The 72,089-nt window shown below is 36.2% G+C and overlaps 4 protein-coding genes and 1 pseudogene across 6 annotated transcripts; 3 read left to right on the top strand and 2 right to left on the bottom strand.

The window, feature by feature from the left end:
* Positions 1 to 1,624: 1,624 nt before the first annotated feature.
* On the bottom strand, positions 1,625 to 7,680 carry LOC143531844 (patatin-like protein 3). 2 transcript variants are annotated; one of them, XM_077027052.1, is made up of 7 exons: positions 7,504 to 7,680; positions 7,178 to 7,359; positions 6,913 to 7,099; positions 5,103 to 5,249; positions 2,924 to 3,226; positions 1,868 to 2,043; positions 1,625 to 1,762 (listed from the first exon to the last, which is right to left on the bottom strand). In XM_077027052.1, the coding sequence occupies exons 1-7, from the start codon at positions 7,648 to 7,650 to the stop codon at positions 1,696 to 1,698; spliced, it is 1,209 nt and encodes a 402-aa protein (XP_076883167.1). In that variant the 5' UTR covers positions 7,651 to 7,680; the 3' UTR covers positions 1,625 to 1,695. The 2 variants fall into 2 exon arrangements, with proteins under 2 accessions (XP_076883167.1, XP_076883168.1); XM_077027053.1 differs by lacking the exon at positions 5,103 to 5,249.
* Positions 7,681 to 39,303: 31,623 nt separating this feature from the next.
* On the top strand, positions 39,304 to 42,973 carry LOC143531873 (uncharacterized). Its single transcript, XM_077027076.1, has 9 exons — positions 39,304 to 39,423; positions 39,491 to 39,607; positions 39,951 to 40,463; positions 40,571 to 40,935; positions 41,287 to 41,386; positions 41,467 to 41,526; positions 41,604 to 41,687; positions 42,269 to 42,385; positions 42,460 to 42,973. Exons 1-9 carry the CDS (start codon positions 39,337 to 39,339, stop codon positions 42,760 to 42,762), a joined length of 1,746 nt encoding a protein of 581 aa, XP_076883191.1. The 5' UTR covers positions 39,304 to 39,336; the 3' UTR covers positions 42,763 to 42,973.
* Positions 42,974 to 43,631: 658 nt separating this feature from the next.
* On the top strand, positions 43,632 to 44,660 carry LOC143531859 (uncharacterized). The gene is made up of 2 exons (XM_077027066.1): positions 43,632 to 44,062; positions 44,108 to 44,660. Exons 1-2 carry the CDS (start codon positions 43,632 to 43,634, stop codon positions 44,658 to 44,660), a joined length of 984 nt encoding a protein of 327 aa, XP_076883181.1.
* A 2,303-nt stretch (positions 44,661 to 46,963) lies between these two features.
* LOC143531858 (secreted RxLR effector protein 161 pseudogene) lies at positions 46,964 to 47,449 on the top strand (annotated as a pseudogene).
* Positions 47,450 to 58,712: 11,263 nt separating this feature from the next.
* On the bottom strand, positions 58,713 to 71,250 carry LOC143531871 (uncharacterized). Of its 2 annotated transcripts, XM_077027075.1 has the most exons (24): positions 71,196 to 71,250; positions 70,841 to 70,993; positions 70,551 to 70,660; positions 70,122 to 70,287; positions 65,450 to 65,550; positions 65,307 to 65,379; positions 65,065 to 65,200; positions 64,823 to 64,983; positions 64,590 to 64,714; positions 64,410 to 64,509; positions 63,683 to 63,779; positions 63,521 to 63,572; positions 63,195 to 63,296; positions 62,962 to 63,108; positions 62,707 to 62,869; positions 62,391 to 62,621; positions 62,132 to 62,286; positions 61,910 to 62,038; positions 61,707 to 61,824; positions 61,333 to 61,640; positions 61,102 to 61,256; positions 59,606 to 61,016; positions 59,341 to 59,535; positions 58,713 to 59,248 (listed from the first exon to the last, which is right to left on the bottom strand). In XM_077027075.1, exons 2-24 carry the CDS (start codon positions 70,971 to 70,973, stop codon positions 58,772 to 58,774), a joined length of 4,845 nt encoding a protein of 1,614 aa, XP_076883190.1. In that variant the 5' UTR covers positions 70,974 to 70,993; positions 71,196 to 71,250; the 3' UTR covers positions 58,713 to 58,771. The 2 variants fall into 2 exon arrangements, with proteins under 2 accessions (XP_076883190.1, XP_076883189.1); XM_077027074.1 differs by lacking the exon at positions 71,196 to 71,250 and having other exon boundaries at positions 70,841 to 71,019.
* Between the last annotated feature and the right edge of the window lie 839 nt (positions 71,251 to 72,089).

Genomic DNA, 72,089 nt, shown 5'->3' with positions numbered 1-72,089 from the left:
TTTTTTAAACATATTTTTCTGTAATTGATTTATTTTTGTTCACTCTATATTAGCTAAAACTTAAAAGTGGACATGAATTTTATTTTCTACACAATATCGAATCATTTTGTTAAGTTTAACTTACTATCACTAAATTTATTTACAGAATTTATTATTTTAATTAATTATTTTTCACTTCATTTTTACTTTCACGTGTCCAAATAAAATACTAATCAAATTAGTAATAGAAAATATGGAGCAGCTGAATTTTTTAAAACGAAATATTGATAATCATGTACTTAAATTAATTAACTCTTATTTGATTAAAATTTCGAGAGTGTGTAAGAAGACTACAATTTTATTTTATTTTTATTTTGGAAAGGCGTAAGGAGATAATAACAATTAACGAATGGATCTATTAACTTACGTCATGTATTTGATGTATATTAAATGAATGAAAAAACATTTTTATTAATATATATTTTAACATTTAAAAGGTGATGTGAAAAAGAATAAATTTAGCCACTCATGTGCGTCGAAAGTTCATTCCACTTTGGGCCTTCACAACGGTTGTCCCGTCCGGTTCTCTTTGACCCGACCGACTTTTTCACCCGATCCATTTGTACCCACCCTAGCGAAAATTTCTGAATCCGTCTTTGCACGCACACTAGCCCTAAAACATTTAAAGAGAGAGAAAAAAGAGGGGGGGGGGGGGGGGGGGTAGAACTCACCTGATGCGCTAAATACTTCTTTACATAAATCCTTACTGTTAAGGATTCATTTGTTTAAGACTAAACATCCACACACCAGCCCCAAAATATTTTAGAAGAATGGGGTATAGAATTTAGAAGAATGGGGTATAGAACTCACATGATCCACTAAATACTTCTTGATAGAAAATCCAACTGTTAAACATTCATTGTTTAAGAATTTGTCCAGACCATGAGAATTCCTAAATGGGGTACCTAAAGTGAACTTCTCGCAAGATATGGTCCCACAGATCGTGGTCATCTTGCGGATGTCGACCCTCATCTCATATTATTGGTCGAGTCTCGCAAAATGAACCCTTAACGCAATGGGTGGGGTGGTGGGGGAGCTTTTATCTCGCAATTTGGGCCAGTGTCGCACTATGACCCCATCTCGCATCATTGACCTATCTCGCAAGATGACCTAGATCTCGCATTGTGAACTAGAGCTTGCAAAGTGACCCCTATCTTGCAAAGGGTCAATCTCCCAAGATTGAACTTTATCACACACAGTTTGGATCAGATCTCGCACTATGGTCTTCATCCCTCAGTTTGGACTTATCACGCAACGTAAACTGATCTCGCAGTTCGTTCCTTGTATCATGAAATGGACTGTTGCGAGAAGAACCTCTATTTTGCGAAATTGACCCAATGACCCGTGTTGTTTGTTGGCCCTTGCTCTTTCATAAGAATACATATAGAGACCTGAATCCTAAATTACGAGTTAAATACGTATATTATTATATAACATAGGAAGAAGTTGAAACTTATTTAAAGGACAACAAAACAAAACAAAACAAAACAAAAAACAAGCATTTACATGGACCTGTATATACAAATCAATGTTGTGAGATGGAAGTATTTATCAGTCGATAATTATATAAATACATATTGTAATACACAATAACAGTAAATTAAATATTCATTACAACCTTATAATATATACGAATAATTTCATTAACGATTCATTTCAAACTCCCCCATTCGAATAATTAGACTCCCTTAGTTTCCGTTCGTCTGATAGACGTTTCGCAAACCTGCATTATAATAACACGCATTAACTAATACAGTGCAACACAATAAACCTTGATCTTGATCAAGGGTAGCAACTAGCAAGTGCGATTATGCAACCGAAGCTGTACCTTTTTAATGCCTCAGCATTCGTGCCACCATCTGGGACCGGTTCAACCACTCCGGTATCGGTATTCACTCGGCTAACCGGGCCACCTAGTAACCCCCTCCCGACGTTCACTAAGGCGTCTAAATTTTCCTTGGTTGCCACATCCACCGAAGCAAGGTCACCAGTCAGATCATCGTCCTATTTTTTTATACCAGGGCACACAAAACACTTATACCATTAATCTAGCTACTGCAAGTCCCACTGACATGGAATATAGAAATTTTTTACATGGGTCGATAGTTTATAGTCCGCACTGACTGTGTGTTTGCATTCTAGTGACCTAGTGACGGGTCTAGAAATTTTTTCATTGGGACGGAAATCTTTGTGAATGGTTGTCCATCAGTAAATAATTACAATTTTTCGGTCTGGTTCAATTTTCAAGCTAGCACACATAGTAGCATTCAAATAAACAGCCATTCAAACAAATAATCAACTAATAAATCAAATGATCTAATTCACGCACTAATCAGTAATCAATTAACTAATCTAGAAAATACATAATTAACAACTAAGTCAAACTTTAGATAAAAAGTTTAGAAAATAATAATTCTTGAATATATGGCTGATGAATTAACTAATGATCAAAATTGTTGAGTTGATAAATTTTCAAACTGCTGCTAATTTCATCGTTTAGATGCTGTTTAAAATGTGGTTGAATTATCGAAACTAGTTGTTTAGAATTAGCTTAAATTATCAAAATGATTTGTTTAAAATGAGATCAAATTATACAAATTAATTGTTTAAAATGGTGTTCATTATCCAAATTAATTGCTTCTGCGGTGCAAAGCAAAACTTTCATGCGGTAGTTTGTATTAAATCGTATATATACTATTAAAAAACTTCATAGGGTCTGCATATAGATATGCAATCAATGAATGGCACTTTTAAACCTCAATCTTTTTTTTGGCCACAGGCAATACCATGTAAACGGAAAATTAACTCCGTCTACCAGTAACAAATAACTAAATTATTTTCATCCAATGAGAATGTTGTAATTGTTTCAAAAGAGCAATCGTACCTGAATGCGGAGATAGTTATTAACAGAATTGAGCGCTTCAGAGATGATGTTGTCGTGCATGACAACCAAATCAGCACTTGCTTGGGTGAAAGCTTCTATCAAGGGGGATGAACCTTGGTTAACTAGCCATCCAAGCACTCCCCATTTGGCAGCCATTTTTGCATCATATTTAGGTGTCTGCTTCTGTGTGCCCGTCCCAATAGAAATCAAGAGTAATCGAGTATAGTCAAGGGGCGTAATTTTAGGGAAATTTGGATCCAATTTCATAACTTGCCTAGTCACTTCCCCTATTGCAACCAAAGACTGCCAGGATTTACATTGCTCATTAGTAATAGTTTGTATAATCAACATATTAATCTCCATTTTAGTGTTGCTTTCAATAACACGCATGAAATTTCCACCATATGTGGTTGTGTGCACTAAGGGTTGCGCTGAATGCATACTGTGTATATCATGCATTTGGAGTATCCCTTTCTTTTTGAAAGTTACGTAGCATTCATAAGTCATAACACCACTAAATACATAGTAAGAGCATTCTCGGCCCGTTCCCTAAAATATGTCAGGGAGATTTGCAAATTATATGGTATAGTTATGAGTGGTTACGAGTAGATGATATAAAAATGTTATATGGGAAAAATTTTGGGGTTTCACTGTTCATACCGTATAATTTTTTTTAATATTTTCTGAGAGTTGTTGTGAGTGAAGAAAAGAAAAAATATAAGGGAAAACAACATATAATAGTAACCAACTTTCAAGTTTGTTTCAATTAAGTCACTCATAACATGTTTTGTTTCAATTAGGTCACTCAACTTATAGTTTGTCTCAATTCTCAATTAAGTCATTTAACTTTCAATTTTTGATCTAAGACGAGAGGGACAGATGCTGTATTATTGTAAGTGATATATTTACCGATAAAAAATAAAAAAAAATGTTGATTTAATGACGTTTTAGTTATTTATGAACATATAATATGAAGGTAAAAAAGATAGTATTAGAGCATTTATATAAAGTTGAGTTACCTAATTGAGACACATTGAAAATTGAGTGACCTAATTGAGACAAAATAAGTATGACCGACTTAACTGGAACAAACTTGAAACTTGGTTACTATTCTACAAAGTTGTCCCAAAATGTAATGATAAGGTATAAAAATATTATTTAATTAAACATGCAAGAGAAAATACACTGAGTTTTAGTGTTATTACATAGCATATATGGATATATGGTAGGGAATGTGCTGGGAATGCTCTTACAACCGCAAACAACCTTTTGTGGCTGGAAATATGATGGCAAAAACTAAGGTTGTTAAAGGGGTTGTGTTCGTGGTTTGGTAGGTTGAACCCATCATGAACATATAAATTTTACACGAACTCGTAAATTGTGTCACATGCGTGCATGAACCCGAATTTGAGTCTTCTATTCTAATATAGCCGAGTCTTTTCACTTGGAACGGAGGACAGTGGTCACTCAGCGAACCTTTGCTCCGCCAGAAAGAAGTAATCTTATAGGAGAGGCGGATAGATTGGATTTGCTTACCATCGGGTAGAGATAGACTAAAAAACTAAATTGGATAAAGCGGCTGCCCTAACAATGGATAGATAAAAGTATAGGATCTTGCTTTTCGCCTACTATGACACCCGAACAACACATTATTTCCTACTCTCTCTTTTCAGCACCGTAATTAGCGGGTCTGCTCTCCTTTCTCAGAAACGAGTATCAAAACCTCTTTCTTGTCAAACCACTCCGATACCAATTGTTGGAAATTAGGCCCAAGAGCACGAACACAAAGTTTGATCTCAACCAACATCGACTCTTTCTTCTTTATTATAAGTCTTGACTCTTGCAAATTGCATAAACCCTAACAATCTATTTGTACTAACTAACAACTTGGAAACTAAATAACTAGTATATTCTTACCATACTAAATAAGTGTATCAAAATAAACTTACTAAAATACTTCTACTTAGCCCCTTCAACTTTCTCGATAACCAGTTTCAAGATTAACTTCCAATATGTAATCCCATTTTGCAACCGGGATTATGATGTTGGAACCAAATTTGACAACCACTTTTGTGATGGTAAACCTTGTGAACAGTTTGCAGCCACTAATTTTGCAACCGGTTTTCTATAGAGTAATTACACTTTTAAGGGTTGTACATCATACTAAATTAGTAATTACCGGGTTATTAGCCGCAATGCCACCGTCAATAAGGTTAAACTCTCGATCACCATTCTGAAAATCATGAGCCGGAAGGTAAGTAGGTGCCGCAGACGTCCCGATGCAAATGTCCGATAATAGTACATCTATGCTTGGATCCCTTGGAACCTTCAAATGGTCAATATTCATTAATATTAAACATTAACTAGGTAGCAAACCCGGCGTGTTGCGGTGACGGGACATGAATTAAGTTGGTATTGGTTAAATTCGTTACAACACCGGGATTAACTAAAATGGGTTAAAAATTAAGTTTGTAAACGCTCAAAAGAGTATCGGAACACATACAACTTATAATCAAACTATCAAAGTGACACAAATTTGGTTGCCACCGATTAGGTTCAGGTCGGTATATGCATTAAACCTTAAAAATAAATTAATAGACGCTCAAAATAGTATTGAAATTCGTATAGCCTATGGTACAAAAAAATAACATATTTAAACCGACATTTTGTTCGGGCAGTATCGGCTACGTTTGTAATGTACGGTCCGAAACTAAACCCAAAAACTAATTTCGTCAAGTTAACATACTTAAATAAAACATGGGCGACGCCTCGGCGACTTAATGCAAATCCGCTCGGTAGGTTCATAACAAATAATTATCATATTAAAAATAAAAAACTTTTATACATAAATGGATAATCAAACAACACATAAAAGAATGACTAAAGAAAAAAGCTTTTAACCAAGTGACTCGATTAAGAAAACAAAACATTAGTATAACAAATAAATAACACGAGTGTAACTAAAAAAACAAAAAACATGATCCCAAGGGGGCTTGAACTCAGCCACATAGTTATAACAAGAGTTAGAAAACACAACCTTGATCATCAAACCAAACATTCAATTTGGTTATTAGTTTAACATAACTATATTAAGGTCAAATAATCACTGCTAAAAACTACTTTGTAGTACCGCCATTTGATATTTATCTAAGTATATAATATTAAATATATGAATTATATATCATCCATCCCAAATAATAGTTGAAAAATTAGCAAAAGTCAAAAGCCTACCACAAACAATTTGTACAACATATTCAACAAATTAATAAAACTGAATAAAATTATTTTAAAAAAAAAGTATTAATTCTTTTTTATGTGCCAATATGCCATACAAACCCTAATGTGAGATCAGAAAAAAAAATCCAGAATAAAAATCAATGGAAAAGTGAAAATGCAAAGGGAGATAAAAATGAAAAGGATGAGAAGAAGTTGTGATCACACAAAAAACATATAAGAAATAATAATAAAATCATAACTCAAAATATAAATAAAAAACAAAAAAATTTAAAAAACTAATATGTTTCTCTAGTCTTTCGATTTCAAAAAAAAAAGAAAAGAAAAGAAAAAAACCCGAAAAAGACACAACGACGAAACAAAACACACAATGATAAATTAAAAAAAAACACAATATGAATATAACACAATATCAAGAAAAAAAAACCAATGTCAAGTAAAAAAAACATAATGATAAACAAAAATACACAAGACGGAAATTAGCAAAAAAAAAACACACACACACACACACACAATGATAAACAAAAATACACAATGATATTTTTTCCTCAATATTACGTCTTTTTTTTTTAGAACAAGGAAGACGGAAGAAACATTGTTTTTTTACTCTTTTATTTTATTTTTAATTTGGAGTTATGATTTTTTTATTATTTTTTTAGGTTTTTCTTTTTTTCTTTTTTATTTTGTCACAAATCCTTTTTATACTTCTCGTTTCTATCCTTATTTATAGAATAACCTGATTCTAAAAATCATACCTGAAAGGAGCTAAAGATTACAGGTTGCATATTCTTAATGTCAAAAGTAGGGATCACAACGTTAGTCAATGTCTGGCTCAACTTTGTTGTTCCGAGTATGCCCTGTACCAGGGTTTTAAGGTACTTTCCATTATATCTTGGTCCTACCAATGTCTTCAACAACTTTATAAATCCAGCAAATGGCCCTCTAAATTTGCACCAAAAACACCATCAAAACATAGAATAGTAAAATAATAATCAAATATCTTGTTGAGTTTTATCTTACCCAACTTGTGGGAAAATTTTGGGACCATTGTCGCGATAAAATGGAGCGATGTCTTCCGCAGCATACAAAGGTCTGTTATTTTTGTCTGGAGCTGTTATCATGGTTGTGATTAGACCACCGGTGCTAGTTCCAGAAATGACATCAAAGTAATCTGCTAATCTTGCGTCCTCGCCATCCAACGCCTGCCAATATAGGACTTAAGTCATTAATTACTGTGAAATGGTGTTAATAGAATAATAACTAATTTGGCATGAAATCAATCATATTTTTCATGAAATTAAATTGTTTTTTATTGATGAATATAAGTCTCACACAATGATACATACCTGAATTTCTGATTCAAGGTACTCAAGAATGACACCAGGGATGATACCTCTTATGCCTCCACCATCAATATTAAGGATCGTTATGAGATTTCCGGAGGTTGGTGGGCGCAGACGAGTACGGATTGTTGCTGAGATTGCGCTAGTCATCTTGTAATTGGAAGAAACTTCACTTCTTTAATGACAATTTATAGATGACTTTTGGTAGGAAGACATGGATTTGGTTTATTTACGCAAAGGTGGCTTTTCTAATATTGACCCTTTCAGGTTGTTCCATTTTAATACTTAGTCTTATACTAATCCAACAGGATGCTATGTCAATTACCTCAACTATTTCCTTTGTATATAAAAAATTGCAGCAATTCATTTGACAATTCTTGAGATAAGATCGAGGTCAGATCAGTTATTAAATGAAGGTCGTATGATGCACGGGAATATATTTAACATTAGTTTAGATGGAATCATGTGCTGTTAGTTAAATAAATATCATACACTAACACACCCATATAAACATATGAATAAAACATCAGAAAACTTTATGGCTAACACGCTTTTCAAACAATTTTTATTATTAAGTTCAAAAGAGGCAATACAAATATACATTATCTACTTTTAAATTACATTAATATAAAAAAATACTTGTTTTCTCCTTTTAATTTCTCGCATTACACTCTCTCTAACTTTTCTTGTGGTCACCATGAGCCAAATACTACAAATCCTAGTGCTATGCCGTAAGCCCCTTGGTGAAAGTAGACGTGACATTTGTCAATTTCGGGTTATTTTATACTTGTATTCTTAATGTAAACCCGACCCGTTTTGTATCCCGAACCTTTCGATATTATCAAAATGATGAATTGTATGTTAAATATTTGTTTTATAGTTGTTGGATAAAAAAAACACCCTTTTCGGTTCTTAAAATTCCCCGAAAACGCTCAAAACGAACTCCAGGGACTAAAACTACCAAAATGGAGACTTGAATGACCCATTTGTAGTTTGTGCTTTCTTGGGTCTATAACCAACCCATTTTCATGAAACACCCTTTATGAAAGACCCATTCAACTTACCCTATATATACACACCCATCTTCTTCATTTGTGCTTGCTCATTTCTTCATTTCTCTTTCAAATTCTTGAATTCTAAGGTTGTTCTTCATAAGCTAATATTTCATTTTAACTAACTTCTCAATACTTAAAGCTTGATGTTACAACATATATATAATATACACTCCTTGTTTACCTTCGGTCTTTCATTTCTCCGGTCTCGGCCGGTTGAAATGTCGGACTAGTAAGGCAAGGTTACATGGAGGACTTTGTAGTCCTTGTTTATATATTTAACAAATCTAACCATATAACTTGTTATACTTGCTTAAATTCTACATATTTTAGTTTATTTTTCATATTTGTCAAGTTCCATGGTATTGGGTATGTGGTGACTAGCCTCGGTTTCATCCCGAGTTGAGAACCGAACCAAAAACCGAACTTTTGTTTAAAAGCATTATTGTTAACTTTTTGAATGTAAAACTTGAGTATTATTATTTATAACTTATTTTACAAGTTCCATGGTAATTGGGTATGTGGTAACCATCCTCGGTCTTATTCCGAGTCAAGGACCGAACCAAAAACCAAACTTTTGTTTAAAAGCTTTATTGTTAACTTTTTGAATGTAAAACTTGAGTATTATTATTTATAAGTTATTTTACAAGTTTCATGGTAATTGGGTATGTGGTAACCATCCTCGGTCTTATTCCGAGTCAAGGACCGAACCAAAAACCGAACTAAACCGAGTTCACTCGCTTAAGACACACAAGTGTGTTTTTAGCCACCAAAACTCATATTTTTCTTCAAGATTATATTTTAAATAAATTTTAGTTAATTTCTAAACATACTTGGCATGTCGGTAACCAACTTGATCTTATAACAAGTTCAAACCGATAAGGTCGTATACTCGCTTAACGAACGTTAAGGTTCTTCACAATAGAACTACATACTTGGTTAAGTCTATTTTGATTTTATTGAGTTATCTCATAACATTTATTATTTTGGGAAGTTAACTGTGAGCTTGGTCAATTATCAAGTCCCGAACCGACAAACCCGAACACTCGTTTAAACCTCGTTTTGGTATTCTTATAACCCAAGGTTTTGCAATATCGCATTTTAACCCACATTATTACTTAACATAGGTTGAGTAAAAAAAAAGAAAAAAAACTAATGAATAGAATACCGAGACCCGGTTTCGAGTAAACTTATTTTACAAAACTCGTTTATTTAATTTCTCAAATATTTACATTTTAAATCCTAAACTTTATTTATTTACTTTATTTGTCATGTATTCTATTTTAAACCCTTCCAAGACTACCTACTAACACAAGACCCGTTTAATATAGGTCTTGCTCGTTAAACCGATCTCTCCGATTATTCACGACACTATCTTTCAAGTTTCTTGTTAATGTGAGTACTTTTTCATCCCCCGTTTTCCATCTTTCATTTTGGGGGTGGCATTGCATACTTATTCAAATTCAAATGAATTATACTTGAGTCTTAAACCACAACACGTATTGTATATGTTTACTTAAATAAATGCTCGATTTGGTGTTATATGCTTTACATGATTATGTGCAAATTCTTGAATGCTAAGGCGGGTAGCCTCTTGAATGCTAAGGCGGGTAGCCTCATCAAAGTATGATCATACGTTAATTCCGAGTATATATGGTATCCCCATATAGAAAGGTGTCGTCAATGTATTCTTATTGACGATTTCATTATTGTCGTCAATGTATTCTTATTGACGGTTTTATTATCTAAATTGTTGCTATTATTTAATGTTTTCATATACTAGTTGTGGATTTCATACTATATACTTATTGTCCAAAACTATGAAAATTGCTCACCAACCTTCGTGTTGACAAACTCTATTTTATGCAATGTTACAGGTTTGATGTTAGCTTGATTGGATTACTTGAAGAAACTTATTATCTTGGCTTTAGGATATTAGAAAATAAAAGAACAAGTTATTTGTTTATCTATCTATTTGGCATTTTGTATGAACAATTGTTGTGTTATTTATGATGATATGGATTTAAATGAGTTGTTTAAATATTGTAACTTTATAGTGTCATTGTGCAATGAACAATCATGTCGCGCCTCGATGTTTCCGCCTTCATTGGTCGGGGTGTGACAGATTGGTATCAGAGCCATCGACTATAGGATAGGTGGTCAGACGTAACAGCCTAGTATAGTTTATGCTCTAGGGTCCCTATACGTGTGCTCATAAGTGTTTACCCTACTTGATTGTTTATTGCATTTATTAATTATTTATAAACTTGTTTAAAAATCTATCTCATCATAAATGTACACATACAACACACTTTCAATAGTATTCTAAGGTATTTTTATTTTAAAACAAAACATTAGTTTTTATATTGTGTTTTATGGATCACAAGCTTAACTTGGATCTCGTTGTTTACAATCTCCTTAAAGCTAGGTTCTATAATTTGTTTTGTGACGACCGTAGGGAACGAAACACTTGATTCGATCATTTGACAAAAAGATTCCAAGAATCGAAGGTGATTTACTTACCTGGGATGATTGGGTTTAGTGTTGGTTTCTAGGTCAAGCAACTCGAGTTATATGAGCCGACACTTTAAGTTGTCGTATGCGAGCGTTCCGGTCGCCTCCTTATTTTTGGTGTTGAAAACATAAAAGCCACGGTGATACGTGGACAAGTGTTTTTAACATCTCGTTGTATTTCCGTTTTATTGTATGTTATTATCATGATTTGAGTCAACAACATGAAAGACGCAGTGATTCGTGCACATGTTCGACTCCATATATATTACTTTTACATAAGTTTTTATTGTCGGGATATCAAATCATGGTGGTTCATGTACGATTTTCCCAACTATATATATGTTTACAAGAAATTTTGTTGTTTTTTTTTCGGAATATCAAATCATGGTGGTTCATGTACGATTTTTCCGACTATATACAAATTTCAACACTTCAAAACGTCCAAATTTTAAATTCTCGAAACTTTGAAACATATACTTATATATACGTTTTTATCATTTGGTTTACGTATAAACTTTATTTCTACTAACATTCTCATCCTTATGACACTAGGATTCACGTAAAAAAAATGGTTACATACATCTTCTATTTTAAACTCAATGCCCTCAAACTCACTACAATTCTTTATAATTTTTAGAATGCCTCCGCTACGACGCCACTACCGCAAGGACTCCAAACGCAAGATGGCCGCTTTAGTAGTCGAACAAGTCGCCGCTGTGATTCCCAAACTCCTAACTCACTTGCAAGCAAACCAACCTCCACCAGTTTAGCACCCGTTGAACCCACACCCGCTCCCTACTTGTATAAACAATTTACCGGTGCTAACCCAACCAAATTCCTTGGTACGAACTGTGCGACTACCTTGTTGCAATGGTTTGAAAAGATGGAAAGTGTGTTCCGACACAGCGAGTGCCCCGAAGCGAAGAAAACTAATTTCGCTTCGAGCATGTTTGAGGAAACTGCTCTTACGTGGTGGGGTAGTGTTATGCATCTCCAAGGGGCGGAAATTGCCATGGCGCTTTCATGGACCGAACTTAAGGAACTCATGATGAAGAAGTTTTGTCCCAAACATGAGCTCCAAAAGCTTGAAGCCGAATTTTGGGAATTGAAACAAGAAAGTGGTGATAATGCCACTTACTCGCTCCGTTTTCATGAATTGAGCACCCTTGTACCTCATTTGGTTACCCCGCTCGAACGTAAAATCGACAAATACATCGGGGGTTTACCCATGCTAATTCGGGACTCAGTCATGAGTAGCAAACCCGAGAACCTTGAGGATGCAATTACTCTAGCCGGTGCGCTATCGGAGAACCATGTTAAGGCGGGTACCCTAACCATCAAGAAGAAAAGTGATAAAAGCAAAACCGAACCCGCACCTCAAGCCAAAGTTGACCCACCACCTCAAGCCATCAACTACTCAAACTCTTCCCGCCACAACAACAAAAAGAAACCCAAACAAAACCACCGAAACTATGCCGTTACCCAACCGCAACCGCAACAACAACCCCAAGCTCCCCCACAAAAATCGAAAACCCTATATCGGTACTTTTCCACTATGCAACAATTGTCAACTTCATCACCCATCTCACTTACCTTGTCGCCATTGCACCATTTGTAACCATTTTGGCCATCTAAATAACACATGTCGTTCCGCACAACGTACTCAACCCAACAAACCAAGAACCACTCCACAAAACACCCAAAACCGCTTTGCACCTTACCCGCAAAACCCTCCTCAACAACCCCGAGCTTGCTTTAACTGTGGTGACCCAAATCATTTCCGCAACAATTGCCCACGATTCACTTTTGCAAACCAAGCCCAAACCGTAACCATACCCTACTATCAAACCCAAGCCTACCAAGTCCAAACCTACCAACCTCAACTTCCCCAACTCAATGCACCACTCATCCAACCCATGCAAGCCATCCAAGCACCTCCTCCTCCATCACCTCATGCACCTCAATGAAATCCCGGTAACCAATGAAGAGCTTTTATGATGAATGCTAATCAAGCTCAAGTGGCAAACGATGTTGTGAATGGTATGTTTTTAGTGAACGAGCATTTGGCTTCTATATTATTTGATACGGGTGCCGATAGAAGTTTTATTTCATTAAAGTTTGAATCTACTCTTGCCGTACCTCGCACTAAACTTTCTCGACCCTTTTCTGTCGAAGTCGCCAATGGAAATTCTATCACCATAAACTCGGTCCTTCGTAATTGTTCTCTCACTCTTTGTAAGCGTAAATTCTCCATCGATCTCATTCCGATGCAAATGGGAAGTTTCGATGTCATAGTTGGCATGGATTGGTTATCTTTGCACCGTGCCGAAGTCGTTTGTTATGATAAATTCATTCGGATTCCGCTTGTCAACGGTAAAACTCTCAAGGTCTACGGCAAAATGTTTCCTAAAAGGCTCAATCTCATGTCGTGTTCTCAATCGCAAAAATACTTACGCCAAAAGTATGTTCCGTTCCTAGCCCAAGCGGTGGTAAAAGACCACAAGGAAAGAAAAATCCAAGATATCTCCATTGTTTGTGATTTCTTCGACGTCTTTCCAGATGATGTTACCGGTCTTCCACCCATTCGTCCGGTTGAATTTCGAATCAATCTTGTGCCCGGCGCAATGCCCGTGGCCAAGGCTCCTTACCGTTTAGCCCCGTCGGAAATGCAAGAGTTATCAAACCAACTCGAAGAACTTTCCGACAAAGGCTTTATTCGTCCACGCTCCTCTCCTTGGGGTGCTCCCGTCCTCTTCGTGACAAAGAAAGATGGCTCATTTCGCATGTGCATCGATTATCGTGAACTCAATAAACTTACTATCAAAAATCGTTATCCTTTGCCACGAATCGACGACCTCTTCGATCAACTCCAAGGCGCAACGTGTTTCTCCAAAATCGATCTTCGATCGGGATATCATCAGTTGCGTGTTCGCGAAGAAGACATTCCAAAAACCGCATTCCGTACTCGATATGGACATTTTGAATTTTTGTCATGCCCTTCGAGTTAACAAATGCACCCGCGGTATTTATGGATCTCATGAACCACGTTTGCAAACCGTTCCTAGATAAATTCGTTATTGTCTTTATTGATGACATTCTCATCTTCTCTAAATCCAAATCCGAGCATGAGCATCACTTGCGTTCCATTCTCGAAGTCTTAAGAAAAGAACGACTGTACGTCAAATTCTCAAAATGTGAATTTTGGCTAGAGGAAGTTCAATTTTTGGGACACATCGTCAATGACAAGGGTATTCATGTTGATCCCGTAAAAATCGAAGCCGTCAAAGATTGGAAGACTCCGACTACACCCACGGAAATTCGATCTTTCCTCGGTTTGGCCGGATATTATCGGCGTTTCATCCAAAATTTTTCCAAGATCTCTTTACCCCTCACTTCCCTAACTCACAAAGGGCAGCCTTATGAATGGGGATCCAAACAAGAAGAAGCATTTAATACTCTTAAACACATGCTTTGCAATGCTCCCGTTCTAACCCTTCCCGATGGAAACGACGACTTTGTAGTATTTTGCGATGCTTCTCATCAAGGTCTCGGTTGCGTTCTCATGCAACGAGGTCAAGTTATCGCGTATGCTTCAAGGCAACTCAAGGTCAACGAGAAGAACTATACGACTCACGATCTTGAACTTGGTGCCGTCGTTTTCGCACTCAAAATTTGGAGACATTACCTTTACGGAACGAAATGTGTGGTTTTTACCGATCACAAAAGCCTTCAACACATTTTTGACCAAAAAGATCTCAACATTTAGTGACTACGATTGCGAAATTCGCTACCATCCCGGTAAAGCGAATGTCGTGGCCGATGCCCTTAGTCGGAAGGTTAATGTCAAATCCGTCATGCTTCTTAGCGTCACTGTTCAAACCGATCTCCAAGCCAAAATCTATCAAGCCCAACGTACCTCCGTTGAAGAAGGCAACATGTACGACGAAATGTCATGTGGAGCCGAGCTTCAACTCGAAACAAAACCCGATGGCTTATTGCATTATCTCAATCGTTTATGGGTTCCCGATCGCGATGACCTTTGTACTTGCATACTCGATGAAGCTCACAAGTCACGATATTCTGTTCATCCCGGTGCGGATAAAATGTATTTCGATCTTCGTTCTACCTTTTGGTGGCCGGGTATGAAGAAAGACGTAGCAACGTACGTTTCGAAATGTCTTACTTGCTCTAAAGTCAAAGCCGAACATCAAAAACCCTTTGGGTTACTCGAGCAACCACCAATCCCCATATGGAAATGGGAAGACATTGCTATGGACTTTATAATGAAACTACCCACTACACAAAAAGGCAACGATAGCATTTGGGTGATTATTGACCGATTAACTAAGTCCGCTCACTTTATTCCAATTCGAGAAAAATACTCCGTTGAGCAACTTGCCCAAATCTACGTTCACGAAATCGTGTGTCGCCACGGTTTACCTTTGACTATCATCTCCGATCGCGATGCTCGATTCACGTCTCATTTTTGGCGATCACTTCAAGAAACCTTGGGAACTCGTCTTGATCTTAGCACCGTTTATCATCCTCAAACGGATGGACAAACCGAACGTACGATTCAAACACTTGAGGACATGCTTCGAGGGTGTGTACTCGATTTCGGTGGGAATTGGGATTCTCACATTCCTTACATTGAATTCTCTTACAATAACAGTTTCCATTCTAGCATCGGTATGCCTCCTTTCGAAGCTCTCTACGGTCGCAAATGTCGTTCCCCGATTAGTTGGAACGAAATCGGTGAAGCTCAAATTACCGGACCCGAAATGGTCCAAGAAGCCATCGACCGTATCGACCATATATATATATATATATATATACACTTATTTATTTATTTATATTTATATTTATATTTATATATGTGTGTGTGTGTGAGAGGGGGGTGGCCCCCACATTCTCGTCTGTCCTAAAGATTGCAACCGCAAACCCCATGCACCGCCCATACGAACCACCACATCGCTGGGCGTCCTTGCCTCCTCGTTTGTTGTGTGCCACCTAAGATGGACGACACCCATAAATGAAGCGTTGTGGGCTCTGAGTACTGATATATAGTCCAACTTTATTATCATAAATAACGTGTTTGCTGTTATATGTCATAACAAAATCCTCTTAACAAAACAAAAGATTGCAATACACTATTAGAATACTAACCAAAGAAATTAATTAATGTTCCCTTTAATAAATAGAAACCCAAATTAACTTACTGTACCACTACCTAATGATTTGCAAACTTTTGGACGGATATCATAAGAGCTAAATGGCACCCTTAATACTATAAATACAGAGGGTGACAAAGAGTTGGAGCATCCATTGTGCTTCTTCCTTTCTTATAGCAAGTATGGCCCACTTCCAAATATACACTTGGCTTATCATTCTAATAATTGCTAGCCATGAAACCCTAGTGATTGAGGGACGACAACTAAAACCCATGAAGAAACTAGTTTATAATAGTAAAGTGGACTAACAGCCTTCAAGAAATGCAGAAGAGAAGCAGGGAACATTCCCACCACAGATGGCTGGCCAAAGTCAAGGCTACCGGAACTCAAACTCATATTCGAACAATGATTTACGACCTACATCACCAGGTAACAGTCCGGGAGCTGGTCATCATTCTTATACTGAGCACGGATATGATACTCAAGGATCCAGTCCTTCAACAGGACCTGGGCACAGCCCTGGTGGTGGTCATGCAAAAGAGAATCAAGTAGTTAAACCAAATTCTTAATTAGCTTTGTTGAGAGGGCTCCATTAAAATGGAGTGTCAGTATTAGAATATAGTATTTAAGGTTTTAGTGTTGAGTCAACGGTTCTGGTTTCTTACTATATACTGTAATCGTGTTGAATGGAATACAATTAATGAGTCTTTCACCCTCTTACATGGTAAAAGTCTTGTTAATTGGGTTACATTGATCAATAGGGTTACAATATATTGAGATAAAAACCGGGTATGTGGACAAAGCAGTAAAACCTAAATACTATATTCCAGTAATCAGGTAAGATTTAGAACATGGTTTTTGGGTATACAACTGGGCTCCATTACACGTTCTAAACTCTGAATCTCCTTAGATATCTTCCTTTCTACTTTCTCCATGTCCGTATTTTATTCGTTGCATAAATATGTTTGATTTGTTATTAAATATGGTTGGCCATGCAATGTTATTATGTTAGTGACGAAAGTGGATGTTTAGCAATATTTGATATGTAATAAAGTGGTTGTTTTGAAATGTTTTCACTTTAACATATGCTAGTTTGATCTCCTACACCTATTATCAAGCAACTTGTTTGATCACATGCATCTTACCAAAATCATTACTGGATGAGTTAAGCATCCTCATTATATGAATCAAACAAAATTGACGTAACCCCGGAAGGAAATGATAGTTTCTAGCATTTGTTGATATATATGTGCTACAAAGTTAAACGAACGAAAAGACTATCCTAGCATTCTTGAAAGATATTAGATCACCGACATGTATCAATTGCACCATCACCTCCTCACACCCTATTGCTCAATCGAAATTTCAGATTGGCGACATGAGTAAGTGATGTTCGAGCTTCCCAATTAACTGATACGGGTTTTAAGAAAAAGATATTGGTACTAAACTAATTACTAAACAAATACGTGCCGGTTAATAAAAAAGATATTGCACTAAACAAAATGAGTATTGGATTGTCATTATTGAGCCCTCTTACTTTGTTATTATTGTGTTTAAAAAAAGAGTAAACTGCGGTTTTCGTCCACTTGGTTTGTTCAAATATGCGATTTTAGTTTAATAGTTTCAAATTTGAGATTTACGTTCATGTGGTTTCATTTCACTTGCAATTTAAACCCGATCATACTAACCCCGTTAAGTCTGTCACACTGATGGGTTTAATGGTCAGACTTAACGGGGTTAGTGGAATCGGGTTTAATTGCAAGTGAAATGAAACCACAGGGACGAAAATCGTAAATTTGAAACTAATGAACTAAAATCATAGATTTGGACCAACCATAGGGACGAAAACTACAGTTTACTCTTAAAAGAAATGATCAATTTGTTCATACCTCCAGAGTCTAAAATTTACAGATTCTTGTATTTCATAAATTAGGTAGCACAAATTTATTCTCAACCGTAATGAAACAGAATCTCTTGAATGAAAAATGCAATGAATTGATCTGATAACAATTGGGTCCGGCCCAAATGAAGAATAGTAGATCAGCCCGTATGTTGCGGTATGCAAGACAAAGTACAAAGAGGATTATTATAAATTGAAAAATATATTTTAACAATATTGAATGTTAGTGGAAGAGACGCAGTGTCATTAGAACAAGACGTGGTCAGATGGGATTTTAATTTTCTTTTTCTAAATATTATTAAATTATCATTTGTTTACCACTTTAAACTCAAGCATTTTGTTGGAAGTTTTGGATATAAGTGTGAATGAAAGTCTTAAATGAGAATGTGGTAAATTTTTGTTTCGTATCGGTGTGAGAATAAAATATGGAGTTGTTTATATGGTGAAGCCTTGACTACTACTTTGAGGCTTTGTGATGTGTTTACCACATTATAGTCAATAATCAGTTATGAATTTTCTGGCTATAAAACCAGTACGCTGCTGCTTCGAGGCGTACCATGGGAACAGATCGTGAATCTGTTTAAGGGAATTATTTCAAACACAAGCCCGGATCACTGTTACCGTTTCTTGTTTCAGATTTTCATACAGAATTACTAACACCTTTATACTCTAATTCCAGCTAGAAAACAAGAGGATTACTAACATCTTTATACTCTAATTCCAACCAGAAAACAAGATATCGTCACAATTTATTTTAAATTTGTTTATATTTATATTCTTAGTTGTTAAACTGTTAAGAAGTACGTTATCCATGGTGTTTTAACTCGATCTAGCATCGGTAAGCGGTCGATTCAATGAGCGATTAAAAGAGATGGTTAACCGTAAAAAGCTTGGTCATTATATTAAAGATAGAGTGGTGAGAGCTCTAAAGACTAAATCCGTTAAGTACATTATGTATAATTTAAATTGTTCTGTTATGTATATTTTAAACCAAGACCTAACAATATTTGTGTGATTGTGTCACACACAATTATAAACTAGTTATTTACGATAAGATATAAAAGTTTGGTAGTATTTTAACGATTGTTATATTATGTGCTTATTTTAAATTTGTTATTTATTAAATTATATAGAAAAAACTACAAGATGCAAATTACATATGCGAATATAGGATTTACTAATTCACATAGTTTATGTTATTTATAGAAAAAGTGAGATGCGTTGTCAGAATAATTATCTGTGCTAACAGTTTTTATTAAGGGAATTCTAGGGACCAATATTGTAAAATTCAGTTCAAGACCGACTGGTCGGTTTTCAGACCCCTACCTTGGAGACTTTTTTAAGTCGGCCTAGATTAGTTAGAGGGGGTCAAAGTCGGGCTAGTCAGGCTAGGCGGCCAAAAGTCGAGCTAGTCGGGCTAGGAATTTCTAAAAGTCGGTAAAAAGCCAGATAAAAGTCAGAATATGGGTCAAAAGTCGGACTAGGCGGCTAGCGTTCTCTAAAAGTCAGTTAAAAGTCATTCAAAAGTTTCCTAGTCAGCTAAATTACCCTTTTGACGTGAATTATGCTTATTTTGACAAATATATAATGTCTAAAACTTAATTTTCTTTATATTTACCATGTCCAAGTAGTCTCCAAATACTCCCCGAGTACTCCGAGTACTCCAAACTCCCCAGTCAGCCATCTAGGATCCGTCTAGCGACTTTTGCAACCTGCTAGGAACACCCATTTTTGTTAAAACATCCATCAATATACCCCGTATAAAGCTATACGAGTGTATTGGGTCCCCGTATACCCACCGTATAGTTTTGTACGGGGTGCATAGGCGACCCAGTACGTGCCATATGATCTATACGGGACGTATAGAAGGGTGTCTAGGTGTCCCTAACAAAACCTTTATTATTAATATCAGCCTGTACATTATCTGATGATACGTCATAGATGTTGACAAGGCATCAAGATTCTTGAAATATAACATGAAGTTCTCTAAATTTGACTTTCAGATACCATAAGTAATAAAGATTCCCTCTATTTTCTTTTATAATTATATGTATTAAATATTCTCCAACTATATGTACTTAATGCTTTATTAACAAAGGTTGGGAAAACAGAATATAGCATTAGTTCATAAAACAATATTAAAAGATGATAAATTAGAGATGCATATATTATGTAAAATTTGTAATAAAATCTATCCGTGATAAATAAAACGATGATGACAAGTGAAGCCTTTAGCCTTTTTGAATAAACATCGAGTTTAAAGTATGAAGCTTTCGACTACGTTATGGTGGCAATTGTGTTAGGACGTTAGGTTGACAGTTCTAACACAAGCCATATACTTGTGTACTTGATATCAACTCAAACACTGACATACTAAAGATCGTGTATCCTAAACATAACTAATGAACATAACCTATATGCCAAAATAAAGCAAACATGACGTAAATGAGTTTGTAGTTAAATTGTAAATTGGTGGTGATTGTGTTAGCAAGTGTAATAAATAGGTTAAAAGTGTCTTATGCCGTTTAATGTGTGAGCCCACCCACACACACGTGAACACACACACAAAATAAATAAATAAAAACTTATATTATTTTAGTGTTAAACAACTTAATCGGTCTACTTGTTTAATTAAACAAAGTAAACTTTTAACACAACATTATTAAATTAAAGGAAAACAAGTCAACTCAAGATGTGAGACGTATATTAAAGCTTTAGAGTTTATTAAGAGCATTCTCATTCAGTTTCTATCCCTATATCCATATATATCATATAATTACATTAAAAAACATTATATTTCTCTCTCTTGTTCAATTAAATAATATTTTTTATTACAGTTTTCTCTTTCCACCCTATAATTTACAAAACAATTACTACCTTTTTCCCAAATTTACAAAAAATCACTACTTTTTCTCTCTCCACACTATAATTTACACTCACAACCCCACCCTATGATTGACAAACCCTCCTCACATAATTTTAGGGGATGGGTTGGGAATGCTCTTACAAACTAGCATAATGATTATTTTGATGCCACATTTGTTTCATCTTTCATTTCACAGTAAGGCTGGTTGCTATGGGGCACGGAAGGGGGAGGAATGGGGCGCGGAGGGCGCGGAACACCGCCGCGGGGCGCCGTCAATAGGGGCGCGGAGGGGAAAACAGTCGTCTGGACGACGGGCGCGGAAGAAAGGGTGGTGGGCCCTCTCTTTCTTCATCTATCACATACACACATACATATATACACACATACACATATATATATATATATATTAGGGGCGCCCAAGGGGCATTAAACCTTAGCGGTGCGGGCTTCGATGCCCCATTTTCTACGAGACGATGACATGGCGTTGACGTGGCACGGTGGAGAGGCTTTGATGCCCCCCACCATAGCGGATAGCTTAATGGTCATTGGTCAATATAAAAAAGACGGGGCTAGTTTCCATACAAAGGATTTTAAGATTAAAAGGTATATAGAACCAGTGAGAGTATGAAACATATCTTAGGGTTAGTTTAATGGGTGAGGGTTGCATCTATTTATATATTATTAAATTCATAAGCACGGATAACCGCTACATGTAATTTGAAACGGTCATAAACCTCTAAAAACCGGCACCTCAACTCAACATTAGATTTGAAAACATTCTTTAAAAATGCTCATTTCTTCCACAACACTATAAAACTTTAAACCCCATCAACATACAATTAAAAAATATTAATATTATGATATATGTAAGAGAGGAGCCCCACTTGTCTTGCCCCACTTGGAATTTTGCAACTTCAAATCAAGGTGAGCATAAATCGAATAAGACTCGTGAGACGTAAAACGATTAAACTCGGTCATATTACAACATCACTAGTTCCAGGATCCTTAGAATACCATTAACCGATAGGCCGGACTGGGTCTGATATTGCGAGGTAAGACCTGATTATTTACAATAGAGCCAGTTCTCGGGCCCGGGCTGAGTATTGCTAGTAGACCTGTTTGCTCACCCCTAGTTTCAAACTTCACCCACAAACTCCACATCCAAACCTCCCCTTACAACGCTACCTTATCCATTTTCCTTGGTTTGCAAGTTAACTGCAATGCGTTGTGTATGTTCTTAGAGACGTCTAATTATATACTAGATGAATATCCATGGTTGGCACCACCAACATTTTTTAAATAATTTATTAGTTTTATTTCCTTTTTATCTAAATATGTTTTTGTTTTTTTAATTACAAAAATTTGCCGAACTTATTTTATCGGTTTTGTTCCGAAATCATAACGAACCTAACCTAACATATACCAACCGAATTCGCATCGACTCGCTACCATCTTTAACTTTTTTTAAACACGTTAAAACAACATTTTTTGTATTAGTTCTGATACCGACCAAATTCGTGTCATAACATCAAACACGACAGGTTTATCATTTCTATTGAAACAACTAAACCAAACAAACAATACCCAATTTACCCCCACATCTCTCACGTCAACCTCCCCTATCTATTACGATTACGGCGTCGTTAATCCCTAAACATTTTCCAAGGGCATTATCGTCACTTAACAAATTCCCATTTACATTTTATGTTTTTGTTTCTCGTTCGTTCTTGGAGGCCATCCATTGGCTGCTGTGCCGTACGACTGTGTGTGATACGTGTAACTGTGTGCTCTTGTTTTCCGCTTCCTTTCTAAGCGTATTATTTTGACGACAACATAAACCCTAGACATCCAATCCAATCCATCCGATGTTTCGAAGATTAAACGTTTGAAATCATCACCATCACCACCATGATTCATCATCGGTAAGCCCATCGTTTCTTTCTTATTAATAATATTAATTTTAATTAATTAATCCCTCCATCGTTTCTTATTATTATTAATTTCTTTAAGTAGCAGAGTTGGTTACACTCAACTTCCACTTTTATATTTTGGGTTTTTTTTTCTTTTTTATTAAATTAATTGGAGTTATTGATTACCCTATTTGCTAACTCTGCAATCACACAATCTTGGATTCAGTTTCTGTAAATAGGTTTATTATTATTATTATTATTGTTTTTCTTTCTTTTGTATACTTTATTATTTATATTTGTTGTTATGGCCTGCAAATGTCCAGGGGCTTTTGCCATGATGTTGAAGCATTGCATCATAAGGTTGTCACATTGTGTGCCGTTTTTTGGCTTATAACGTTCGGGTTCGGCCCATGTACCATGACCGGGACCGGGCCCCACAATCGAACGGGCTATGACAAGTACGCCTCTGATAAAAATGACTTGAGTTCGGGCCCAGAAGATGTATCGGTTCGGGTTCAAACTTCGGTGCCAAATCTTGGTGTTGAAAATGTATGTAGACGTTCGGACATGTTCTGTTTGCCTTCAACGTTATTGGGTTTTCGTAGTGCAGAAGAAAATGTTTCGGGTTATTCAATGCGTCCGACAGCGTCAAACAGTGCGAACTTTCTGTTATGGAATGGGAGTATTGTTAGTTGTTTGCTTGAATCGAAAGAGAGTGTTCGTGATGATGAAAATGACACATTATCTGTTAGGATTAAGTCAGATCATGTGAATGATTTTTCGTCACAAAGTGTACAAATTAGCCACCCGTTACTCGACTGGGGTGAAAAGTATTTACATTTTCCTTCATTAGCTTACTTGACAGTTGAAAACCGACATAAAAGTAGTGTTTTGAACATTTTTGAACCGTATAGTACCAATAGACAATTCTACCCCTGCAATCAGAGTGAAATCAAGATCGGGCCTGGTGTAATCGCGTCTTTGTGTTTTGTGTTTTTGCCTAAATGGCTAGGTTTGTCTTCGGCTCATATTATATTACAAACTAGCTCGGGTGGGTTTTTGATTCGGGCACAAGGGTTTGCAATTCAACCGCCTTACTCGTTACAATCGTCTGGTTTGAGCCCGTTGGTTATTTCACTAGCTAATCCTTCTAAAGAGGTTTTGCATTTGAAGGAAGTTAGTGCTCGGATGTCGTTTTCGTCAGGGAATGTTTCGTATATGGTTAATGGTGTTTGCAGCATGATTGATCAAACGGGCCGTTCTGATGTTAGTGTTAAAGAGTGGTTAGATGTCAAACTCGGTCAACTTGGTCAATCTGTAATGGCGATAAGGCCACAAAAGGCATGGACCGTTGACTCGAACAGCAGCGAGCCAATTTTAGAGGTGGAGTTCCAGTATCAATCTCGAGCAAGCGTATTTGGTTCGTTTTGTGTCCAGTTACTTAATAATGCTTCGAGAGATACCTCGGATACAATAATGTTTGAAGCCGAATTTGGAGGGAAATCGCGATCTTATTATCTTGATGTTTTAATGCCTTGTGATGTCAATGGAACTACTGTTGTGTCTCTCTTGGTGGAAAATGACGGTCCCGACCTGTTGACTGTGGTCAAAATTAGTACAGATGGTGAAAATATTGAGTCCTTGCAGACTAAATATGTGGAAGGGTTAATATTGTTTCCTTATACTGTGACACAAGTGGCTATGATTACTTATACTCCAAATATTCATAGGAATTTAAACTGCAAACTAATCGTGCACACGAATAAATCAAATGATCCGGAGGTCAAGATTCCGTGCAGTGATTTTGCAGGTCTTTGTTCACGGTCACAATCCTATGTAGAATCAGGATCCATTAAGGTATCGAAGGCGGATTCTGATGAATCGGTACTAGGAAACTGGAGGTCTCACGGGACTAAAACTGGGATGTCGGTACTCGATGATCACGAGGTTACATTCCCAGTTGTTCTTGTTGGTAACCATCATTCCAAATGGATCGAAGTTGTAAACCCGAGTGACCAACCCGTTGCAATGCAGCTGCTTTTAAATTCCGGGGAAATTATTGACGAGTGCCGAGAATCGGATGAAAATTTTCGGACTTTGGTTCTTAATAGTCACGCGGGCCCATCACGATACGGGTTTTCAATACCACATAATGCGTTAACCATAGCCTATGTTCATCCTCATGGGAAAACTGTTCTCGGGCCGGTTATATTTCACCCGTCGAGCCGGTGCTCATGGAAAAGTTCGGCTCTTGTGAGAAACAATCTCTCAGGTGTCGAGTGGTTATCGTTGCGTGGGTCTGGCGGTTTGGTATCCATGATTTTACATGACGGGTCAGGCCCGGTTCATAGTATTGAGCTTAAGCACAACTTCGGTCAGCCGTTTATGAAAGTTTTGTTTGCAAAGAACACCGGAGACCTGCCCGTAAAAGTCAACAAAATTACGGTCTCGGGTACGAAATGTGAACTGGACGGGTTTGTGGTTGGTAGCTGTAAAGGTTTTGTCTTGCAGCCCGGGGAATCACGAAAGATTATAGTATCTTATCGTGCGGAAACGTGTGTGGAAACCGTGCTTCGGGATCTTGAACTGGGTATGGTCGGTGGGATACTAGTTGTACCCGTGAAAGTCAGCCTTCCGAAAGTAACAATCGCAATATGCAAAAGATCGCTGTTTTGGATCAAGTTCAAGAAATTTGTCTTTGCGGGTCTTGTTTCCATAATTCTAGTTTTAATGGCGTGTTCATTTATGTTTTCGGTTATAATCCCGGATGGAAACTTGCCCGACACACATTCTTCAGGCGTTTGCTTAAAACCCGATACCGTAAAGAAAGTGGTGACATCATCATTGCCATTGTCACCACCACCACCACCACCAGCATCTATCGCGGCCGAGTCACCAAAACCTAAGAACCTTGTGGTTAATATTGGAAAAGACAAAGCGAGACGTAGAAAGAAGAAACGGAGTTCTGGTAACGGGCTAACGGGCTATTTAGACGGGCCGAGTAGCCAAAGCAGCAACTCGACACCTTCATCGCCATTATCTCCAATCAAATGTTTTTCTCCCAATCAACATGTTCGGGCCAGAAGCCCATTTCATCACGGTGGCTCAAGTACGGTGATTCCTGTAAAAGAGAAGCCTTCTACACCACCCAAAGCCCCTGGCCCGTTTGACCGGGCTCCTGGGCCCAAAAGGAAAACCATTAAGCCCAAAGAAAAATCAGGGTGTGATGCTAGGTTTGAGTATAATATATTGGATAGCCATCTTCAGTTATGTGATTCGGGCCTTTTTGAGGTGGGCTTCATGTCCACCATGGCTAAAGATGACAACTTTGTTAGCTTGTTTGAAACGAGCCCACAACAGTTTCTTACAATGTCTTGAGCAGACAACGTAAGTTGTAAACAAAATGATTAATAAAAAAGTTACTTGGTTAATCTACATCTTATGTAGGCTTCTTCGCTTTTGGTTCGTTAAATGCATTAATAAGTAAATATGGTAACGGGTCGGGTTTTGGTAATCTCAATTTTATATCCTATTGTAAAACCGTGTCCATAGTTTGACTCTTGACCCCAAGTCAACGAGCCACAACATACAGAAACCGTGGTCATTTCATGCCCCTGAATTTGTCTTGAAATGCTGGTTGCATTAATGGTGACATTGATTCCCTTACAGCTGCCTGATGCATTAAACATGTCGTTGTTCTATCATCTGATTAATTGCGGAAATGGCGCCTTACAATCTGTTAGATTATTGTAGCTTTCATGTTTTAATGGCGCCCGTAGACTGCAACGTGTCATCTTGATTTGCATATGATGATGAGATATTAGGTCGATTTTCGCCCATGAAAAAGATTGAAGATGACAAATTTCATATTCTTGAAATGACCCAACTCAACCAACTAGCTACACACCGAGTCACGGATCAATTATTACATGTTGTCTTGAATCATTTTGTCTCGTACATTTGATCGTTTTTGAACAAGCTAACAAATGATAACGACACGTATTCTATGCCAAGAAAGTTGTACATTGCATCAACTGACACCAAGTGTCTTGTTTGTGTTTAGTTTTGGAAGAAACTGTTAAAACTCAAAAGTGGTCCTATGTTACTCGTTGAAATGATTGTAGTCTAGACAGCTTTGTTGACTTGTACCCCTTGCATTGCATCCGTGGTGTCTTTTTGTTATTCTTTTTAACCATAAGAATCTGTAACATTCACGGGACCTGCCAATACCACGCTAACTAATGGAATCAGGTAAATTACAGTTTGAGCTGACAAGATTCCAACAACAATTCCGTTACAAGATCACACTTGGAGGTTTTACATCAAGTGTTTGGTTGTCATTTGTGTTAAAAGTTTTGAAAGGTGGTGGTCCAATTTTCTTCCAATCTAGCAATGTTATTTTTATGATTAAAGTTTAGAAATACCGCTTCGCCTGCTTGTACTGTGTGAAGCTAAACTTGTACATTGCTCAAAATTTGATGATTTTAGTTATAACTTTACTATGAAGATTGGGACCATAAGATAAAAGTCAGAAAGCACAGCCATCAAGAGTGTGACTTATCATGATGAATTGGACTGACATTTCCATTCTCATTGTATGGGCCCCAGCCCTCAACCTCATGCCTTGTTTAAGGTCTTTAAGAGCCCATGAACCGAGCCAGCTTTGGAAACAAACTGACCCAGCCCGTGAAGGACGCTCACCCTGTTGTTAATGGTCTAAGTCCTTTTGAACATTTTTGGCTACAATGACAACAAGGTTGGCTTGCTCACTTGCTAGTTGCTGTCACTTTAGCCTTCAAGCATTTGTTCCTATCTATAAAATAGCATTAGTTATTCATCTCAACACCGCCTCTATAATTTCATTCATATAATGGATCAAGGTGAAAAAATAATAAAGAAATATTATTTAATAAAAAAACAAATATGACAAAAACGAATTGATATAACTCAACAAAACATGAACGGTAGATTTGGATTAAATAACTCTCAATATATTATAAATACAAAAGTATAACTCAAAAACTTATTACAAACTCATCCAACCATAATCATGACTTTGATTAGGTTATAGACAATTAGTAATAGAATCGCACTCTTAATTAAATACTAAATAAACATGTTTATCTACTAATCTAATTAGCTATCAAAAATTAAATACAATTTGTTTAATTTATCCCTAATTAATTTAATTAATTGACCCAATTCCATAACTCGAAACCGGCCCAACCTTAACGCCTCCATTGCTCGAGATCGGACCAACCCGCCTCATTAACTCGAGGACGGGAATTTACAATACGTACACTAAATTAGATGTTCAATGTAGAGCATTTCCGGAACACATGATAAGATTTAAAAATAAATGTGATTTTGAGATAGAATTAAGAAATCAGGTGAGAATACTTTGAAAGAAAAACAATGCTTAAGATTTTATATAAATAAGATCCACTAGTTCGTTATTTTGCATTTAACCTCTTAAAGACCATAAACTTTTTCTTATCTAATTTTACTGGTTGGAGGGATTAAATGTTTAGTTTATCGGGTAAAAATGAATAAATAAGAAGTGTTTGTTGTTGATAAAAGAGAATGAGAGGAAAGTGAGGACAATGATTTATTTAGAAGGTGGGGAGGAGATGAGGTGAGGCTGGTCGCATGACATGAGTCATGACAAAGGCATCAGTGTCAGAATCCCACACAGCTCATCAATCATCACAAATCAAAAGCATAAAAAAAACGTACGTTTGGTCCATATTTCTTCATTTTTACTTTTTCCTATCCTTTTTAAAGTAAAGTGAATAATCATTATCAATCTCAAAATCAGATATTTTTTTATACAAAGGAATAATATAATATATTTGCCTAAACCATTTATCTTAAATAAATCATCTCTAGTTTACTTATTTCTTGACTGTGTTTTTGCTTTGAATTTCATGTATTTGAATCTTGTAATATTTAGCGTAGAGGTAGGGTCTCAAACCCACCTAATAATCAATAGATACTTTTGCGGGTAGAACAGGCAGGCGTCGAGTGTGATTCGCAGCGCTGAAAAACACACCAACAGGCGTCAAACGTTCCCTGACATCTTGGAAAGCGTGACGCCAAAGATCTTCCGAGGTATGGAGGAAATATCTTTACAGAAAAGGGCACCTAGCCAATAAGGAATCGACAACACAAAGTCAATAGTACCACAGTGTAGGACGCCAACGTCGGTCGGCCATTTTGTCCACCAACTTCCTTGACGAGCGTGCAAGCTTCTTGATTGGTGGAATCCCTGACATGGCAGTGGCCATACCTTCTCTCCCTCTCTCTCTCTCCATCCGACTATAAATACCCCACTACCTCCAACGGTAAAAGGATCTGGACTCTCGCACAAGAATACTCCCTAGTATTCCGCGAAGATTTATATTTGCTTACATCTAACTATATTGATTCTCTCGCCGAAAGGCGGTTACGAGAAGATCCCCCCTCTCCTTCTCGTAACGAGCTCATGGTGTTATGTTTTGCAGCTGACTCTGCTTGTTCTTGCTGGATTACATACAACCTCTCGTGGGAGATACTTAATCTTAACCCCGGGACTAAGCTATTAGGCATAGGGGTGATTTCTTGTATCTTCAGTTATACGTCCTTTTAGAAAATATTTAGGAATATGCTCAATTCTTTCAGTAATGGGGATTATGTTTTGAGCCCTAGGTCTCTTTGCTAATCAAACATCATGTTTCACACACAGTAAGGACTGTTTAGTACTTTTTTAATGCTTATATTAAAGATACTACATCTGAGTTGGTCAAAGGTATAATGTGTTTGGTTAACTAAACATGTGTCTCTTAATGATTCATAGAACCTCTTAATTGTTAAGATTTAGAGACATGCTAAATGCTACCTCTTAATTGGTCAGGTTTCTTAATTATTTAGCGTAAGATTGTTAAGCAACCCCTAAATATATGATTTTCTGAGATACGGTTTTAAGTTATACTTCAAAGTAAACCATTATTTGGGTTACTTGTGAAGATCTATAGTAGTGTATTAACATAAGAGGAGGCAAGGGACCTCGATTAATGGTTGAGGAATTAAAAAGGGTATTCGAATTCGTATTTTTATAGTAAGTTTATGAAGATTATCACTGGTAAAAGAATTATTAGTTCCTTATTTTCTGTTTGGTGAAACATTTAACTCAATGTCATAAAGCACCGATGTAAATATGTAATCTAATACCATACTAACTAGCGTTTTTCATTAACGTTGAACTCAATACCACAATTTACATTTACATGTGAAGTTACACGTTGAATTGATTGGTATAAGTGGCACATTCACACTTCATATTCAAGCATACAGTTTAAATGAGATAAGTTAGTTAAAAATTTGATAGTATAGTTATGGGTGATTCAAACGGATAATCAAAAAGGATAAATAAGTTAAAAAGGACGTTTGAAGGTTAAGGGGTTCAAATCGTCTGACTAACAAAACTAAAAGTCTAGGGACAGCAACCGTCAAATTGTAAAAGTAGAGCCATACATGTCATATAGGATTCATACGGACCGTATTGTCAATCATTATTCGCAAAAAAACCCTAGTTTCAGTCACGGTTTCATCCACACGGGCTGTTTGACTGCCCAAATCTTCTAAAATGTTTTGACACGTTTTTGGCTCGTATTCCACCCCTACGAAGCGATCTTATACGTCTAAAATTTTGTCCATACTTCATTAAACGAGTTGCAAACCTTAGAACACTCAATTTGCTTCTGTGGCGATTAGCTAATCCCATACCTATCTCATACATGTGAAAATAATTAAGACCAAACTCCACCCAGTCTCATGCCCATCAGGTTTCGGGTATACCCGTTCCCATGCCCATTAGATTTTGAGTATACCCGTCTTGGATGTTTTGTGTGTACCCGTAGGGCTCAGATTGTTTTCCATCCTTAGTAAGCAGTAAGGTACTCCCTCCGTTCCGGTCAAAGTGTCTTAGTTTGAAAAACACAAAGTTTAAGATGGATTGAATGATTACCTTTTTGCTAACTAAATGACAATAATGCCCTTGAAAAATGGGTCCACCATATTGTTTATTAACGCTAGTTGTGTGTGCTTAAGGATAAACTTGTAAATTGGCTAATAAATTTTAAAAAACATGTATATACATGTTCTACAGCATATGAGATGCCAGGGCGAGCGAACGTTAGATAGTAAACAATGCCAACTGCACTACGATATAGAGTTCCATCAAGTGACTAGAAGCTCACTATACGTAGCACACAACTTGGAGAATGTGTCGACAGGTATGATGGATGGTTTACATGTGGTCATGGAAGTTCTTTGCAAGATGTCTTTGACATACTAATTTTGACCTAAGAACAACTTTATTTTTTCACATTAAACTATAATACCGAGAAAATGGTGTAGTTGCCCTAATCTGTGATAGAGAATTTTTTAGGCAGATTGGCAATGAGTTTCACACTGTTAAAATGATGTCATTGACATATAGCAATAGACAAGTTATTTGTTCCCTGTCGCAATACACAGCGCTGTTACATATACCGCTTTGAGCCCGTACAAAGTAATAAAGTTATTGCAATTAACTCATGCTTTGTGTGTAACCTTAGTTACAAGAGCATGTGGTATTGGCCCTGTTGTGATGAACTGCACAACGGACCTGAAGGACTAACAAATACTTCATGTATAGATACACAGTTAAATAAAAACACAAAATGAGAGCTAAATTTATATATTATGTCTCTCAAACGAACGTTGATTATACAACGTAATAAATAAACTAAAGTTCTCATAATCAATTAGTAGTACATTTGACTAAATCATGTCCTTTATGCTCATCTATGCGTTCAACACTCAATAAAACAAAAGTATCACCAAGAATTATGTGTTCACCACATGAAGTTTCTATACTCTATAATATATTCACTAATATACATATTATAAAAAATGGTGACAGAATTGATAAGCGGTACGTTGACGGTGGGGAGTTTGAGGCAGATGCGTGATGGCTGTAGGATCAATTGAATTGGGTGGAGTTTGAGTTTCCTTCACTTTGTAGGTTTACACGTAATTTTGATTTGATTTGATCCAGTCCCATATTATTAATGCTTCAGTTATTTATGTTATTGCCCCTGTACAGTTTTTCAATGTATTTTCAACACCCATGGCTGTCATATTATCACATAACTACAAAAGTATCACTAGTTACTTCTTTTTTATGTTCCACGTATGGACCATGTGGTTCTTATTAAAAAAACGGATTCTTAAATGTTAGATAGTTAAGAACTACATTCATGTATAATGTATTGTTATCTTCATTCAAAAAGAATAAATATAATGTACGTATTGTTATTCATTATACCTTAATAATCATAAACACTTGAAAGATTAGTAATCAGTTTCCAATGATACATGTGTTGTTATCACCAATAAAAAAAATTAATGTATTTTTATTACAAGAAAAACATAAGTAAATAAATATAATGTATTGTTATCGTCATTTCAAAAAAAATAAACAAATAAATATATCTCCATTGAATAAAATTACAATGTATTGTTATTCATTATATCAAGCAGTCTAAGGATTTGAGGTGAGACACCCAATATAAAGATGTCAATTTGAAAAGGAAGTTTCAGGTTGAGACGTATGGTGTGGGTCGGTTTCCGTATCTGGAACAACACGTTTTTGAACAATAAATTTTCCTCACATGTGGTGGGTTTTTTTCTGAATGTGAAACTGTGACGACCAGGTTTATCAGTATTCTGTCTGTGATTCAGATGAGAGTTATTTAAAGGGGTTTTGAGGACACCAAACACTCCTCTAAACGCCCATATCTATACGGGAGCTCTATGTACCCCTTATAACACTATACGGGGCATATGAGCCCCCGTATAGTCATATACGGGACGTATAGAGAGTGTCTGAGTTTCCATTAAAAAACAATAAAAAGCAAAAGGATTCAAATTCCAAGAGTATGACAATTAAAAAGTGACAAAAGTAACAGACTGTTGATTACGTTGCTGCCCACACCCTAACCAATGAAAAATCCATAAATATCAAATATATTTTCATACAATCTTACGTTATTTGGTAATTTAGGTTTCAAGTTATTTGTGTAATATGTGGTTTTTCATTCTAAGTTTCCTTATTATTTTTTGAACTTATGATTCGCTTTTTGTAACATAAGTAAATAAATATACTATTTGTTAATAAGTTCTAACAAGGGTTTATATATTTGTTTAATTCATTCAACTTTCATATTATTTTTATTACTCCTATTTGTTACAAATAAAATCTTATTATTGCATAGAAACATAAAAATATTGACTAATAAATAGTTTCTAATAACATAGAGAACATTAATGACCATCAATAGAGGATTGGTTTATCTCCTTCATTTGGATAGCCATCTTATTGCTATTGCTTAGTGGCAAAGCATGAACGAAAACCGATGGGAGAGAGCTAAGAGAAAGAGACGGACCCCCCCCCCCTCCCGCGGGGTCATACGCTAAGCTGGCCCCTAATCCATATGTACACATATAACTCCGAAACTTATTATGAACTATAACATCAATGTTATGTAAAAAAAATCTTTTTCTTTTATTTTTTAAATTTTAGAAACGTTAATTAAGTGCCGCGAGCACCATGTGGTGGTTGGTATTTGTAGCAATCCATTAAAACATGTTGGTTGAATCAACCAATGCATCATAACCTCGTGTCTATAGCAACACTTCTCTAACTCAATCGTCTCTAACTCTCTATGCTAGCAAAATAATATAAAAAGGCATTTTGTTAACTCAATATTTAATAATCTTATTATTAATAAAAGAAACTTTGAATACTGACCATAAACCACCATTCGGCTCCGTTGGTACCACGTTAAATGAAAACATACAATTGGGTAACTTACACCAGTTGGATTTTTATTCATTGTGCAATGAAAACATACAACATTAATTACATAACATAAAAACTTGTTTTTTTTTAAAAAGAATCCATAAATATCATAAGATTGGGATGCCACACATTTTTGTTTTTAACCAAAAAAAAAAAAAAAAACATAACTAACACTAGATGTCCTTTGTCCTAGCACACAGTTTACTCAGCGGTGACCTAAGGTTTTCATAGGCCTAACTATGAAGTTAGGGACCTTAAAAAAAGTTTATATAAAGATTCTTCATTTACCCAGGCTCGAAATCGAATATATAAACTTTTATTTTAAGTCGGACGAATCAATATATATATAATCAAAAACAACCAAACGATCTACAATGAAGTGGCAGGTAAGCGGACAACAAGCTGCACAAAAATCCTCTTTTGGATAGCAAACTCAATCATACTAAAAACAAAGTTTTGATTCTTATGGGCCGATAAATTGCTATACATGGCATTCTGAACTTTGTTCTGAAGGTCCACGGCATTTGGAGCTAAGTAACCAAAAGTGTCAAAGGCAAAGGGGATAAACACGTGTTGATTCTCCAAACAAGCTTTCTTGTGTTTAACAACCTTGCCCGATGCCGCCTTCAATGCTGCCTGACAGGCTACAAACCCATTGTCCCTTAGCCCAACAAGAGGGGACACCTGTGTGAGATCCACACAAGCGTGTCCCCCCCCCCCCTATACCCACCCAAAAACAAGAATATCGGCCAGTCGTAACGTAGATCTTCCTTCAAGAGGATCCGTAAGAAAGTTTACGGGGGCCTCCTTTTTAGCTGAATCCCGGCCTGTTTAAGAACATCCTGCAAGCCTTGTATGGATGAATGAATTTCAGCTAAGTATTATGAATGAATTTCAGCTAATTAGTCGGTCTTCATACTCTTCACATACTCACTAAGTATTATACTTAGCCATTCATTTTTACGTTACTTTTAACCAAATCATTAGTCACTAAACCTTACCATTCATAAACAAATTAATAATTCATTATCAATGATGCTGGAAGCCAAAGCCATCACTTCCTTTTATTTTAGCATTTTATGAGTATGCATACCGGTCCAACACATAACATAATAAGGGTTCTAAACGCAATTAACCTTTGAGGTAAATACAACTTAATTTATCATAAAGAGACGCTTTATAATGTAAATAATATAGTAACATAGATAATAAAGATAATTATAAGGTAATATTGTCATATAAATAATATAGATAAGTACTAAGAATAATATAAATCTTAACAGTAAATAAAGTAAATATAAATATTTGCGTTAGGTGTTTGTAATATAAAGATGTTCTTTTTTCTTTTTTCTTTCTTTTTTTTTTGAAAAGTAAACTTCTAATATAAAGATGTTCTTCTACTCGACGCATATTGTAAATCTATTTTTGTAATATTTTTATTGAAAATTTCAGAAACTATAATAAAGAGATGCACGTTGGATGTTCATGATTTGAGCCTCCGAAGCTTTCTGCCACACTCATGTGTCCTCCTTTGTGCATTCACCCCCCAAAAGGTTATTACTGGTTTTTATATGTTAATAAATGTATGTTTCCCACAAATCAATTATTCAATTATATAGTTTTCTTTTAAATTAAAAGTTATATTCACTGGTGATAGTTTTTTATGTTGTTTTATCGTCAGGGGTTTTACTTTTATTTAGGCTTTCTGGCTTAGAGAATTTGTAAGAGTTGGTTTCGAAGGGCATTTTGTGTGTCTTTACGGAGGTTTTGGGCGTCTTATCTATGTACATGGATGAGTCGAACGAGTTTTATGAATTTGTCAAATAGGCTACAAAATTACAATTACTTAATATAATTGATTTCATAATTTAATTTTGTGTCAATTTAACTGTTATCTTCTTGAAATTTTTAGTTTTATTTATATCAACTAATATTTATAAATCATGTATATTAAAACTTTTCTTAGCGTCTTTAGTTAAAAGTTTATTAAACGTATAATTATTACGATTATATTTAAAATAGACCATACAATCAAATTGGGAACAAACGAAACGGTTGGTTCCTTTACATAACAATTTGATCATTCTGAATGCTATTATTCAACATTGAGAAGTAACATATCATGTTACTATCACATTATTACCTCACGACAATTTATTATCTATCATCAACTATGTGCAGTCCAATTATTACGAACTTAGTGTCTTAGTGTGACTAACTTGGCTTTAAATTACTTATATAATACACACTAATTAGTTACTATATTTATAATTGACTTAAATAAGTTCATGCTATTATTAACTATAAAATTTAAGAAATTCAATAGATCAATTGCAACACTTCATAAGTTACTATTAAAAATATCACTTCGAAGGTAAATAATAATATCTAATTTGAAAAGTATTATGTACTCATCTCGGTCATTAACACCTAAATCCACCTAGCACAATGTCGTCCAACACAATTTCTAACACACTTTTTATCCATATCTATATAATTACATTAGAAATTACTATATTTTATTTCTTTTATTTTCAATTAAATAATACTGTTTTATATACTTATCATTATCTTTACTCTATCCTCCACTAATAACTACTTTGAGAAAATATTAGAAAATTAAAACAAGTTTAACTTTTACACATAACATTTTTCTCTCCTCTCACAATAACTCGTAACCATATGATACAATTTACAAAATGCACTCATGTATTTATAAGGAATATGCTGGGAATGCTTTGATGGTTGTTTTCTAAAAATATTACGATGACATAGTTGTTTATAAGTGTGTTTACACACATACATGCAAGAGCATTAAGAATGAGGGCTTATAAAGTTATACCGCCTCCATTTTGTATGCACATTTCATGCGATACTATACGTAAATTGAACACATCATTATAATAGATCAAACACACTATAGTCGAAACTCATTGCAAAGATTATTCAACCTTGGTAATGCACTACCGTAACATGTTTTAAGCACACCATTGTAATAAACTGTGTAACAAATGTAAAGAAACGTAATTTCTTTTGAAAAATAATAACAATAATTCACTGAATTTAAAGAATATAAAATTCTTGAATTTATCATATAACTTTAAAAACACATAAAGGTACGCTGTTTACGATTAAACAAACCAAAGGTACTAAACTTAAATAGAAAAAAAATCAACAATAACCGGGTTTCCTCATATATATCCTTGAGTTATACTTAACTCCTAGTTAATAACAATATTAAGAGCACGTCCATTTTAACTATTAAATTGATTTACTTATTAGGTCATGGGATATACTCTAATCTCAACATAAATTAAGATCACATGGTACTTTAAAGATGAATTAAACCATTCTCTATTTGTGTTATATTTGCTAAAAAGGGGTCATAAATTATGCTTTTCACGGGTTAAAAGATAAAGAATAATATATTAAATTAACAATTAATAGGGGTGATATGGAGTTAAAAGGATTAAACCATTTCCCTTGGGTGAGATGAAGTGAAACCGAAAAAAATAGGCGATGTGATACTTATGTGAAGTTAAGAGGGGCTAGAGCGCACCTCATAGCCTTAATTGTATCTTTCATAAGAAAATCAATAGACATCATATAGCATTAATTAATCCACCAATTGCAATGCAAGATTTTTTTAACGGCTAACAAACATATAATGCTAAGTACTCTGTATGGAACTCTTAAGCGCCTTCAAGTTATCTCCAGTTCCGGGGAAAATGCACCCGTCCGAAGGCCCACTAGTGATAAAACCAGGATGCCCTCAGGATCGAACTGGAGATCACAAAGATCCCAGTCTTCCTTCATTGAGCCACCAATGTCCCCCACTTTGTAAGTGAGAATTAAACTTTAAATCTCCATTAAAAAACTCAAACTCCTTACCACTACAATACTACCCCCACATTGAAAAGGACCGTAATGCACGAAATCAATTAGTGAAACTAAGACATACAAATTCTTCTAAATAATGCATAGGATAAAATCACCCGGTCTTCACTCACTTTCTATGAAATTGTTCTCCAAGACATTATTTATTTAAAAAAAAAACTTACTTAAAATTGTTTTATAACTAATTGAAAAATAATGCTGCAACATTAAATATATTTTGATACATGTATCGTATCATATCATTTTATATTACTTTACATTATATTAATAACATATTACATTACATTACCCATAAATTAAATTTAATTATATACTATATCATAAAATTGTTTTATAACTAATTGAAAAATAATGCTGCAACATTAAATATATTTTGATACATGTATCGTATCATATCATTTTATATTACTTTACATTATATTAATAACATATTACATTACATTACCCATAAATTAAATTTAATTATATACTATATCATATTATATATTTGATTAAATTATATCCTATTCTATTATATCATGCCATATTATATAACTTAAAAAAATGATATTATATCAAAAGTAAAATTGCACTAATTTTGACGTTATTTTACTAATCTCGTGAAAATAACGTTAAAAGTGGGGGAAGGTTATTCAGGCATCATGTGGTGGCGTTGATAGCCGAAAGACAAGGGCACATGCACCAATCAGCCGGTGTCCCGATGATTGAGTGCTATGTGCCTTATGTCCAAGGCTTGATGCAAAACTACTATCGAGCCGGGGGTCTCATCGGAAGCAGCCTCTCTATCCCTATGGGGTAGAGGTAAGGTTGTCTACATCTAACCCTCCTCAGACCCTACCATAGCATTGCTATTGGTGGGATATACTGAGTACGATGATGATGATGATGATGATGATGATGATGATGATTTAAACTATTATAAAGTAGATGCATAAAAGCTTCATATATTTTATATACTAGAGAGATAAAATATAGATAAAATAATTTACAAGTGAAGCGATGTTGTAGTTGTTACGGTACAGAGAGAGCCAGCTTGTGTTGTGTCCATGTACCCACACTCACACTCGCATCGAACCTCATCCCAACTCTCTCGTCCTTTTCCTCATCTCTCTGACTTCATTCCTGCTTTCTTACTCCAACACACACACACACACCCACCCTATATCTATCTATCTATCTATCTATCTATTAATCTCTCTCTCTCTCTCTCTCTACACCCCCACCCCATGGATATTATTATATGTTTCTTCACTACCTCCTCCTCCTTTTCCCGCTCACTATCACCTTGAAAAAAGTAAGCTTCATCTTTTTTCAGTTCCATCAGTTTTATTATTATTATTATTATTATTATTATTATTATTATTATTATTATTATTATTGTGTTGTTGATAGATAACTAAACTAAACTAAACTAAACTAAACTACATATGACCGCTCCAGTTCGTTTGTTTCAACATCTCGTTTCCTAATGTAAGTGTTTTTGTAAACGCCGATGTGTTAAGATAGATCGATAGTTTTCATACAAAATCTCACATGGGTGGTCTCTCTCTTTAATATATATATATATATAGATCGATAGTTTTCATACAAAGACTACTATGTTATGTTACTGACAGATCAAATTTGACCAAACTCAACAAGATGCAAACGCAGCCATTCAAATCAGGAAAACCAATCCTCAATACAAGGCTTTCCAGAAAAGAAAGAAAACTTGCCTTGCTTCAAGATGTATGTTAAACCCTCATCTTTTGAGTTATAAACACACACACACTGAGTGATTTGAATCCTACTGCAGGTGGATAAGTTGAAGAAGAAGCTGAGACAAGAAGAGAATGTACACAGAGCACTTGAAAGAGCTTTCAGTAGACGCTTAGGAACTTTACCTCATCTTCCTCCTTATCTTCCTCCACAGGTTTCCTATCACTTTATAATAATCTGGACTTCACATGCACTCAACTCGTCAGGCCGGTGGTGGGACAGGGACTAGCGATTAATCGTGATTAATTGGATTGAAATTTATATCTAGTTTTTCTATTATACCTATATATATTATATACAAAATTTTCAGTTTTGACCGATTTTGATCAAATAGGATTAATCAATAGCAGAATTTATATTTAATTTTTTAACTATAAGTATATATATATAAAATTTTCAATTTTGACCAAATAGGGATTAAGGTGCGCTTATGCACGATTTTTACAACCATGATCAGATGCCATAGTTTTTAATTTTTTTTTTGGCTAAATTTACAGACTTTGGAGCTGCTAGCTGAAGTAGCTGTTCTTGAAGAAGTTGTAAGATTAGAGGAAGAAGTTGTTAGCTTTAGGCAGGGTTTGTATCAAGAAGCTGTTTATCTTTCATCCAAAATCAATATTAATAATTCAGATAATAATAATAACTCATTAGATCAGTCATCATCAATGTCTCCAGTTGAACTTGAAGTCCATTCAGAACCATCAAAGTTGTCACAGCAGAAGCCTTTGAGTTCACTCACCAGAAGTGGCTCTACTAGATTATCGTACTCTAATCAAATCGGGCCTGATATTTTGAATAGCCTTGTTGACAAGAAGCCTGCAGATTTGAAGAAACCGGATTTGGTTAATACTGATGATGGCGTTTTAGGTAAAGAAAACCGGTCGGCTGTTAATTCGAATAGTAAAATTAAGTGTTCTCCTGAAAGGGTAGCTGATGAAGTGCAAAGTTTAGTTAAAAGGCCTCAAATTAAATTTGAAACTGCTGGAAAACACAGTCCTCCAAAACCACAGGTACCATATAAAATCTCTTTGACTTTAAGAGGTCAAAAAATAGTTATGTTTGACCTTAAGTCAACTTTTGGAAACTATATGATCTGACTTTCAGTTGCATAATACAGAATGGGTTAGTGGATCAAGAAAAGGCTCAAGAAAGCTGTTCAAGTTCATCTTCAGGAGATAGAAATTTGGAAGCTGAAAGTGAATGCAACAAAGTTTCTGAAAATGTGTTGAAATGCTTGATTGGAATATTTTTAAGATTAAGCAAACTGAAAGCAAAAACCATGGATGCGGAGGCGTTCTCCAATTTAATGTCGTTGGATTTAACCGGTGGTGATCGAGGTCCCGCTTTTAGGGATCCTTATGGTGTTTGTTTGAAATCAAAGAGGAGAGATATTGGCCCTTATAAGGATCTTTTTGCAATTGAAACCGGTTCAATTGATTTTAAAAAGAAAGCAAATGCATCCCTTTCGATCCGTAGACTCAAGTAAGTTTAACCTTTGTTTTGAAAAGTTATCACGCCTTATGTCATTTCCACTAACTGAAGTTAACCTTTAAGGTTAGTTTTACGAAAATGACCATTTTACCCTTACCCCTTAATTAGAGGGCGAAATGTGTACTTCTCACTAATCTTTTATTTTCACAAATCTAACCTCAAAAGTTAACTTCCGTTAGTGGTAATGACATGAAGCATGATAACTTTTCAAACAAAGGACACTCGGTGTAATTTTCCATCTTAAATGGCACGTTTCATAAATTGGGTAATACATATAACAAAATTTGTAATTTGCTATTATATCGAACTATTTTATGAATTATGTGCTACTTGACTGTTTAGGCTCCTACTTGAGAAGCTGGCCACTTTCAACATAGACGGTTTGACGCATCAGCAAAAGCTCGCGTTTTGGATAAACACTTACAATATTTGTATGATGAATGTAAGTATATTTTTCTGTCTATTTCTCTTTGTATGTACATATATATGGTTGGTGTTACAAGGGTTAAGATAATATGACAGACATATTTGGAGCATGGAATACCTGATAGCCATGAAATGATGCCAGCACTAATGCAAAAGGTGATCAATTCAAACTCATTTATACTTTCACTAGGGTTATTATGGTAATTTAACCAAGATGATTGGATTTCCATCAGGCAACAATAAATGCCGGTGGGTATTTGCTGAACGCGTTCACGATTGAGCATTTTATCTTGAGGCTTCCTAATCGCTTAAAACTTGTAAGTTGTGGTTCCGGTCTAGGTCTGTAAACGAATCAAATGAGCATGAACTAACTCATTTGTGTTCGTTTATTTAACGTTAACCAAACAAATGACCGAACACAAACAATTTAGCGAACATGCTTTTCTTGTTCATGCTCGTCTGTTAAGAAAATAAAAGTGTTTGTGATCATTTATATTCGTTCGTTAACAATATAAATGAACGGTTCATGAACGTAAGCGAATGAACCTAACTTAGCTAAAAGCAATAAACGTGAACAACTACACTAAATTGTAATGGGCCTAAAAAGTGTAAATGAAAGAAATTTGAATTAACGTAAACTAACGAACATAAACAAATTTGAATGAGCGAAGGTAAAAGAATGTTCACGAACATAAAATGAACGAATGAGACGTGCCCATGATTGTTCGTTCGTCTAACTAAATGAACAAAGTTTTCAGTTCATGTTCGTTCGTTTATAAAATAAGCGAAGATAAACGTTCGGTTTGTTTGCACAACTAAGTTTGACCTATAAATAAGTATATAATCAAAATTTATTTTTCTGCTGTGTGACCATATAATTTATCCTCATTCTTTTCAGTCATGTCAACAATCTGTTGAACATAATGAAACTGAAATGCGTAGCAAATTTGGCTTGGAATGGTCTGAACCGTTGGTCACATTTGCTTTATGCAGTGGCAGCTGGTCTTCACCTGCGGTATAATATCTCTAAACCTTCTTGACCGTTTTTATAAATCCTTTTGGCTATTTTTATAAACTTCCCACATATAGGTGAGAGTGTACACATCAGCACAAGTGGAAAATGAGTTAGCAACAGCAAAGAGAGATTACCTTCAAGCAGCGTGTGGCATAACAAAAACCAACAAACTATTAATACCACACATGTTAGATTGGTATTTGCTTGATTTTGGGAAGGATTTAGAAGCTTTAGTAGATTGGGTTTGCCTTCAACTACCCGGTGAAATAAGGAAACAGGCGGTTGCGTGTCTTGAGAAAAGAGGAAGAGAGCCGATATCTAAAAAGGTTCAAATAATGCCTTATGATTACAGGTTCAGATACCTCATACAAAGATAAGGATTTTACAAAGAATGAATTCAAGCCATGAACTTGAAGGTATATGCGGTTTAAATCAAGGAATTTGATGTTTTATTGTTTTGAACGTTTTTGGTGCAAAGGGTTTGCTTTAGAGTGTAGAGTGGCTGCAGGTTGTGTATAGAGTACATATACAGAAAGAAAGGTGAGATTCTTTATTCTCACAAATTGGGATGGTATGTTTTGAGGGTGGTATAAAATTAATTTATTTTCTTTCGAGGATTTTGTTACATAACTTCGACTTTTGGGTTGATGAACCATATACTATAGAGGTTGTGATGTATCCTAATCCCTTTTCGTAGAAGTATTCTTATGAACCGAACGTCACGTTAGTTGTAGATGAAAACAATACAAGAATTGACTGATTTATTAGCACAACACGCTAAAAGCAAGTGGGCTAGAAAAATAGCCCAACTTGAAACAAGTTTAACTTTTGATCCTGAAAATGATACAGCTGTTGGGAATTTCGGTTCTAATGCGTTATTTGGCGTGCAAGGCTAAGTAACATGATTTAAGGAGTGGATAACTATAAACAATTAAATGTGCTCAGATTTAGTTGTTAGTATAATTATCATGTCCTATTATTTAGCAATCCTAGTTGTAGTCTAAACGTGATAAGGTTAGATTATAAATACGGGTTTAGAGATTGTAATCTGAGTAATTGAGTTTTGTGAAGTTTCTCAATAATATTCGAGTTTGGGTGTTGGCCAAATTCGTGTTCGTGTTCGTGTTCAGCAGTTACACCAAGGGATTTTTCAAAATCTTATAGCCGTAGAAACAAGATGAGTGACGCGAACCAAACGGGAAAAGAGACGACCTCCAGATCGTTTCAGTGTCCGTGTTTGACAAAAATGAACTACACGAGTTGGAGTATGTATATGGAGGTTATTTTTGGGATTCATGGAGTTTGGGATGTAATTGACCCGGGCTCTAATGACGCGAAGAAAAATAATATTGCAAAAGCGCTTCTGTTTCAGTCGATTCCCGAGGAACAGATACTTCAAATCGGTAATTTTAAATTGGCAAAAGAGATGTGGAATGCCATAAAGTCAAGAAATATGGGCGCGGAATGTGTGAAGGATGCTAGACTTCATACGTTAATCCGTGAATTTGACGGTTTGATGATGAAAGAAACCGAAACAATTGACGAGTATGCCTCGAGAATAACTGCGATCTCTTCTAAAGCAGCCAAACTTGGACAACCGTATGAAGAAAGGAAGCTAGTTCAGAAATTCTTCACAAGCCCGCCGAGCCAGTTTATCCAAGTTGTAGCATCCCTCGAGTAAGTGTTAGACCTTAAAACAGTCGGTTTTGAGGATGTTGTCAGGAGGCTGAAGACTTATGAGGAGCGTATCAAAGGACATGTGTTGCGTTCTGAAGAAGGTAAACTTTTGTTTAATAATTCCGAATCCTCTTCGAGTTCAAGGCAGGTTTCACGCGAATCGAGTAGGGGTCGCGGGAAAGGTTTGAACCGAGGTTGTGGTAGTGGACGTGGTGGTGGACGTGGCAATCAGAACCGTGGTTCACAAGGAGGGTCCAACGAAGGGGATAAACGAAAGGTTAAAAAGGATTACTCGGAAGTTCAATGCTTTCGTTGTGATGAATTTGGTCACTTCGTCTCGAGGTGTCCGGAACGGAGGAAAGATAAACAAGCAAATTTAGCTGACCCAAAAGAAAAAGACCCGTCCCTCTATATGGTGCAGTGTGTTCAAGAAAAAGTGTACTTGAATGAACAGAAGGTTATACCAAAAGATTACAAGGGTGATTCGGACGAACAAGACTTGTGGTATTTGGATAACGGAACGAGCAACCATATGACGGGTAATGTATCTTTTTTCTTTGAATTAAATAAGCGTGTTAGTGGCAAAGTAAAATTTTGAGATGGGTCTTATGTTGATATTTGCGGGAAATGGTCGATATTGCTAGTCGGTAAAACGGGGGAGCAACAGTTATTGACCGACATTTATTATATTCCTAGTTTACAAAGTAATATTATGAGTCTTGGGCAAACAATGGAAAGTGGTTGTGATATTTGTATGAAAGACAATTACTTGTTTATGTATGATGATCAAGGAAAATTGTTGATGCGGTTTACTCGATCCAAGAATCGTCTTTATACTATTAAATTAAAGAAGGTGAAACCCGTGTGTTTACAAGCCCGGATTGATACCGAAAATTGGCTTTGACACGCGAGACTAGGGAACTTAAATTTCGAGTCTATGAAACAAATGGTGAAAAATAATATGGTCGTTGGAATGCCAAAAGTTAATCAAGAAAATCAAATTTGTGACTCGTGCTTAGTTGGGAGGCAAACGAGGAAACTGTTTTCGAAGTCGGCAACTTTCAGAGCAACCCGAGCCTTGGAACTAATCCATGGAGATTTATGCGGGCCCATTACTCCTAGTACCATAGCCGGAAATAGGTATGTGTTCGTCTTGATTGATGATTTTTCTCGTTTCATGTGGACTTTTCTGTTGAATGAAAAAAGTGAAGCGTTTGATACCTTCAAGCGATTTAAAGTCATGGTGGAAGTGAAAAATAGCGAGAAAATCAAGACGTTTCGAACCGATCGAGGGGGAGAATTTACGTCTCGTGATTTCAATCGGTTCTCTGAAAACGAGGGGTTTATTCGGCATTTAACCGCTTCGTATACACCTCAACAAAACTGTGTTGTGGAGAGGCGGAACCGCACGATATTGGATATGACTCGGAGTATATTAAAAGCGAGACAAGTTCCGAATTATATGTGGGGAGAAGCAGTGAGACATTCGACCGACGTGATTAATAAAATTCCAACTCGAGCGTTAAAATACAAAACACCGTATGAGATGTTAAAGCGAAAGAAACCAGATCTTAGATTTCTTAAAGTTTTTGGATGTGTTGCGTATTCAAAAATACTTGGTGGAAATATTAAGAAATTAGACGATCGTTCGACTCGTTTAGTTTATTTCGGAAGCGAGAAAGGTTCGGCGACGTATCGTTTATACAATCCATCGACTATGAAAATTGTTGTGAGTTGAATGGGTGACACGGAGTTTGATGAAAAACAAGGTTGGAATTGGGGTAAAAGGACCGAAATAATCGACGAGCAGGATCGATCACCTGGTATGTTTTGGGTGAACTTTGGTGATGAAATTGACACCGGAGAAGGAATCGTTAATACCGATAACATCGGGTCGAGCCCTGGGTCAAACACTATGAGTTCTAGTGGTGACGGGGGTGAAGAAGATGAAGAAGAACCGATAGTCAAAAATGCCCCAACAAGCCCGGTTGGTACAAGCAACACGGTTACACCTGAGCCGGCTGTTCGGAGATCTTCTCGAGCCACGGTTACCCCGGTACGTTTTAGTGATTATGTCTTGAATTCGAGTATGATTGATGAAGATATTTTATTACTTGCTGATGATGAACTGGTTTGTTTTGATGATGCAAAATCGAAATCAGAGTGGGTGAAAGCAATGCGTGTTGAAATTGACTCGATAAATAAAAATAATACGTGGACGTTGACTGAGTTACCACGTGGTGCAAAGACGATTGGTTTAAAGTGGGTTTTCAAGGGTAAAAGTAACGCGGGCGGCTCGCTTAATAAACACAAGGCAAGACTCGTGGCAAAGGGTTATGTTCAGCAACTCGGAGTCGATTTTGACGAGGTTTTCGCACCAGTGGATAGACTCGAAACGGTTCGTTTATTATTATGTCTTGCAGCGAATGAAGGTTGGGAATTGCATCACCTCGATGTCAAATCCGCGTTCCTACATGGCGAGTTAAAAAAAGAATTATTTGTTACTCAACCGCATGGTTTTGTTAAAAAGGGTGAAGAGCACAAAGTATACAAATTATCCAAAGCGTTGTATGCCTTAAGACAAGCTCCGAGGGCGTGGAATACAAAGCTGAACGGTATTTTGTTAAATATGAAGTTTCACCGGTACACGCAAGAACAAGCGGTATATCAAAAGAAAATTGGAGCTGATCTCTTAATAGTCGGTGTGTACGTTGACGACTTAATCGTGACGGGTTCCAATATAAACTTAATAATGGAGTTTAAGCGCGAGATGGCTTTAAACTTTAGATGTCGGATTTGGGAAAGCTAACTTATTATCTCGGAATTGAAGTTTCACAAAGCAAGGATAGGATAAAAATCAAGCAAGAAGCGTATGCGAAGAAAATTTTAGCTGAAGTTGGAATGGAGATTTGCAATTCTGCTCAAATTCTATTGGATCTGAGTATAAAAGTTTCTAAATTTGAAGATGAAGAAGATTTTGATGCTACGAGATATAGAAAGATTGTCGGGTGTCTCCGATACCTTTTACAAACTCGTCCTGACTTGGCATATTCGGTCGTAGTCGTAAGACGGTACATGCAAAGCCCGAAGCAATCTCATGCAACTCTTATAAAGCAAATTATTCGTTATATTCAAGGTACTCTTGGTTTTGGTATTTCTTACACTCGTGGGAAAAACGTGCTAGTTGGCTATAGTGATAGTAGCCATAACATTAACCAAGACGATGACAGAAGCACTACTGGGCACGTATTCTATCTTGGATCTTCACCAATTACTTGGTGTTCTCAGAAACAAGGTACAGTTGCACTCTCATCGTGTGAAGCAGAGTACATGGCGGCAAGTGCAGCCGCTTGTCAGGCAGTTTGGCTAAGGGAATTGATAAGTTAGTTATTCGACAAGGAAATTCCAGCAGTGGTGTTCTCTCTTGAAGAATCCAGTTTTCCATGGAAGGACCAAAAACATTAAATCTCGGTTTCACTACATTCGGGAATGTGTTGATCGTGAAGAAGTAAGTGTCGAGCATATTAGTGGTGTTAAGCAATGTGCCGATATCTTGACGAAGGCTCTTGGGAGAATCAAATTCAAGGAGATGCGGAAATTACTTGGAGTTGAAGACTTGTCGGTTTCGAGTTCGAAATTCCGGGGTGATTGTTGGGAATTTCGGTTCAAGTGCGTTACTTGGCGCACAAGGCTAAGTAACATGATTTAAGGAGTGGATAACTATAAACAATTAAATGTGCTCAGATTTAATTGTTAGTATAATTTTCATGTCCTATTATTTAGCAATCCTAGTTGTAGTCTAAACGTGATATGTTATATTATAAATACCCGTGTTTTGGGGTTTAGAGATTGTAATCTGAGTAATTGAGTTTTGTGAAGTTTCTCAATAATATTCGTGTTTGGGTGTTAGCCAAATTCGTGTTCGTGTTCAGAACCTGGTACCTATTCCATTAACAGCAGGCCGAATGTTACTTGGGTTGAAGTTGTGACAGATGTGTTTGGCGGTTTTTCCGAGTCTGGGGTCTGTTTCATAGGAACCATTTCCGAAACTTATAATGCACCTTATTTGATGCTTCTTTATCGATCGGGAAACACGATTCTATTAAAAAACCACCATACAGTGTGTTGAAGGTTGATGCAAAGCTTCAACTAGAACATGCTCAAATTGATGGCCCACTGTAACGATGTTGACTGTAACCGCCGAATCAGTTTAGTTTTTCCAGCTAAAAATATTAAGAACGATAACCGGCTGAGTCGGTTTAGTTTATTCAAAAACCGTATCTACAGTAATTTTGTATTGCTTATTGTTATATCAATTACCGCCATGTCCACTGTTGTTAAATTTAACTATGTAAATAGATCTCTTTATATATATACCCATCCAAAATTTGTTAAGAGTTTCGGATCCATCCATTGGATTCGTTTGCGATATCCAATTTCACCTAAGTTGTCCCAAACGGAAAAAAAAAAACCGAAAGAGTAATGATTAGTAGCTTTATTTTAGTGGCTGGTTACGTACAAAGAAGAAATTAATTAAAAAGCGTACGTATATATACATTCCTCAATAATCTGTAGTTACAATTGGTGAAGGACTATATATATATATATATAATGGAAATTTAGGATAAAGCAGCAGCTTCTTCAGACTTCAGCAGCTATAGATCGTCGTCGATAACCTCATAATGACGTGTCACCGGTCTCATCATAATGCCACTTGGATAAAATTCCATGTTTCTTTTAGGTTGGTGCTTAAATATACGTTTGGTTCCTCCAAATTTATCAATTTGTGTAAATTTGGCATCTTTGTCACGAATTATGCAGATACGATGCATAGCGAAGCTACAATCTAAGCACTTCCAGATGATAATGGATTGCATACTGCTGCTGCATATTTGGCATAAGCCATCATTTTCAGTCCCCGGAGCAAGTGACACAGGATGTTGGTGAGCACGGTGTTTGAATCGATACCCAAACTTGAAGTTAATTAACTTATAAACACCTTCCAAATGGAGAGCATTAAAACCTTGTTCAGACTGAAGTATGAGTGGAGCACATGCGGAATGTATGGATTGAGCACACTCTACACAATGATAGAACCACTTTCCAGGATCGAGATCCTCCTCACAAACCTCACAAAAGTATTGGCTTTTGTACTCCTCGATCGGAGAATAACTCAGCTGCAGGGGGTGATTGTCACACTTATTCCTGATGGGTTTAGGTAAATGCAAAGCGCATCTGCAATCCAAATAGAAATCACAAGCATTGCATCTATAATAAATATCACCTTCACCAATACCAACACGACATTCCATCCGGCTACTGCTTGATGAGCTAGCATCTACTCTTGTAAGTAAGTGACTTGCGTGTGCTTCATGTGTAATTTCTTTAGGTATAAAAGCACAATTAACATCAATCTTGTATAAGCAGTTCTCTTCGGAGCAACGGTATGAAAACCCATTGAAAGGTAATCGGCAAAAATCACATATTCTTCCATAGAAGTTGGTAGAATTGGAAAGCTCAAGTGTTTGATGATCATGTGGGTGGCCAGGATGCTTTCGTACTTGCTTGGGTAGCCTAAAGCACCAATCATGAAAAACAACATCGTAGCGACTATCATTTCCTCTGAGGAGTTGATAAAATGGGAATTTGGTAATTGGCCTTGAACACGCGTTGCATATTCGTTTAATCCTCTTCTTGGGTCGTGAAGAGACAGTACTCTCGAATTCGATGTGCTTGTAACCTTAATTATTTCTTTACCATATAGTAATCCTACTCCTCCGATGAAAAGTTGTTTATCATAGATAGATTGAGAAGTCTCCAATTCAATATGCGACAACATTAGGGATTCATCAACGAGTGGGAAGTGAAGAAGCTTGGGATGATCATCATCTTTGAAATTTTTTTTTGCTTTTCCCAAGCCTTATCGATACATACATAAAAATTAATTGGTAACATCTTTCATTTTTTTACAGAAATTAAATGATTACAAACAACTTTAAACGTATTTCCTCCAACGATATCATACTTGCTTACTGAAAGTTAACCCTGTTATATATTCTTTTAATTACAAGGACTGCTTTTGTGCCAAAAACTACTACAATTTAATTAGGAAACCTAATAAACCTTACCTACATTTATAAAGAACATTAGACTACAGCCCTAAAAGAACTTACCCGGTTAACTTTTAGTTTGTAATTTTCGGCTTACATTTATAATGAACACTTGATTTGCAGTAAAAGACACGGTTTTACCACATAAGCAATCCACATCGAAAAAAAAACTAAAAGATCTTTCAGCTAGTGCGGATCGTTAGAGGAAAATTCATTCAAAGATGGGATTGTCTGTCAAAATCTCCTGAGTTGGGATTAATCTCGGTCAGTAGTTCAAAGTTGGAATTATTAAAATCCAATAGCCTTTCAAAAATTTATGGACTTAATTAGATATTGTTTGCTACACATTTTTATATGAAAATGTTTACAATTCAAGTTTATAAACATGATAAAACATGGTATAGAAATATCGTGTTTGTGATGTTATGTACACATGAATATATTTAAAGCTAGATTTACCGGGTGAGAGGATGGACATGAAAGGCTCCATACTTTGTGTTGCACAATCTGGGTGAACGTAGTACAAGCACTTACTACACATGTAAATAAAATTTTCATCTTCTAATTTCAGACCACAGATCCTGCATTCGCAATCATATAATTGATCTAGAATCGAATATGAAAGGGTGAGCGAGTGAATGTGGCTAAACTGTTGAGTTCGAAGTAATAACTTTATGGGAAGGGAGAGACAGTCGAAATTAATTGAGAATTTAAAACAAGTGACACAGTGATAGAAGTGTCCTTCATGTTTCTTCCCACATGCAAAACACTTGCTCAAATTAGGTTCAACACTAATAGAGATTAATGGGTGTGAGTGGCAGGGGTGATGGATCGTATTTCGCTCCACAAATGTGGCGCAAAGTAAATCGATTCCATAATCACATGTTGAACAATGATAGCATATGCCATCTCGGTGATGCTTGAAACAACCATGGCATTGATCATTTGTTATTTTTTTAAGGACAAGAGTATGAGAAGGGTGGCCTTGGAATTTTAAGGTTGTTGGCACTTCTTCACAAAATTTATGGAGGGAGTAATTGCATGACGACATGCTACACTTGTAGTAATAACGGTGGTACCAGTCGATTTGTTTGTCACAACGATTACATTTGCACTTGAAGTTTTGTGTTTCAATCAATTCCTTTTCATCATAATCCTCATCGTCTTCTTCATAGTCTCGAAGCATCAGTTGCAAATCAACGAGTGTGAGTGGATGTTCGTGTTGAAGCTCTTCTAGGTTTTGCTCCTCGACATGCATTTCGCAGTATTTTTTTTCACTTTATTATAAAGGATGCTTGGTTACTTCGAAACATACAAGGTAAACAAAAATTACAATGTAAGTGTGTGTTTGTGTTGGAATGTTTAATATATAACAAAATTTTAAGTTGAGGACGACAAGAACATATATAGATCTTATAACTATTGTTTTAAGTATGATATATATGTAGTTTTTTATTTCTCTTCCACTAAATACAATTATTTGATTCTTTCCGTAAAAACGGGTGTTGCAAAATGCGGGGAACCATAAATTTTTCATGTAAAAAAACTCAATTTTATATGCAAAAGTTTCACTTTTGCACAATTTTTTTCCGGAGATTTTAAATATATAATCACATTTCGTAAAATTATATATATATATATATATACATATTCTAATAAAGTAAAATAAATGTGAACACTTGTCATATTTTGGTTAATTCTCACAATTTTTTTTCCTTCAAAACTTATATACCCTAATATATGTATTAAATCAATAATTATTTACTTTCCTTTTACACTATATTCATATAATATTTATATATTTTTATAAATTAAAATATTTATATATTATTTTACTATGTATTTCAAAATACTTGGTGAATTTCAAAAATCAACAACAAATCATGTTTCTCAAATAAAAATTGTTTCGGGTTTTTTGTGGAAGTTAAATTTGATTTTATGGGTCTAAAGTTGGTAAATAGATTGTTTGGTATAAGATTTAGGTCAAAATTTGTTATGGGTTAAAAATGAAAATTTTTGAGTATTTTTAAAAGTTTGAGAATTCAAAATAAATTTATCGTCAAATTTGTTATGGGTTCAAAGTGTTGACTTTAAAATATCAAAACTATGAAACTTAGAATTTTAAACATGATTCGGGTTTCAAGTTTATTTTTAGGGGCATTTTTGAAATAATCAAAAACTTCGGGATTTGACAAATTGACTATTTTCCCCTCAACTATTAAAATCTAAGAAAATATTGTGAACACTTTCGACATGTCACCCCATGCTATCAATGCTTATAACTTTTATCAATTTTGAAATATTTATGTCAACATTAATCCTTCAATTGTGATCAGAATGTTGTAAGGGAAGCATGTCATGCAAAATTATGCTCAAATGAAACAAAATATTCACAAAATTGAATGGGTTAACATGTTGTTTTTTATGTTGTCATTATGACAAAGTCGAGAAGCCATCTGAAACCTATCAAAATCTTTTTTATGGTGTAGCTCAAAAAAACATAGTTCTTAAAAAACATCCATTGCTACAATTTAATATCATACTTTCTTTTGATGGATGGTAAATTGATAAATATATCAATAAAGGTAATGCCTCTTTTGTAATTAGGCTGAGTGATTAGAACTACTATCGTATGAGAAGTCTTATTTTCGAAATTGGTTCATAACCAAAGTTCTTTCAATTATACATATATGACACCGAGAATGAATTTTTCAAAAGAAAGAAGCATTCTCGGGTACGATTTTGCGATATAAATAAAATCAATTTATGTACACATTGTATAGATACAAACATATATGTAATACATTTTTTTCATATACGCTATATAATTATTTGTTTTACTTATAATTTTATAATGTGAATTATCCCGTATGTGACACGGGCTCTAAAACTAGTATATATATATAGAGAGGATCAAGAGAAAACTATCTTTAGAGAGGAAACTAAACTCCTAAATAATTATTTTTAATTAAAAATGTAGGTCCCCCCGAGGCGTCGCTGATCGATACGAGTGCGGAATCCTCCTAGACTCGTTTATTGGTGTAAAGATGAAGAACACAAACACGTACACGAACAAATACACGAACAAATACAAGAAGGGGATAATCAAATCTGCAGATTCTTTATAATAATAATTAAACAAACACGTTATATACCGTAACATAAACAGAAACACGTCCGACCCGAGGTGAGCTCTACCTCTGGTCGTCCCTAACGACACTCTCTCTCTGTTTGTTCTCTCTCGACACTCAAACTGTAACACACAACTCTCTGAATTACTGGATTCTTAACCTAAACAAGACACACGTATATATATATATAAACTTCTATAGGCGTCAGTAGGCGAAGTTGTTCATAACTTCGCCTAAGGTGAAGTTGTCCTAACTTCCCCGTTGGCGAAGTTGTTCTAACTTCACCTATGGCGTCTCCACTGGTCTGAATTGCATAGCGACGGTCACAAAATGCACCAACAGTCTCCCCTTTGTCCGTTGCTCTCAATTCTAACAAACACAAAAGATCATCTGTTACAAAACATGCACCAACAGACTCCCTCTTAACTGATGATCTTCTGTTTGCTCATCAACCAGCCGTGTCTGAAACTGTCCTGTAGCTTCACAAATCTACCAATCACCCAGCGTCTTCCATATCAGATCTCCCCTTCAGTGTAAGCTTCTCCGACTATAATGATTGAGGTCTTTGAAATGCATGCATCCTCGTGCCAATAGATCATCTCAACCAATCACGTGAGTCCATCTGACTTCACCAACACGTGAAGTTGGGCGTCCTCCACAACTTCACCAACTCGTCGGCATACGATAAGGTTTAATCTTCAACTACTCAACATCAAGTGATCAATTTCATCACAAAACCACCTTGACAGAATCTAACACATGACCATTAATTAATCTGAAGCATCTTCAATCACCAAGGATAACGATCAAGAACATAAACACTTTAATTCCCGATTAAATCCAACTTGTTCCAGAATTTTCACTCTAATAAATGAGCATCACGTTTCAGGATCCATTTCTCGAACGCCTTGAAAATAACATAATTAATATGCTCTGACCGCAATCCAGTAATGACGAAAACCTTCAGTTCAATTTGACTTTCTTCAGTTGGTCAACCTCGAACAACAACAATTTCATTGCCCACAAACACCCAAATATGTGTCAATATCCAGTTTCAATCAATATCCCATTCTCAAACTCAACTCTATATCCAGAGTTGACACGTATTTGTTCACACGTAAGACCCAGAGATAACAAGTTTAACTCGTTGACGGAACAACATCTCCGGTCTCACAATAATCGTGTACACCTGGCCATACAGACGAAAACACCAAAATACTCCTTTTTTTTTTTTTTAACTTCGCCGAGAAGTCAACTTCGCCTAAAGTCAACTTCGCCTGTTCATAACTTCGCTTGGCTATAACTTCGCCTGTCCATAACTTCGCCAGACCTTATATCTTCGCTGAAACCCTACGAACAGTGACGGCAACTTCGCCTGATGAACAATAACTTCGCCTGTGGCGCTGTTCGGCCAGAAACGCACAGAAACGTGCCAGAAACACCAAAACGCAGATCTCAAACCATAGCATAAGAGCCTAAGGCTCTGATACCACATGTAGGTTCCCCCGGGGGCGTCGCCGATCGATACGAGATCCGCACGAGGTCTAGGAGTGCGGAATCCTTCTAGACTCGTTTATTGGTGTAAAGATGAAGAACACAAACACGTACACGAACAAATACACGAACAAATACAAGAACGGGATAAACAAATCTGCAGATTCTTTATAATAATAATTAAACAAACACGTTACATACCGTAACATAAACAGAACCACGTCCGACCCGAGGTGAGCTCTACCTCGGGTCGTCCCTAACGACACTCTCTCTCTGTTTGTTCTCTCTCGACACTCAAACTGTAACACACAACTTTCTGAATTACTGGATTCTTAACCTAAACAAGACACACGTATATATATATATATATATATATAAACTTCAGTAGGCGTCAGTAGGCGAAGTTGTTCATAACTTCGCCTATGGCGAAGTTGTGATAACTTCGCCTAAGGTGAAGTTGTCCTAACTTCGCCGTTGGCGAAGTTGTTCTAACTTCGCCTAAGGCGAAGTTGTTCTAACTTCACCTATGGCGTCTCCGCTGGTCTGAATTGCATAGCGACGGTCACAAAATGCACCAACAGTCTCCCATTTGACCGTTGCTCTCAATTCTAACAAACACAAAAGATCATCTGTTACAAAACATGCACCAACAAAAAATAAAAAATATTTTCAAATTTCTGTTTTTGCCATTATTCTTATATTTTATTACCCTTTGCTTGAAAAATATAAAAAAATTAAAAAAAATAAAAAAAACCCGTTGTAATACACATACGTATTACTGGACGATACCGTTGTATTACACATGTGTATTACTACGTATTTTTAAGTTTAGTAGTGTTTAATTGCATATATTCAATATTTGTGTATTGTACATGTGTACAGAGCTGGCCCATAGGGGGGGGGGGGTGGTCGACGGCCACAGGCCCGACACCCCGCTAGGCCCGCTTTTTTTTAAAAAAAAATTATATGTATTTTTATTAAAACAATATGTATATTTAGTGTTTAAACTAATTTGCATAAACATTAGTTTGGTCTAGTGGCAAAGAGGTATCACTCCCAACCAAAAGGTATGGGTTCTTGTTTCATTTGAGACATATTTAATCCTATTTTTATACAAAAGTTTTTTACACAACCTAAATTATAACCAATTAAGCTATATCAAGATTAAATTGTTTAAACCTAACAAAATACTCATTTTATTTAAGGCCCGAAAAAATTTTCACCTTCGACCCAAAATTTTTTTTGCCTTTTCGGAGCCGGGGAGGTATGCGTAGTAATGTAGTATTATATGGAAAAAAAATAATAATAAAATAAAAGTCGATGTAGTGCACATGTGCGTTAATGTTGTATTACACATACGTACTAATGTGTATTCGATGTACGTATTAGTCTTATATTGCATATATACAATAGTGTATATCAAATATGTGCAATAGTATTGTATTCTATGCAATACAAACACTTTTGCATATATGCAATGCAATTACACCAGTGCACTACACCGACGAGGTTACCGACAACGTTTTTTTTTTGAACCAATAACAACATATAAGAATAATTGAAAAAAAAAAGAAACTTCAAAAAAAAAATTTTAAAGTTAAAAATAGTTTTTAAGAGTTTTTAAGTTTTCTCTTTAAGAGAAGTTTTCACTGGATCCTACCCATATATATACACACACTTTCTTTTAATGGTTTTCTGAATTTCTTTTATTTATTATTAAAACGGCTTTTTCATCTGTTTACATACACAAGCTACAAAAAAGAAAATATAAAAATGAGCTTTTTACATGTAAAACACATAGTTTCCTTGTTTCCAATTTTTTTAGGTTACCCGGTGAACACCTTCCATGTAATTATATATTAAAGTAGTTATATTTGTAGCTAAAAGTAACTAATCATTGATTATGATAAGGCTAAGGGTAGTGGGGCTTGATCCAAGCCAAAGTGATCCAATATATTTACGACATGTAGGCTCTGATGTGGCACAGGATCAAGCCCCAGAGGGTGTAGTGGTCCAGGTGATCCGGGGCTTGATTGATTTTTTTTTTGTTTGTTAAACACAAAAATACTAAATTAAAACATTTCATTAAAACATAAATAAAAAGGAAAATAAAAACATAAATTTAAAATGCAACAACCTCTAAAAAAATACATAAAAATAGCGTTTTTATTTTTTTTTTCGTCAATTCCTTCCGAATACGATCTTTTTCTTCCTCCATTATCGCTTGGTCGGATGGCGGTAGGTGGCTAAAGTCTTTGGCTAGAAAAGCCAAACTCTTGAGCCGGTTTTTTGTATGTCGAACTTCACCAATCGAGAAGAGGCCACTTGACATATCGGAGAACACGAAATCTTGAAACGATTCGTCGTCCAAGTAGTTCAATCCTTCGGAAAATTGAGGGTCGTTGATTTTGAAATTACCGAAACCCGAACCCGACATGGTGTGTTATTTTTATAAAATAGTGTTGTTATTTATAGTGGTAGCGGTAGGGTTTGTAAGTAAAAATTAATTATTTTTTTTTAAACTTGGCCCAACGGCTCTTTTTTTTATCAAACCCATGTCCAATGGCTAATTTTTGCCCCGTGGTCCGGCTCGCATGATCCGTTCGCGCCCCCGATCACTAGAGGGTGGTAATGATGTGCGTGATCAAGCCCCGCTGCCACCTAGATCAAACCCCTTGGTTCACCCCATTAAGAAAAACAAACAAATGATATATATTACCCTACTCAAGCTTGTAACACAAGTCAAGCTCAAACTCCAATGACTATAAAAACACAAAAAGTGGTTTGGAACACTAGAAGATAAAGAATAAACATATGTACCTTGGTGACTGATATGGTAATTTTATAATAGATACGACTTCAACATGATTATTACTTACATAAATATATTGGTGGGGTGGATCTTTATTTCAAACATATATAGTTCAAGACGCAAAGCAAAGAACTAACATAAATCTTTCTTGTGCATTGGGCAAAGAATCTTTTGTTTTGGTCTGATATGTTTTATTTAAATGCAGGTAGAAAATAATTTAATTTAGGTTTGTTGGATTTTAGCAATCTCTTTTTAATGGTATTGGCCGATAATAATCCATATTCACTTTATCGTCACCAATGGTCCCAACAAATTTAAAAAATTTGGTCCCCAATGGTCCCCCGTTAAATAGGACTTAACGTCGTTATACTTTTTTCCGAATTTCAAGTTAATGTTTTAGGGCTTTTGATCGGAAGTAGAATACGAGTCGACTAATGTAAAACTTAGTTCAAAACGACACTCCAAAACGACGAAACAATGCTTTCATTCGGGTCTTTGAACTTACAATTAACAAAATCAAGCCGTTTGGATCAACGTTTCGAGCTAAGTTTTAAAACAATCGGCTCGTATCCTCCTTCCGTTCAAAAACACTAAAACATTAGTTTGAAATTCGGAAAAAAGTATAACACTATTGAGTTTTTTTTAACAGGAAACCATTGGAGACCAACTTTTTTAAATTTGGTACCGCCAGTGGCTATAAAATTAATAGGAATTATTAATCGGTCAACACCATTGAATAGGATTACAAAAATCAAATAAACCTTTAATTTATTGTATTGGAATAGAAGTTATACTTTTGCTTTATATTTCGATAAAAATGACGCTTTATTTGAGTGCAAGTGAAGAATAATATATTTTATTTGTATCTAGGTAAAGAATAACTTATTTTAATGTTGACCCTATAGATAGTCAACATTATATATGCTCTGAGCTATATAGTTATATACCATAATGTTATTAAGTTGTTTTTAATTGAATTTGTTTCCTTAGCATACTCATATACAACAAGTCTCATGAAAAACCAATATTCGAGTTTGTACACAGAAATCAAAACTGAGGTCCTGTGTTGACTTTTAGATTTTACATCAGAAATAACAACTAAAACATACATCATGCACAAAACACACCCGGCAAAATATATCAAAAGGCACATGAAGAAAAATCAACCGAAAGGTGAGGGGACAGGAGCCGGTCCAGCAAGTGCATCGGATCTCTTAATACTTCCCATACCGCAAATAATGCAACCGGGTGAAGCAAGTGCAGAGAACTTGGCCCCACAAAGATCACAAACATCATACCCGATAGTGGACAAACGGCTAAGGGTGGCAGCACAAAACTGGGAGGGGTCTTCAAGCGGGTCAATGGATTTGTTTGTCAAACCCCTTTGGACGCATATATCAATCAAGCTTCTTAACTCGTCTTGCTTGCCCGGAGGTGCTTTTGACAATAGCAGCTCAAGCATCTGTTTTGCATACCCATAATTTTGCACATCCATGTTTCTCTTTATGGCTGTTCGTATGCAGTTTATTCTGTGTTTTGCTTGAAGAGGTAACGAACCAAGATGACGTGACAGTCTTGCCATCTCGTCCTTTGCACTTATGGCACTTGGACCTTGAACCTTTTGCAGTCGACCGATTTCCTACCAAAACAGCATATATTATAATTATTATTCTTATTCTTATCTTTAAAATGTGGAAGTTCGTTTTTAAATTTGGAAGTATATGCACGCACCTGAAGTAGAGTGACTGCGATTTTGTATTGAGCGCAAATGGTAGCCTGTGCTTTTATATCTGCACCACGGGAGTTATCCTTTGCTAATGCAAGGAAAGCTTCATCAAAACAAGATAAAGCATCTGGCAGCTGATTCTGCTCAAGATGGACAAGTCCAGTTTTGAAACAAACTGAAGCCGCAGCCCCACGAGGAACCTGTTTAAACAAATTTAATTATATAAAAAGGAATTGAAATAAAACAAAAATAGAAGGCTTAGTTATTCACCTGTCCGGGTCGTACAGATGTTGGAGGGGGTGGTTCAGAAGGTTTTGCTGCGGTTACAGAGCCTGGACCTTCAAGTGAGCTCAGATCAAGGGGCTGGGTCGAGACGGGAACATTTGCTGACTGGACATGAGGAAGTGGTGCCATGACTACCGGTTGACTCACTGATCGAGGTGGAACACCACCATCAGGAAGTCCAAACGACTCGGTAGAAACAGGCTGCATGGGTACTTGAGGAACAGGATTCCCACCAACATTAATATTATTAGGCGCAGATGATGTCATCGTTTGATTTGGTAACACGGGCCCTTGAGTATTTTGATCATATCTTGAAAGGTAAGTGCCGGGAGGGGGCAATGCTGCTGCAACCTGGAGAGATGGTATAGTGTTCTGAAAGAAGTCTTCAGGAATGGGCCTGGGCCCAACTGCAGCTCCAGTGGGCATAGGACCAGGCGGAAACACAGGCCCGGGCCCGGTTTTTGTAAACGAACTGGTTTCAAAAGGATCAACTGGGGTGGGATTAGACACAACAGGTTGGGGAGGGGTATTCAAGTTAAGTTCTTGGAATTGATTAGTTAGTGATTTAGTCCTATGAATTGGAGCACCCATTGCGTCACCAAGTTTAAACTTTTGTGTCGCTTCCTTGATTTTATCAACATCAACTGTAGCATTAGCAGCAGGTTTATCTCTAATCCTAATTCTCAACTTTTTAGCTTTAGAAACACCTTCTTCGTCGCTACTGCTACCATCTCCAGCATTACCATATAAAGATTTCTTAAACTCTTCCTCAGCTTTCGCCTGTTCATCTGCTGCATTTGAGTTTGCTGAGACCTTAGTAAGAGCATCCAGATTCATCGACGACTCACCACCAGATGGCGGCTGGTTGGAAGTGGAAGCAATAAGAGATGTTTGACTTTGACCACCGTTTGACTTAACATTTGCACCTTCAGATTTAAACGCTTTTACCAAACTGTTATCACTTACTTCCACAATACTACCCCTTCCTTTAATTAACCCAAGGTAGACACCAATATGGTCTGTAGACAATGACGGTATGCTGCCATCATCAGTTCTCATATATGGCATGACCTCAGCAGCTAACTCCCATTGAGGTATACTCTTTGTGGTTGAGGGTGTTTTGATTTCCCAATTTCCACCGCCCCATTCGGGTCCTTTAGGAACCATACTTTCAGCAGCAAAATTGGCAAAGATGCCTTGTGTCCATCCAGTGGAACGTACTCTTAGTATTCTTTCACAATAACGCCTTAATTCTGAGTCAGCGTCCTCTTCTTCCAATTTTTGAGCAAGGCGTCGCATTGCACTAGGGTTGAGGTGGCAAATATATAGGTCCAGTAGGCTTTCATAGTCAGATATTACTTCAAAGGTCTCTTTCGCACTATCAAACTGACCATACCTGTAAAAGTTTAAATTTAATACATTCGCATGTTATGATGTGATTAAAGACACTTGTTATAAAAAAGTATGTATTAGCAACATACTTGATACAAGCATATCCCAGCTGTCTAAAGCGGTGGAACAAGTGTGAAGTTGGAGGGCATTGTGGGTAATCTCTAGATCTCAGAAACTCATCTTTCAAAACAGATAAAGCAGTTGAAAACCGACGAGCTTTAATAGCATAAGATCCACGCAGCACCTTATATAAATCACTAAAGGTTACTAAAGGAAAAGGACCATTCTACCCTCAAGCCAAGTATTATATTCAAAATTACCTGAGTAAATTGAGGGCCTGATTGGGATAATGATACAGCAAGATCACCACAAACGGGAGCACCAGTAGCAAGGATATCAAGAGACCTTGGAGTGATCCTTAAACTGTCAAACCTAGATGTTATTTGATATAATATCTCTGAGAGGTCAATCTTCTGTTTGAAGTTTTGCTGCATGGTTCCATAACCAATAAGAAGAGGTTCTAGAAGCCCTACAAGACAGTGCTTTATCTCCATACCCTTCTTTTGTCTAGGGTTTATTTCAGTTGGGTTTGCAAGCAACAACCGATCATTCAAGGTCCCAACCAACACTGCATATAAGACAAATTATATATCAAAATTTAAATTGTTTTAAATTTGTGTAGCCAAGATCTCACCTGCATTAGGCATGCCACTGGAAAGAATGGTCCTTACTTTCCCGTCCCATCCTAGTACACTGATGGCAGTGGTGGTGGAGAACATAAGTGCAGGCCCAACCCACAAAAGAGATCTAAAGTAATATTATGTTAAGTGTACAAATACAAATAACTTTCTAGATTAAAATAAAAATATGACGTGAATTTGGCGTGACAAAGGATATTGAAGGAAGTCCTTTATCGAATTTCATAGAACTGCTTGCAAGAATATCCAGATCAGCAGATACAACAAGTACTCTGTGTGTGGTTAATATTCCAGCAACACAGCCCCTAAGAGTTTCTTGCCAGTGAACCTGAAACGATATTAATTAACAAAATTAATAAGTTGGACGAATTGTTTATAGTCTAAAACTTTTTTTTGAAAAGTTAAGATACCAACTGCCAACCTGCAAAACAATCTCACTCGTTTTCAGCTTGATTGACTTTTTGCCTTCACCTTTTGTTGACATATTAGGACCATCAGAAGTGGAAATGCTGTATCCATGAACAAGCTTCGCCAGGCCAATTTTGTCCCCAAAACATGCAAACATCAAAGTTGATTCTGCATCACATTAAAACACGATCAGAATGTGAGTTAACTACATAAGTACATATAGCATTAAACACCAAGATTGACCTTTTACATTAATATTGCTCATCTCTTACCTACAGGAGTAGAAAAAATGCGATCAACTTCACTTTCAAAGGTAAATTGCAGTGGGCCCTTGATTGATGAAACATCAAGATCTTCATATTGTTTTTGATCATCTATCATATTCTTTTCAGCAGCCGGTTTTGAAACACCTCCAGACAATGTATACACAGAAAGTTCAATCTTATCCTCATCAAGAATTGCAAATTGACCGTCATTTAGGCCAATAAACGCAGCATCTCGACCTGAAAAGTTATTTAAAAAAAATGAATTTAAAGAAATGAAAAAAATGAACTTCAGCAAAACTCAAAAGTTAAAAAGTCAACTGACCTTTAATTGTATTGGCTTTACTGTTTGATGACTGAGAGCTAGTGTTTTCCCAGTAAAGAACCACTTCACTAGAAGCGCCATTGAACTCATAAACTATAAGAAACAAGTGTTGCTTTCTGCTGTGAATCATGTACTTCCCGTGGAACTCAACATGTCCAGGCATCTGAAAGTAGATAACTTCCGGCTCAGCATAACAGCTTATGCATACAATTATTCATTTGAGATCAAAAGTTTTTAAAATAATTAGCATGGTACCGATGCAAAAAGCTTCTTGTAGACAGTTTCAGCTCCAGTAGATAGATTGTATGCCATTAGATTTACACCTTCAATATAGAAAGCCCTGGTAGGATAATGAAGCACCCGATTCTCTTTACTGAAAAAGTTTAGCTCCAGATGAATTGGCTGCCCACGTCATCAATTGCAGTCAGAAACACTTTTAAAAACTTGACAAACATGTGTGTGTGTAAGTCAATAGCTAACAGGATTACCTGGCAAACTGGAATGTCTTTGAGATAATTTTTAGTGTCTAAGATGGTGATGAGAGGTAGACGAGATATTGGGGCACTTTTCGCGTGTCCTTCCATAAAGTGCTGCAAAACCAAACAAACCAAAATTCTGAGTTGGAACTTGGATATCAGATTTAGTACTTAGAAACAAAATAAATAAACTAGTGGAAATGTTGTTCTAGTTTTAAGATCTATGAAGTTCAATAAGTAAGCCTTTTGATCCCTTAAAGTGGAAGTTCTGATCTTTATTGGGACTGGGGACGGATTAAATTCAATGAATAGTTGATGAGTTAAGAATGTAAACATACACTAAAGAGAAAGGCCTTGCGTGCAATGTCTGAAATTGTAAGCTGACTGGGCCTGGCAAACAACATTTTGATAACAAAATAAAATTTCATTTAAAATCAAGTAATACTACAATATGTCAAGAAAGAAACAGAAAAGTATCATCTTGCGGTGATTAGGCTTACCCTTTCATATGATGCTCTTGCAACTGGGCTTGCAGTTGATGTTCTGCTAAAATACCTGATGAGCCAAGTGCTTGAAGTTTCTCTTTCAATGCAGATGCTGTCAAAACCACATGAAGATCAGTATAAAGGGACTACAAAAATCTTGCATAAAATGCTTGTAAAAAGAGGCTAAAGTGTTAGCAAGACGGTTGAGCAATGACAATTAAAACAGATGTCATTCTCTTTTTATTTCTTTCATTTACCATTTTGTGTGTATCTATATTTAGAAGTATAAAAAAATAAATATTCTTAAAGGCCACACTTCTTTTGTAATGTTACACAGTATGATTCAAAATTCCAAGAAATTTTTGTGATTTAAGTTTTTTGCTGTAAATGTCACCAGAATTTCTTGCATGAAAGAAATAGCAAATGCTACATGAATCATTTTCCCTTGGTTTCACAGTCACTATTAGCTTATACTTAACAGCTAATAGCAAATTTAAGCACACAAGCCTAAACTTAAGTCCTGACTTGGTGAATGTAAGATATAAGCTCACAGCTTTCTTATAATTAGAGAATGTGTGTACCAAATAAATCATTCTCTTCTCAGTGCAACCTTTAAGTAATAATTTTGCAATGAAAAGCTAAAGATTTTGCTAACTGATGCAGCTAAAAAAATAGTTAGAACATTCATTGTTAACATGATGCACATATATTCTTCCACAATAAGAACCAAAACTATAGTCACCTGAAGATCCCCTTGCACTTTGCAGAACAGCGAAGAGTTGCTTTCTTCCTTCTCTAGTGTAGGCAGCTTTATTTCTTGCACTGTCACTACCAGTCATATTCTGCAAGAGAAAACAATCAATTACTTCTCAACAGATAAACAATATATACAGATACTTGGATATCAAAGCCATCACTTAACTGCAAACATCAAGGTTGCCAAATTTAATTTTGGGTGAACTTCAAGGCCTCTAATTTTTGGTAGAGGATAAACAGTTTCACCACCTTGCTGGGATAAAATGCGTGGAATATCAATTTGTTCAATTGCTGCAAACAATAAAAAGAGACTAAAACATCACCAATATATGATTAAAAGTTTAAAACCAATTACATTAAAGTTGAATATTTGAAGTAGAACTATATACCCTAACTAACCTGCTGGCTCAAAAAAGTTAGATTGCACTTGAGGCCTATTAGAACTTGCTACAACTCGTGTTTTCCAAACTTGAAGAGTTCCATCCTTGGATAAAGTAGCAAGTATTCTCAATACCGGGAGCCACGCAACCGATATTATTGGTTGAGAACCCACTTGTGTACTGCAAATTGTAAGTGTGAATGAAACTGAAAAGTAAACAGAATATATATATATACACACACACACCACACAGAGAACTTACATTCCAATCATGATAGGTCTCTCAGTTGATACGTCCCAAGCAAGAAGGGTACCACGTCTATCACCAACAAAAATCCATTCAAGAGTTGGATGAAAAGCAAATGCACCAGCACCCATAAGCTTGATGGCATTATCAACTATAGGTAGACCAAACATAACATTAAACACATGAAATATATATATATATATAGCCTAGACAAGGTAAAGTTCAGTATAAGCATAAATTGTTAAGACAAATCTTACATTGTAAAGTGTAGAGAACAGCATATGTATGAATGTTGTAAGCACGGATCAGACCATCTGTATAGCCGACATACTGGAATCAAGAAGTTAAATTAATACCAATTTGTTAGAAAAAACTGGAAATAGATTAAAATAAAACATACCAGCACAGCAAGGCGGGGATGGCAAGCAAGATTGACAATGGGTTTCTTCAGATCTGTCTTTATTTTTGTTGGAGCTCTTCCTCCTTCAACAGTTCCAACGACTTCCAAACAGAAAAATTATAAGTTAGTTAAAATAATTTATTCTGGTGATTTTCAACAAAGGTGACTTTCAACAAAACTACTTATTGTAGCATGAATCATGTGAAACTGTAAAGATGTTACTTTTCTATTATTGGTTGAAGCGAATCGTCTATTACGTACCCCTCTTCCATTGTTTAAATGAATCAACAGCAAATTAATATAATTCTCATATCACGAAACAAATACAGATTACTGCAAGCTTTTATCCTTACAGAATACACTCTTCATATCAAAGGTTTTAGTCAGATGATATACAAACTGATTTAACCACAAGTCGTGGCATACACTTTCTCTTATGTTTGTAGAGAGCCTAACATTTGGTTGTAAACACCTGTGGCAGGTCTTAAAAGTCATTTCTAATTTGCTGAAAACTCCTTACATAAATTAGCACTCCCCAAGCAAAGTAGAATAATTGCAAATCAGCACTCACTGAATGCTTATTCAATGGGCTGCACTTGCAAATAAACCTAAATCACTTAGCATACCACTTACACAAAGGTAGTAAAATTACTTTTACAAATACTATTAGGATCAAATAAATAAAGTGGTAAGCAGTCTTTGCAAATATTTTCAACATTAAGTGCCGATTTTTGTGTTTTGAGAATAAATTTCCATGTTACAACTAATTCACCTAGCCTTTGAGCAGTTGTGACTACAACCTTGTACCATGGTGTTTATCATTTACTCCTTATGATCAAATACTATTGGTGTTTGTAATTAGGACATGGTCTGATTAGTTGTTGGAATCAATACTTCTTTTAATAATAAAAAGATGTCCACTTAAAAATTCATCATCATCATCAACGTACTCAGTAAATCCCACCACTAGCAAAGCTATGGTAGGGTCTGAGAAGGGTAAGATGTAAACAGCCTTACCTCTCCCCGTAGGAATAGAGAGGCTGCTTTAGGTGAAACCCCCTTTATAGTAGTTTTGCATCAAGCCTTGGGCATAAGGCACATAGCACTCAACCATCAGGACATCGGCCAATTGGTGCATGTACCCTGGTCTTTCGGCTATCAACTCCACCACATGATGCATCATGCATAATTAACCTTCCATCACTTTTTAACATTATTTTCACAAAATTAGTAAAATAATGTCAGAATTAGTACAATTTCACTTCTGCCCCCTAAAGGTTCACTTAAAAAACTAACGGGTATAATTGATCTTGCTAAAAATATCCATTATCATGTGCTCACTCCCTAAACACATAAAGACATGCATTTCAACACATAGACAACTTTTTAAACAAATGCTCTCCATAAGAGTCCTAGCTTATAATTAACAAGAAATAGCTATGCAGTCAATATCGCCGATATATCACCAATATATCGGTTATCGGTCCCTTGGTAAAATGCCGGTCAGAATATCGGTAACAATAATATCAGCGATATTGAACCGATAATCTCCGATATTCCCGATATCAGTGTTTTATGTCTTAATTATCATTTTTTAGTGTTCAATGTTAGTGTTTTAAGTCTTAACCAGTTCCTACTTGCTACGACTTTTAGTGCTTTGCAGGTTGCAATATTTCCCCATTAACTGCCTAAAGAAATAGACCAAAATAATACTTCCAAAACAACGCCACAACCTTAAAAATAGCAACACAATGAAAAGGAAAATCTACAGTATGACCTTTTTGTTAGGAACAAAGCGGCGCGCGGAAGCGAAACAGCACACACATGCACAACGATAAACACGCATAAACGAAAATATAAACGACACAAGAATTTAACGTGGTTCGGTCCCCGCGAGGGGACCTGCGTCCACGGGCTGCAACTAGGTTTTCTTATTAGCTCAGAACCAAGATTACAATTACATGATGGGATATATATAATAAACAAGATTAGGGTTAAACATAATTAGGAGCCAAAACCGGGCCTCCTAATAAAACCGGCCCAAAGGCCTTCATAACCCAACAATCTCCCACTTGAAGGCCTTGCGATAAATTCCAGCCTGCCATCCAAGTAAATATAACAATCTCATTCATCCTGTAACTCTAGTAATCTTCAGTAATAGAAATCTACCAAGCCTCCAGTTCCAATAACAAGCTAAAACTTCAACAAAAGAAGTTCTCCAAGCCTCCAGTTCTCTAGGAACAAACTAAGATTTCTACCAATCCACACCCTGGTTGCATCCGCCCCTTCTCATCAGTTACCTGAAAGGCCTATTGAAGCTCCCGAGAACTCCAATCCGGTCATCCCAGACCCAGCCATGACAAAACTCGCCAATGACTCATCCTCAATCTTAACCGACCCTCACTTACTCACACAACCGGCTTCAAAGACTTCCAGAGGATAAACACTCTCCAAATCAACAGACTATACCAGGAGAGATTTTCACATTCGGATTCCTGGTCCTCCGAACCCAACGTCCCTTTGGAAACAAACCTAGAACACACCTGCGTGCTCCCACTGTTACCAAAACCCCGAACATGTTCAGACCTCCTCCGAATACGCTCAAACTAACATCACTGTGGCTCCAGGCTTCATGTCTGCAAACTGAAACCCCTTAGCTCTACCCGATTCAGCGAGCCAAGACCTTATAACTCGGAAGTTGGTTCACTTCTTCCGACAATACAGAGACCGTATCTTCCAAAGTCTTTAACTAAAAGATTCAACAATGCTTCATTGAAGTGAGTAACAAATAAAGCATACCATAATCTTGAACCCAAGAGTCGTCACCGCCTTCACTGAGTCCCAATGCATCAACCCCAGATACATTCTCAAAAGCAGAATTCCAAACCTTTCGACATCGATCCTTAAAATGTCTCACCTCTACGCAACCTACCAAGTCGACTATGCCCAGCTCCCACTGTTTCTGTTATCCCAACCCATGCCACACCAACACTCCATGAGATGAACCCCACTCGTACTATCCCGGCAAATAACTTTACCCAACACGAGATTATGAACCTCTCAAATGGTGTACCACTGATCACCACCAAACAAGATATAACTTCACAATTCCAAACAAACAAGAAGTAATAATCACAGTTTCGAACCAGCTAACAGGCAAATAGCTATAACAACAGTAGAACTTTTATAAAATCAAGCGGTACCAAGGGTTCTATGACCGTACACACGATCAGTTAACTCAAACCCTAACCGAAAGATCATCCAAACGAGCAATAGTTTACATGACTTGCCACTAACCTCATTTTTTTTTCACTTATGCCGTCACCAGCACACCCGCTGGTTCCATTTTCTCCAAGTTTATCCATCACCAGTACTATATCCAAGTTCACATGACAAACCAATCAACCAAAATCCATAACCGTCAACATTCCGATCATAACCACCTCGTCTTCAGTTATAACAATAACAAACGAGAACAAATCGAAAACAGTGAACAGACACAACAAGGGCACGGGCCTAAACTTGACGATTGTTCAACAGAACACTGCCAAATAAACCGATTTGCTCTTGCAATAACCGATAAATCAACTAACTGTAAATAAACTGCACTTGCAACTTCTGTTACACATATCTGGTTAACACACTTGCCGTCGAACCACGGTGGCTCGGCATTCGGCAAACTGCCCAACAGCCTCCGTCACCGGCGATCGTTAACACGATTCTGTTCAGCGACCTTAAAGCATTATCCGGCTAACATAACCTGGTCAACTCCGGTTGCTCCTCCTTCGCCGAATCGCCGGAAAACTGATGAGCCGGCCACCTCGCAACAGTCACACCTGCAACCTTTATTTCACGAACCAGAAAATCACAGTCGAAATCAAGGGATACCCACGACTTTCTCAGATTCGAACACGACATCCAAAACCAAAACCGAAACTCTATTTCGACAAAACAGAAATCGTACGGAATCCAAAACTAATATGTGAAATCGTAACCAGTGCAACAACCTGTGTGTTCAACGAGCCAAGGCTCTGATACCACTTGTTAGGAACAAAGCGGCGCGCGGAAGCGAAACAGCACACACATGCACAACGATAAACACGCATAAACGAAAATATAAACGACACAAGAATTTAACGTGGTTCGGTCCCCGCGAGGGGACCTACGTCCACGGGCTGCAACTAGGTTTTCTTATTAGCTCAGAACCAAGATTACAATTACATGATGGGATATATATAATAAACAAGATTAGGGTTAAACATAATTAGGAGCCAAAACCGGGCCTCCTAATAAAACCGGCCCAAAGGCCTTCATAACCCAACACTTTTGTGCTACAAGGTGCCCTTAAGCTAGTGATAGCATTAAACTAATTCTCAACTAGAAGTAGAATTCATAAGGTGTTGATGTGTGTCATTTTATTTACAAGTATCCACCACCACCACCACCTATCATTGCTAGTTGTGTGCATTCAGCCGGATAAAAGTAGCAATTTATGTGAAATGATACAAAATGAAAACACATATGAAATGATACTGATACTCTCTCCTTTATTTTCTCTTCTGTCATTTGATATGTAGAGAAAACAAGAAAGAGGATATGACTTGATAGTACAGGACCAAACAAACAGATGGCAGAAAAATATATATAAAAAAATCAGCGTCAAAAAACAAACCTGTCACGCTCATCCTGCGAAGGAAACCAAAAAACACTACCGGTTGGAGAGGGGTAAGCGCCAAATAGACTTCTGTGTCGATTGTAATGCGTTCCATCTTCTTTTCAGGAGAATGCAAAACCCAAGTTTGCTCTGTATCAAAATCACATGATCTGATTGTACAATCCTGCAATAAGTGAATAAAAAACTTACATACAAAAGAGAAATCATATGCAAGCACACTGCTAATTCTTCCATAAATTGACTAAGTAATGGAGTAAAAAGATCCATACACATTTATCAAATCTTAGCGCTATTCATTTATCAATAACCATTTCCAAACACTCAAAAGTTCAACTGTTTATGCAGCATCAGTCAACAGAAGCTGTACTTAAAATGAAACTACTGCTATGTCTAAAACATCATGAATAAGGAAGGATAGAAACTAACCTCAAGTATAGCTACGACGGCATGACCGCTAGTGGGACTGTACGACATCTTAACCACCGGAGCACCAATGTTAATCGAAGATATCTTGCTACCAGTGTAAGCATCAAACTCTACATACAAATATCAACAACATTCAATAACAAAATCACGCGGCGTATTCACAAAGAACTAACGCAATAAAAGCAACACGGAGGGAGCCCTAACAAAGATCTATTGATTTCTAATCATTCTAACTAACAACAGAATATTATTATTATAATATAATTAATTAATCAAAAACACATTCATACCGATAATATAGGTTCCAGCAGCAACAGCCACCAAGGCTTGAGTCGGATGAAACGTGGCGGCGTGAGGCTGGAACGGTTTCGAACTGCGGCCGACGTGCCGCAGATCCAGATGCTGCACAGTCGTCCACTCCATCGATCTGTCAGTTATCGATCCTACAAATAGATTTAAACAGTATGAATATATATATATATATATATATATATATATATAGGAATCAAAGGATCTGATCTAATTATAACCGGATTTGGATAATTTGAAGGATTAATACGAACGTGAATACAGTAAAGGTACTGGTTATAGTCAGATCGGTGAGAATTAGTCGATTGTTGCGTGTAATTTGAAGGAATTGGTTACCTGTAAACTGACTCTGGAGGATGGAAGCTCATATGAATATGAAGAAGAAGAAGACAATGACAAGAAAAGTGGACTGTGTGATTAAACGTACGGGTCAACCCGTTTGGATAGTCCGACCCGATTAACAACTAATAACAAATTAGAAGTTAGAAAAATATATCATGCTTTTCCATTCACGAGCCGAGCCGAACAGGTCAATCACTTGCTCATTGCTTGGCTCATTTACAAACCGAGCCAAAATCGAATCGATCGATTTTCAAATATTACTTATATTTTTTTTATTTTAAAATTTTGCAATAGGAAACAAGTTTGAAGTTGTGAATAATATATCTTCAAACAAATTAGTGGTTTTTAGACAAACATGTAATAGAATGTAAATTTCTATAAGAAATAAGTTTGAAATGGTATAATTAACATGTAAACAAGCTAATAGTAACCTGAAAACTGAGCGCACAAATAAAACTAGGAGTGTGTTTTTTTTAACTATACCCGAATACTGAACCCGACCCAAATAATCTAACCCAAACATGACCATAATCAATATGTCGGTTAATAGAAATCAATAATCATAACCAATCCGTTATGGCGGTTTCGGTTAATCGGTTTTGTAGGTTGTAGGCTTGAACCCAAAGACTTGGAGAATATCCAGCTTGCACCAATTCCAATTTCTAAACTCCTATTTCTCGATTAGCAGTCATATAAATGGGGTTGTCCGGTTATGACGGTTTGAAATTATCTTTAACCAAAACCGACCCAATTTTGGCGGGTTTTTGAAAACTCATTAAATCGATCCACCAGTTATGGCGGTTATGATTTGGTTAAACTATTATAACGGTTAATTTGCTCACCCCTAATGAAATTCACATTTAAAATTCATGTTAGATAAGTAGCTAC

This window comes from Bidens hawaiensis, unplaced genomic scaffold (genome assembly GCF_021521415.1).
Source record: "Bidens hawaiensis isolate Kalapana, Puna unplaced genomic scaffold, B.hawaiensis_p1.1 tig00009272_1, whole genome shotgun sequence".
Lineage (NCBI taxonomy): Eukaryota > Viridiplantae > Streptophyta > Magnoliopsida > Asterales > Asteraceae > Bidens > Bidens hawaiensis.
The sequence above is the reverse complement of the archived record's forward strand: the minus strand, read 5'-3'. Positions and strand labels throughout refer to the sequence as shown.

Coding starts and splice junctions, on each gene's coding strand:
- LOC143531859 (XM_077027066.1), top strand. CDS start 43,632: ATGAACTACACGAGTTGGAGTATGTATATGGAGGTTATTTTTGGGATT. Junction 44,063..44,107: donor CAAGTTGTAGCATCCCTCGA/GTAAGTGTTAGA, acceptor GGATGTTGTCAG/GAGGCTGAAGACTTATGAGG.
- LOC143531844 (XM_077027052.1), bottom strand. CDS start 7,650: ATGACTAGCGCAATCTCAGCAACAATCCGTACTCGTCTGCGCCCACCA. Junction 7,360..7,503: donor ACCTTGAATCAGAAATTCAG/GTATGTATCATT, acceptor CTATATTGGCAG/GCGTTGGATGGCGAGGACGC. Junction 1,763..1,867: donor AATGCTGAGGCATTAAAAAG/GTACAGCTTCGG, acceptor ATTATAATGCAG/GTTTGCGAAACGTCTATCAG.
- LOC143531873 (XM_077027076.1), top strand. CDS start 39,337: ATGCAAACGCAGCCATTCAAATCAGGAAAACCAATCCTCAATACAAGG. Junction 41,527..41,603: donor TGCCAGCACTAATGCAAAAG/GTGATCAATTCA, acceptor GATTTCCATCAG/GCAACAATAAATGCCGGTGG. Junction 41,688..42,268: donor TTCCTAATCGCTTAAAACTT/GTAAGTTGTGGT, acceptor CATTCTTTTCAG/TCATGTCAACAATCTGTTGA.
- LOC143531871 (XM_077027075.1), bottom strand. CDS start 70,973: ATGGAGTGGACGACTGTGCAGCATCTGGATCTGCGGCACGTCGGCCGC. Junction 61,825..61,909: donor TCGATAAAGGACTTCCTTCA/ATATCCTTTGTC, acceptor ACATAATATTAC/TTTAGATCTCTTTTGTGGGT. Junction 61,257..61,332: donor CAGGCCCTCAATTTACTCAG/GTAATTTTGAAT, acceptor GATTTATATAAG/GTGCTGCGTGGATCTTATGC.